General features: G+C 40.3%; 1 long non-coding RNA gene across 1 annotated transcript; it reads right to left on the bottom strand.

The window, feature by feature from the left end:
• Positions 1 to 16,182: 16,182 nt before the first annotated feature.
• Positions 16,183 to 35,990, bottom strand: LOC309688186. The gene is made up of 3 exons (XR_014270978.1): positions 35,904 to 35,990; positions 29,500 to 29,628; positions 16,183 to 16,442 (listed from the first exon to the last, which is right to left on the bottom strand). It is a non-coding gene; the product is annotated as an uncharacterized lncRNA (long non-coding RNA).
• Positions 35,991 to 72,089: the final 36,099 nt, after the last annotated feature.

Raw genomic sequence — 72,089 nt, 5'->3', positions numbered from 1 at the left:
TAACACTGACGGGTACAGGCACAGAGGTTCAGACAGGAGGAGAGAGAGCACGGGGAAAACACAGACATAACAGGCTGGGGAAACATGAAACAACCACAAAGGGAGACGGGGGCTCATAAATACATAGAGGGCACACAGGGGGAAGAGAGAGCACGGGGAGAACTTAGACATAAAGGGCAGGGGAAACATGGAATAAAACATAAGGAGAGACGAGGGCTCACAGATACACAGAGGGGCACACAGGGGGTAAAAGCCATGAAGGGAAAACACTAAGGGAACACCACAACAGGGCAACTCAGAAAACATGGTCTAAATAAGGAACGAAAATACAAAAATACATGGAAACTAAGAATACTGGGCCAACACGGCCCAGGACCATGACATGCAAACCCTAAAAAACGTTGAAGCTGTTTGCGGTTTGGGGGTGTGGGCCACTCCAAAACCGCTTTGACCTTTCCAGGATCCGGTCTCAAGTTTCCCTGCTCAATTATGAATCCAAGGAAAGAAACAGTGGTTACATGAAACTCACACTTCTCCGCTTTGACAAAAAGGCGGTTTTGCAACAATCTTTGTAACACCAGTTTGACATGTCTTTCGTGCTCTGACACTGACCTGGAGAAGATGAGTATATCGTCCAGGTAGACGAAAACAAAGTGGTTGAGGAAGTCTCTGAGGACGTCATTTACGAGGGCTTGGAAGACTGCCGGGGCATTTGTTAATCCAAAAGGCATTACAAGATATTCAAAATGTCCCAGATGGGTGTTGAAGGCAGTCTTCCACTCATCCCCTGCCCTAATGCGAACCAAATGGTAAGCACTGCGGAGGTCGAGTTTACTGAACATTTTCATCCCGTGGAGAAGCTCAAACGCTGAGGTCAGCAGGGGCAGCGGGTATTTATTCTTGACAGTGATTGCATTCAAGCCCCGATAGTCAACGCATGGCCGGAGGGACTTGTCCTTCTTGTCCACGAAGAAAAATCCTGATGCCAAGGGAGAGGTAGATGGCCGAATGAGTCCCGCAGCCAGAGCATCAGTAATGTACTCCTCCATGGCTTCTCTTTCTGGCCGTGACAGGCTATAGAGTCGGCTAGTAGGCAACGGAGCTCCTGGTAACAAGTCAATGGCACAATCATAAGGCCGGTGTGGGGGAAGGGAACGGGCGCGATCCTTACTAAACACCTCCGCTAGTTCATGGTACACTGAAGGAACTGCTGTTAGGTCCGGAGGAGTCTGCGGGGGTGATGCGGAGGAGCCAATGGATGGAATGGCTGATTTTAAGCAAGTCATATGGCAACCCTCCCCCCATCTAGACACACAGCCCGCCTGCCAATCAATCAGTGGGTTATGCTGCAACAGCCATGGATAGCCCAGAACCAGAGGCGTCAGCGGAGCTTTGAAAACAAACAGACTGATTAATTCAGTGTGATTTCCAGACAAACACAGGGTGACTGGTTCAGAAACATGGGTGACATCAGGCAAACGCTGTCCGTTCAGAGATGAGGCTCGAAGAGCATGGGGCAGAGGTTCAATAGTTAGGCCCAGTTTCTTAGCGAGTGATGCATCAATAAAACTCTGTTCGGCCCCTGAGTCTATCAAAGCCTTGAGTGAGTGAGTGGTGGCGTGAGCAGTGAGCTTAGCTGGTAACAAAAGATGAGGAGGGGAATGAGAGATGTTTATTTCGCCCACCAGTACCCCCGTTTCTACTGGCGGGCACGCCCTTTTGCTCATGCTGGGCAGACGGCGATGAAATGTCCGTGACGGCCGCAGTATAAACACTCACCAGCCATGAAACGGCGCTGCCTCTCCGTTGGTGTAAGCCGGGCACGTCCAATCTGCATCGGCTCTGCCTCGCCGGGGCTCACATCCACCGAGGCCGGCTGTTGTGGTGAAGCAGCACTACCGGCAAAAATCCCAACACTGAGCGGAGCACTCTGGGAAACTGAGTGGCGCGTCCCACGGCGCATTCGCAGGCGCTCGTCAACGTGAATGCACAGGGACATTAATGAGCTGAGAGATGATGGTAATTCCCTCGTCATGAGCTCATCCTTCAAATCCTCCGCAATATTGTTGAGCAGAACCTCCTTTACTGCCTCTTCTTTCCACCCGGTTTCTACAGCGAGAATGCGGAAGTCAACCGAGAAGTCAGCCATAGTGCGTTTACCTTGTTTCAGATTTAGTAGACGCTGTGCAGCAGCAGAGGGCCCGCCATCCCTTTCAAACACGCTTTTGAATTCAGTCAGGAAGTCGAGGTAGGAGATATTCGGCAGGGTTTTCAATAGCGCCTGAGCCCACTGGAGCGCGCGATCTCGTAATAGCTGAACAAAGAAAGCAATCCGGGCACCGTCGCTGGCATACGTCCTGTTCTGCTGACGGAAAAACAGGGAGACTTGGGCAAGAAAACCCGAACATTTTTCCAGCTCTCCTGTAAACGGCTCGGGGCTAGGCATCGTCCTCCCCGGGGCCTCTAGCCAGGCAGCGGGAGGGTCGGGGGGTGCAGCAGCGGCCTGGGGATTCGGAGATGGAGAGGGACTTACACACGGAGATGGGTTTACGCTCGGAGAGGGCGAGCTTACCAGGGGTGTGCGCTGGGCGAGACCCTGTGTAAGAGCGGAGAGCTCTTTATTGATATGGTGGAGCATCTTCTCGTGCCGCTCCAGCAGGGCTTCCTGAGTGAGGAGAGCCCGTTGAACAGGGTCAGAATCCGCTGAGTCCATCCTGGCTGGTTCGTTCTGTCACAGATTAGTAGGCAGAGGACTCACTCGCAGGACTCTGAAGTTTAGAGAGAGGGTGAGGTTTTATTTGAAATGTGACACCAAGTGAGAATATATACATATATACAGTGGAACAGATAACACGGGGCTCCAGGGAGTAGGGCGGGGTCCGAAGGGAAGGTCCAAGACGGGGGTACACACACGCTCTTCTTCCACTCGATCCGTAACTCAAAAATGTCCACACTAAGAAGCTCACGCTCACTCACACACATCCACAGAAATCCAGACGGCAGGGAAGACGGGCAGGGAGTCTAGAAGGCCTGTACACAGAGGAAAAAACAAAGTCAGGAGGAAACTCTAGGGGATCAAAGGAACATTTTCATAGGTTACACTACACTGACACTTGGTAATGTGACGATCCAGCGAGGAAGCAGCTTCTCTTGCCATCTTAAGTAGTCTGCCAGGATCAGTGTGAATGAGCCACAGGTGTGTGTTCAGGGTGGGTTCAGAGGCGGGGAACCAAGGTCCAGTTCCGCCCTGGTGGGAGAGGTTAAGACAAACAATACACACACCACGACCTCTCCAGATCTTGAGAACCATGACAGTTTGTGTTGCTCTATGTTTTCAACTTGGCTGCATTTTGGTGGCATTAGTAAGGTATGGCTTAAAAAGTTGCACACATGAAACGTATTCCTTCTAAAAACTAAAACTCTGAACAAACACTGCTCCTGTCCAGGTTATGTGCTGAGCATACGTTACCATGGGAATTTAGCCAGGTTAAAAACTCTCATGGAACTAAAAACACTGACTTTAAGCTCAAAACAGCAAAATCATTAATCTCATTATCTAGAACATTCCCTTGGTCGGTGTTCTGTATCTGGTTTTGCTTGGTTTTGACATCCAGAACAATATAATTTGCAACTAGTGGCCAGAAGTGAACTTTGCCATGTTTGCGTCATACGTTGGACCCTTTTTTAGCTTTACAGGGAGTGCAGAATTATTAGGCAAATGAGTATTTTGCCCACATCATCCTCTTCATGCATGTTGTCTTACTCCAAGCTGTATAGGCTCCAAAGCCTACTACCAATTAAGCATATTAGGTGATGTGCATCTCTGTAATGAGAAGGGGTGTGGTCTAATGACATCAACACCCTATATCAGGTGTGCATAATTATTAGGCAACGTCCTTTCCTTTGGCAAAATGGGTCAAAAGAAGGACTTGACAGGCTCAGAAAAGTCAAAAATAGTGAGATATCTTGCAGAGGGATGCAGCAGTCTCAAAATTGCAAAGCTTCTGAAGCGTGATCATCGAACAATCAAGCGTTTCATTCAAAATAGTCAACAGGGTCGCAAGAAGCGTGTGGAAAAACCAAGGCGCAAAATAACTGCCCATGAACTGAGAAAAGTCAAGCGTGCAGCTGCCAAGATGCCACTTGCCACCAGTTTGGCCATATTTCAGAGCTGCAACATCACTGGAGTGCCCAAAAGCACAAGGTGTGCAATACTCAGAGACATGGCCAAGGTAAGAAAGGCTGAAAGACGACCACCACTGAACAAGACACACAAGCTGAAACGTCAAGACTGGGCCAAGAAATATCTCAAGACTGATTTTTCTAAGGTTTTATGGACTGATGAAATGAGAGTGAGTCTTGATGGGCCCGTGGCTGGATTGATAAAGGGCAGAGAGCTCCAGTCCGACTCAGACGCCAGCAAGGTGGAGGTGGAGTACTGGTTTGGGCTGGTATCATCAAAGATGAGCTTGTGGGGCCTTTTCGGGTTGAGGATGGAGTCAAGCTCAACTCCCAGTCCTACTGCCAGTTTCTGGAAGACACCTTCTTCAAGCAGTGGTACAGGAAGAAGTCTGCATCCTTCAAGAAAAACATGATTTTAATGCAGGACAATGCTCCACCACACGTGTCCAAGTACTCCACAGCGTGGCTGGCAAGACAGGGTATAAAAGAAGAAAAACTAATGACATGGCCACCTTGTTCACCTGATCTGAACCCCATTGAGAACCTGTGGTCCATCATCAAATGTGAGATTTACAAGGAGGGAAAACAGTACACCTCTCTGAACAGTGTGTGGGAGGCTGTGGTTGCTGCTGCACGCAATGTTGATGGTGAACAGATCAAAACACTGACAGAATCCATGGATGGCAGGCTTTTGAGTGTCCTTGCAAAGAAAGGTGGCTATATTGGTCACTGATTTGTTTTTGTTTTGTTTTTGAATGTCAGAAATGTATATTTGTGAATGTGGAGATGTTATATTGGTTTCACTGGTAAAAATAAATAATTGAAATGGGTATATATTTGTTTTTTGTTGAGTTGCCTAATAATTATGCACAGTAATAGTCACCTGCACACACAGACATCCCCCTAAAATAGCTAAAACTAAAAACAAACTAAAAACTACTTCCAAAAACATTCAGCTTTGATATTAATGAGTTTTTTGGGTTCATTGAGAACATGGTTGTTGTTCAATAATAAAATTATTCCTCAAAAATACAACTTGCCTGATAATTCTGCACTCCCTGTATTTGTGAGACTGGCTATCAGCAGAGCTACTTTGTGTGTGCTTAATAAAACACTGGTAAAGTACCTAGTATTTTTTTTATTCAAGTTCAGAAAACCAAAGCAAACTAAATTGGTAGCCTGTACTTCAATTTTCAAGGCATTTTACAAAAATCAAATTTAACAAGACATTATGTTATAAAAGTTAACTCTTTGAGCAGTCCTTGTGTTTAAAAATAATCTCTAAAGATAAAAGATTTGTATATTTTATTATTAATATAAATTCAAAATATTTTCTCCACCTCTCAATACATGTGAGCACTTTTTTTCCTTCTCTGCCTGGGAAATAAAAGCAGCTGTAAATTAGCTAGCAGACACATTTTGTGACAAACTGCAGAAAAGTAGTTTGAGTTAAGTTGCTTGAAAGGTTGTATTTAAATTACCTGGCACTTTCAAAAAACCCCAAATGAATAAACAAAAAAAAAAACAACGCTCAGTTTATGCTCACTCCTCATCTGTAGTACTAGATAAATTCTGAATACTGCTGCTGTTTCTGCTTTTTAGCATCTGCACTAGTGCTGGGAGTAACACATTTAAATCATGTCACATTTGTCAGTAACACAGTAAATGCATTGGTGTACTAAATTCAATAATCGCAGTTACAATTATGTCACTACGTGTTTGCGACTGGAAGTGTCTTTAGGTTGGTTTTCATGTTTGCTTTGCGTTGTCAGCTTGGTGTTCCTATATAACCACTAAAAAAGATATTTTCGTGATTATGAGGGTTATGTCTTGCTGTGTGGAACTAGAGATTTTCCCTTTGCTTTTGCTTACCTCTGCTTATCAGTGCTGCTCAGAATTTGCAACAAGAAGCAAAGACAAAAATCCAACAAAGTGGTGAAAGGTAAAAACATTATATGTTGACTTTTCCTCTCTTATTACTACTGGCACTGAAGTTATTTTCTGTTAAAATAAGTTGTGGAAATCAGTAAACTGATGTACTGCGTTATGAGCCCTCTCTGAGCCCAAAATTTGCCACCATAATTCATGAATCATACATCATTCTGGATGTATATATTTTAACTTCTAAACAGGCCACACAGACTTAGCCTGTCTCCAGACAATAATTGGGCATTTGAGCCACCTTCATGAATTCCTTTAAAGAGGCATACTACTAAGGTAAATTTAGATGAATTTTGATTCCAATCTTACAATTAAGTGAAAATAGTTTATTTATTTAAAGAACAATTGCTTTTTTTCATTAGCTGCACCAGCATGTGCCTGTACTTTCAGCTGCTGCTTGTATTAAAGATGATGAAGAGCTTGTTTTATTACAGCTGGGATTACCACTAGAGGACTTGAGGGGTTTCAGGTGTCATCAAGTTTTTAATTATACTTTAAATTGTACTTAATTGTCCTTTAAATAAGCCAAGGTTCACCTTGAATTTAAAAAGAGCTTGTTTTTTTAAAAAATTATTATTCTTATTGAATTTTTTTTAATAAATACAGTCAATTTTAAATTTGCTGAATGTCAAGATCCATAAGCGTCATACTGGACAAAAGCAATTTACTTTGCAGTACAATTTTAAGTACAAAGTGTCAATATTTCATCACAGCGAAGCAACTTTGTCAGTATGTCTGTTCTTTTTGGCTGTACAAAAAGCTGTTCTATTTTAGTGTTTCTGTGCGCTGTAATGAGGGTGAGAGCATATTTTTAAAGATACCATCTCTGCCAAGAGGTGCTGACACGCTGGAAATAGAAATTGTTACTGTAAGGGCACATTAATATGGACACTTGAATTACTATGTCAGTGTGTGGCTTCAACAATTACTGGCAAATTAGCATAAGAACAGAAATAGCTCAAATGAGCCCTGCTGGGTGTAGATATAAGAATAGTTTTGGCCACGAACTCAGTTTGTGCGCTTGGAAAATAAAGAGAAAACCATAAATTTCCATTTAAAAATAGCTTTTCTCCAATGGATTTCAGGGAACTGCCCCTTTGTCACATCCCAGTGACCAAAATATTTTCCATTGGTCTATCCAGAGGAAATGTGTTATTAGAATTGCATTGTATCACGTTTTCTGTTCTATGCATTTTATTACCATTCATTTTGTGTAGTTATTTAAAAAGTAAAGGACCAAATACACAACCCATATGTAAAAAAGAAAAAAACTAAAATGAAGAAAGCTAAACGTGGCAATCTTTTATTGTAAGTCGAACTACAACTACTACAACCTTTTGTCAAAAGAAGGCTTAAATATAATGCATTTTTGTATTATAGTTCAAGCTACACTGGTGACAGAAAAATGAATAACACAGCAGAACTTGTGATTTTCTTGTCAATATTGACTACCATAGAATTTGTGCCACTAGAAAAAAGTTGCCTGGGAGTGTAAATCATTTTATGAGAGCTCTTGGAAGCCAAACTGTACATGGAATCATTTATAGACATGTGCAGGCATGCCTGGAGAAACAAATGGACATTCTGAGTGTGTTGTGCCTTTATTGCAGGGTCTCGGATCCAACAAGGAAGGGAAAGGGATCACTCGCAGAAGGGGTTACTGCAAAGACGAATGTGTTCACTGTGAGCAATCAAGCTCGTGATGACAGAGTGATGAGATGTAAAAGAGTGGGCAGTCTATTAACAGCCTGTAGAAACTTATTTTCATACAGTCAAATGGGGACCTACAAAGGCTAAGAAGACAGAAGACCTGCATGCCCAGAGCCCTTAGGGGACATGAGCTGACTGAGTCAGAAAAAGAGAAACATTGGCTGGCAGTACAAAGAGGAGACTGTTTGGAAAGGCAAGAGGAAAGGGTAAGAGGCGGATGGAGAGAGAGGAATTTTGAGATAAATAAAACAAGAAACAGTGGTGAAAAAGGGATATAGTAGCGAACAACAGAGCTATTGGAGACAGAAAATTGCTTTAGCTAATTTTAATATCAGACATTTTTCACACATTCATCACTTTTGGGTTGCTATTAAAGCTGGGATATTTAGCATACTTTATCATTATGATGTCTGTTTCCTGTACACAAACAACCGGATTCACAATGTTCCACGGGAGGGGGAAGAAAATCTTTAGCAATTATCACAAAATTTTGATTATTACATATGGGAATACATTTGAGCTAATTACTCTCTTAGTTTCTTGGGGCCCGCAGTGAATAAATTTTCTTAGCTTTGCGGAGATTCATTTATTTTAATTTTTCCTGCATTCTATTTGTGTCAAAGAACTGCCAACAAAAAGACTGGTAAAAATTTTAATTAGAGATGCACTGACCTACCTTTGTGCCAGCCCTGTTTTTGACACATATAACGTTGGCTTTAGATACAGGTCACATTAAGTACCTTTCTGAGCCCAGTGTTAATAATGTATTAATGGTATGGACTGGTATTTATATGGTGCTTTTTTTATTCTAATCAAGCTACATTAAGGAACAAACTGGGGTTCAGCATTTTGCCCGCAGACACACCATGATGTGGACTGGAGATCAAACCGATTCCAATTAGTAGGCTACCCACTCTACTTCCTGAACCTAATAAAGAACAGGTGAACTCAGTCAGACACTAACACGGTGAGAAAAAAGACAATAAAGGAGTGAAGTAAAGACATGGAAAACTACAGTATTTTCAAAATAAAACGTTAAGTAAAAATAAGGGAGACCAAGAATAAACCCCAAACCATCAAACATAAATGAAGGATTTATAACTGAAACCATATTATGTTTGTGTGTTTGCTGGATCCAGCATAGGAACAATATATGATGTAAGTATGGGATCAGTGAAGACTGTGAGCAACAAAATGTGTTAAATATGTCTGAAACCCCCACACTGCTCTTCTATTTATTGCATAATCAATACAGTGGCATCTTTGGCACCTCCAGAAACGCTTTAATTCATGACTATTTACAAGCAGACACTGAACATGAAATGGCTTAAAGGGTTTCTCTCTAGTTTGCCTGTAGTAAATAAGTTGCCATTTGCTTTGGAGTTTCTATATCTCGCAAACACACGCACACACACACTTGCAGTCAGTAGCTGAGCAACCAAGATGATTAGCCCAAAGGAGGATAGAATTTCTCAAGGAGCAATCCAGTCATACTGTGGTTCCTGCCTTAAGAGTAGAGAATGGCTTCTTTATTACCCCCCTATGTCCCTTATAAGAATTGAAGGAGGCTGCATTTCCTTTTTTTCTTTTCTTAATGTGAGTTTCTCCAGAGATATCCTGCCAGGTCTAGCAATGGCAGCCCAAAAAGGTTTACAGGCACTTTGCAAGACAGGAGCTGTTTTACAGTGTATGTATGTGCTGTTTTTTTTTTTCTTTTGGTCATTGATTTTACTTCTTGGATTACTCCCCGTGGAATATTACGCTATAAATCCAAGTATGCTTTACTAATGTACACCTCAAGGTGTCCCTACAGTGTAACAATGAGAGGACTGAGAGCAGTGTAATTTTCCAATGTACTGTACCATTGTCACAGCACCTAAAATCAGATCTGCTGACTGTAACTATGGAAAGGATATTTTTCTATTTAGCTTTATTTTCTCCAAAACAGATGTTTTATTCAATACTGTCTGCTCAGCTCATCCCACATAATCATAGATATTTATCTGAGAGGGACCAGCATGTATGTGAAAAGGGCAATTCATCCTTATGTGTAAAAATTCGCCCACATACCCATGGGTTGACTATCGATAGAATGGCAAGTATAAAGGGAATGTAAGCACTGTTAATAATTCATGTAGGCACACTCCATTAACTATGCCACAGTATTGGCCTGAGGGCCATTTTAGAGTGGGATGGAGGAGAGACTAGCTCACTCCACAGAGAGCTAAGTGCTGTGATCCCTTAAATCTATTGAGCTAAAAAACATATCTATAATTATGAGAATGGAAAAAAATAAAAATCAGATGTTTGGGCATTAATAGTAAAGTGCACTGAATATCGCACGCACAATAAGTTTTGTATTTATTTGGCAGTTTCAGGAAATGGCACTCATAACGCTTTATATCTATTTCTTTTTTTAAGTTTAGCAACAGTGATTGGTAACTTTCGAATTCTAAAAAGAAAAAAAAATCTTGTCCACGCCGAACAATTGGTTAATGTAAATGGTTAACGAGCAATAATTGATTGAAGAATCTAGGTAGTCAATAACAGACATGTACACATTAAAAAAACACATCATTAAACTCTGGAACCACAGGTGTTGTCACCTCACTGCTGCATTGAGCAACAAAGCATTAATCATACTGATTGTTGCATATTTAATCAGATGTCGTCAGATATGATGCTACTTCTTTTTCTTCTGTTCCATACCCCTTTCATTTTTGCTCATTTCCTTTTATGCTCTAATTTGAAATGTCAAAAGCTCTCAGTTGGCCTGACTGGCTAGCTGCCATGCTTCTAGCCAGCTTTATTGATTTGTGCCTCCAGCTTCCAGTGCACCTAACCATTTAGAAATTCAAATTTTAGGGCAGTAATCAACTCATATGATGTGTTTCTAGGTATTTCTCAAAGCATGGATACCCAAAGGTCTAAAGCATCATTCAGTCAGTTTGGAAGTGTTGTCTTAGCTTTAGACCACTACAGGCCCCAGAGTGAATTTCGAGAAAATAGCCAGCAGCGACCCCCGGCTCTCCTAAGCTGGAACTCATTGCCCCTTGCACACTTGGCTGGGTGAGCTGCACAGTACAAGGCTTGTCTCTGGCCGACCTCGACGAGTACTCTATTTCCAGATCTACTGGCCCAGATGATGGCTTTTTCCACGTCAGTGGACACAGTCACAAATATAGCAATCCGAGAGGTGGAAGCAGCAGTGGTGGCTGCAGCTAGAAGTGGAGAGGAAAGGACAAGAGATGCAAGTAGTGGTAGTAGGAACACTGCATAGGATTGAGTCACCCTCAGCAAGGGCTCTCCATCCAGTCAGTCAGCTGAGTTGCAGTCTATTATATTTTATTTTATGGGGGTGTAAATATCCATGCCATTATGCATGGGGCAGCAAACATTTCCGTATCAATGTCACCAAAAAACACTGCAGACTACATATCATATGGTAATGATCTTTGTGGCCCTTCTGAAAAAGGACAGATATTGTAACTTCTTAAATGTTCTCCTTTTTTCCATTCAGATGTCAGATTTTTTTTTTTTTTAAAGGTATAATTTTGTACATTAAAGAAAATGAACACATTTTTCTCATGACCTCCTGCCTGTAATATTTGAATGGTACAATCAGAATTTAGTGGAATTTGGAGTAAACAACATGAAAGCATGGATCTATTCTGCCTAGTATCAAAGTTCAGTCTGCTGTTGGTGATGCAGTAGTGTAGGAGATATTATTTGTACCCCTTTGACTCCCCTAGTCCCAGCTGAGCATTGTTTCTGCAGCTTACCTGTTGTTGGTCCCCACGTTCACCCCATGTCACAAAACTCAGATCATCTCAAACTGGTTTCTTGAACATGACTGTGACTTTGCTGTACACAAATGACCTCCACAGTCACCAAATGTCAATCCCACTTTGGGATGCGGTGGAATGGGAGATTCACGTCATGGATGCAGAGACGACAGTGATGCAGAAACTGTGTGGTGCTATCATGTTAATACGGACTGAAATGTTTGAGCAATGTTTATAGCACATTGTTGAATCAAAGGCAGCTCTAAAGGCAAGGGGATCAAAGCTAGCACTAGAAATTAGAAGAATATGTGCAACTGAACACAAAAATACTAAATTATAAGTGATTATTACAGTAAGGTGTTAGTTTCTAAGTTAGTCTTAAAACTCTATCAGACACAGAAGACAAAAAAGGCTGATTGTACTGCATTTATTTAAAGTCTGCTAATTAATTTGATAAGCATCACATTAATTGACCTGAAATAGAAGCAAAAGTGAAGTGAAGGAAATTAATATACTTATTGTCATTAATTGAAATCAAATCAGATAAGAGCAGAACAATTAACATCTCAGTGGCAAAAAGTAATTAACCAAGACTTTGGATCAGAAATTAATGATTTATTTATTGGTTTTAAGAACATTAAGGTGTGTATACACTCATAAGCTTTTTCTAGACCAGTAATGCTATCATCTATTGTTCTTTTTATTTGGTTTTTTTTTTTTGGTTTTTTTTAGAAAATGTACTATTATGCAGTTACAAAATTGGAACTGTTTTTAATTGGACATTCCTGCATTCCTGCTGCCTAAAATAGTGTTAAGGTTACACAACAAAACACCAATTAGATCCAATTTAGAAAGATTACAGTTTTAGTAGCCACCCAGCAATCATGAACATATTCAAAAAACACAAAGAAAAAGAAAAAAGAAAAAACCAACAGAGAAACAAAAAAAGCTGGACTTGTTATACTTTTCATCCAGACTGAATGAGAAAAGAAGTTAAACCTAGGGCAGATTATGGAGTACTTCACAGAGCCAAGGCTCACAGAATGCTGCTGAGACAGATGAGTGCAAGTGCATACTCACAGCCTGTTGTAACTCACCATCCAGAGGAGACTGTAAACAATCACTGCATTGCCTACCAGCACAACATTTTGTATGTGTGTTAAACTGTGTGTTTCAGCATCAGTTAGTGTGTTTTTTCTCTTTTCATTGCTTTTATCCTTTATATCTGCAGTGCCTGCTGTAGTCATGCTGTTAATTCTACTTATTGGGTTCATGCAGAAAACTTACTCCAAAATTCATTCACCAGGTGTTATTGTGTGCAGATAGACAGGGTTGTTAGCTGTACTCATTTTCTGTGTTTACTTATTTGTGATTGTATTTATACATACATGCGCCATCTATCTATATTTTAAGTACTGGATACACTACATACAATACATACGATACGGTCCATCTTGAGGCTACAAGCGATTTTGTGAGTCAAACTCTGTGCCAGTTCCCTCACATATTTGCACCGCATGCAAGCCGCTGCGCTCCGTCTTGTGGAGCAACTTATTATGCATTACAAATGTTGTATGTATGAAGATTGTAGCAATGGTATGGGTTTACTGAACCAAAACATAGCTGTGCATCTGGTGAGGGAATGCCAATGAGTTAGGAGCAAAGTGTACACAGTGGACAATCTGAACATTATTTTTCCAAATGTAAATCAGAACAGGCATACGCTTCAACAGCAAACTCACCCACACTCATCTGCTTTCTTTATAAAAAGAAAAAAACCCACACAATTTTCTGTCATTTTGATTAAAAGGAAATTTCATTCAATTAAAAGACATTTATTAGCCATTTCTGCAGAGCTACCACTAACTACAGTTAATAAATTCACCTGCTGTGTAATTGTTCAGCAAGGATAAATGGAACAGGTCTCATTCTCATTAATTAGCGAGGGCAGTGTAATGTGAAAACAGTTTATAAAGTCAATAGCTTACAATTATTTAACTATATGGAACGATGCCAAACTGCACCCTTATTCTACGTCAGTAGGCAACAGTTCTCATTAAGTACACATGAGGCTCAGACTCTGACCAGCATATCCATTATCTGATATAGCTGCCATTGTTCAAATGGCATGCTGCCTAAGGCTTCATGCTTCTTCCTTTATCGTGAAGGCTGTTTTTTTTTTTTGTCTTAAACTATTCCTGGATCACTACTCTTCTTTTCCAGTGCATGATGGATTACATCGTCATTGTTTAGCTAAAACACAGTCTTCAAAAAGCCTTCAGTAGATATGATCAAATCCTTTGTTGCCCTCCAAAAGGAAATTTGTTTTTACAGCCCACAGTTTAAACGGCAATATTAAAGAGCAGTAAGGCACGGCATTGACAGTTCACAGCGCATGCACATGTATAGTCTACATATTGGTGTGAGAGATGTAAACCCACCGATACACTTATCAGCAACTTTTTTTTTTAAATAAATAAATAAAAAATAGGATAAAGCCTCTTGTCTTGCTCCCTGTCTCTGTATTTTTGCACCGACTGTTTCTTTGGTTTTGATAAAAATCTAAACTACTACACCAAGTTGACACTTTATTAGGTATGCCTGCAGTAAATGTTCATTTTATTACATTTACTTTTCTAATTTTGGGTTGCTTTTTACAGGTATACTATCTACAGTATGACAGGATCATTAACATGTACTGACGATTCTTATATCTAAAATAAGAGACGGCAAGTGACATGAAACAATGCAGAAAATGGACTCTAAAAGAAGGAAAAAAAGATGAATCACTTCACAAAGTGGGGAGACCACTTGACTAGGCACCGTGTCTCTGCTGGAAGCTGGCTCTGAGCACTAATATTTTCTGTTTCGCATTAATCCCTGCTTGGCAGTCACCTTTGTGGGGCAAGCTTGTTTGTTAGCATCTCCAAAAAAAAAACCCCAAACACTGGCACTTCTTACATCAGTACACTCCAAGGTTTGTATTGAGAGACAAGTGTAACAGTGGAGAAAAAAAAAGGAAAAAAGAAAAGAGACAGAGCGAGAGAGAGAGAGAGAGAGAGAGGCGGTAGGAGAGAGGCAGGGAAAAATCAGAGCCAAGGAGACAGGAAAAAGACCTACAATGAAAAATAACTCCAAAACCAACACATCGAGAGTCTTGGCAATCACAACGGGGGTTTTGCAGGCATCACAGACAACAGATTCGCAAACAACACTCTGGTCTGGATGGTGTCACCCCATGATTGATTTCTCCAAGCCAACTGATAAGTTTTCTGGGGTAGGCAATCTGTGAAGAAACGAATCAGTCGAGGTGAAAGAAAAACAATGTTTGAACCTGATGCATGGCAGCCAATACTCTGACGAGTAACATTTGCTCAGGGGTCAGTCACCTTGGAAAGGCAATCTGTGGGGAACAACAGTGCTGACTGTACTGTAAAGTAACTGCTCTTACCTCAGGGCTTTCTTTCTTTCTGTGTTCTGTGTTTTGTCTTTTCTCCCATAACTTGCCAATGATGTTGATTTTCTTTGTTTTACTTGTATTATAATGCTGTTGTTTGGAGTGTGGCCACCATGGCATAGAGCCTAATTTCTACCGGCAAGTTCTTACTTGTTGGTTAATTTTCTGACCAAGAAATGTATTGGCCATGTATTCCCTGGTTAGAACGATCATGTTTCGCAAACAAAATGCTTAATATATTCTTGTCTTTTTTTTTTTATCTTCTAAATTGAATTCCCAGTGGATTCTGTGAGTCAGCCTGCTAAGTATGACTTCACCACCAAAACCAAATGCTTTGGCCTACTTTATCTAGCTCTGCATGTCCCCTGGTTATTTCGCACACAGCTCTGACCAGTGAGAGTCCAACTGTTTCAGACTATTTATGGGGCAGAGTGGGCAGGTTTGTGGTCCAGTAATCTATCCCTGGCAATATTCATCATCACCTTTTATAAAGCAGCCTATGTCTGTCTACCAGATGCCAAATACAGGCATTCACACCCCCACGCTCCAATGGGAAGCAAATTAGGACCAGACTAATGGTGCATGCAGGAACAAGAGGTAGTTTTATTTCTTTATTTATCATAGTAAATCCAGTAGCCATGATGAGAAGGAAAGAAGCTACAAATAGCAGAAGAGTACCACTCAGTTTCTTGGTTTTTTTGTTTGTTTGTTTTTTTAAACACAAGAGTCAGTCTGAGCTCCAGGCTGCAACAACAGTGACAGTCACACATGAAGAGATTTAAATATCACAGTCTTCAAACATGGGAAAGCCAGACTGTCCCACAAACAAATGCCCACAATTAGGAGAGAGGAAATGTTGGCTGGGGATGTAAGGTGCTCTTGAGTGCTTAAGGCTAGGCGAGTGGAGACAGGCACGGTGGGATAAATGAACTGAAAAGGGATGTAGGACCAGGAGATGGGTGGGATAAGGGGATACCAACACTGATTTATTCAGAAGCTCATTAGTGGAGACAGGCCAGGGCACCGGGGAACAGGGAGTTCACCCTCATTGGGGCTCATTACACACTGGCAAGAAACTGACCCAGCTGGGGCCAAAGTAGCACTCATCAGGGTAACACTGACTACCTTTACTCAGACAGAACCAGACTTGGCTCCAGTCTATGCGGTCTGTGGGAATGTTCATCTGTCTTCCTCTCTCTGTCGCATTCCCTCTTGTCTTCACTCACACACACTCCACTGGCTTTGCTTTCTCTCGGTCTTTGTCCTGTGAGTTGACTGGCATTCAGTCACGATCATCACGGGTAAACATCACACGGGATGAACTTAAATACCCGCGGCGGGGATGGCATAGCTGCTGGCATGGGGTGCTACATGTGAAAGAAAAGCAGACTGTGAATAAAGTAAACCACGGAAGAGACTAATGTATCAGCCTGAAGGGAGAAGCATTTTTTAAGCGGTGTTGTGGTTGTTGTTGTTGGCAGAAATATAACTGCAGTTCAGGAAACTGGTTGAGAGACAGCCCATGGGCCTCTTGTCCTGGAATTCATGTGTGAATGATCACCGCATCCATAGTGACACACTGTGTACCTGAACAATAGCATTGGCTGGGTAGCTAAAAGAGAGCCAATTAGGATGGGGTTGGGGTATCTAGCTGATGGGAGGCGAGCCAATTAAGCTGACAGAGCTGAGAGCGCTGTGTATGGAGAAAAACTGGCAGGGCATGCGAGCCTCAGGAGTCACACAGAACCAATAGGGGGCTTGCGCTTACTTTAGCCCGCTCACAAACCCTGCTGGGGTGTGAGATACGTCACACAGCTCAAAGAAAAAGGACCTCTTCAGAGTTGGGAGTAACAAATTATAATAGTCATGGTAAAGTTGTGGGTGCTAATAAATTGCACTCACATTTGTCAGGTGTCCTTCAGATTGATTTAAAATCAGCCATGAGGTATTAACTAGTTGGATATTCAGTCCTGTTGAAGAAAAGCACCTTGTCTCTTTCCTCTCATCTCACTGTTGAGAGTTCTGTGACATATTTCTGGAGATATCTCATCATCAGATCTATTATTCATCATTCTTTTTCATTTCTAATGACATGAAAAGACTCCAGAGATACAGAAAAATGCTCATTACACCATCCTAAGTAAAAATAAATACATCATACCATAAATAGATAGCGTTGAAGTGACAAATGAAGTAGGTGTGGAGTGCGGGTGAAGCTGAGTATACAGTAGGAGATGGGAGTGACTACAGGTGAGAGGTGAAGCTGTTGTGATAAATGTGATAAAGAAAGGAATGCACACTTTAGAAAGGCAAGAAGAAAGAGATAGGTGCTGCCCAAGAAAGAATCACCAGGCGTTCAGGCACTGGTCATAAAACATGAAGGTGGAATTAAAAAGGCACAGCGTTGGAGCTTACGGCTCAATTTCTGCCATGCATCCTTTAATTAATTAAAAAACCTGAAAGCAGAATCGGGGGATTAACAATGATGCACACATACTTGGCCATGCTTTTCTTCTTTTTCACATCTAAGCTTCCCGTGGATCTAATCCTTGAAGTCAGCATTCACAGAGCAGTCTAAATTAACTGTACGACTCATGAATGATATATAATTCTTGTCAACAGGAAATGTTTAATCAACTCCCAACTTACTTCTTATTCACATGGTTTTAAGCTTTACCCAATTTCCAACGTTCATATCGGGGGCGCAATTTCAATTTTGCGAAGGACATATGCAAAAAAAATCTATAAGATGAATTGAGTAAGCCAGACTTGCAAGTTTTAGCTCAGGGTCAGTCAAATTGCTGACTGGTATCTGAAATTAATGAAAAGTAATTTGTAGGGTTTGACACATTTCGTGTCAGTGTTTCAAAGGAGAATGAGAGTGGGAAAATAAAACTGACTGATTCCTTCTTGCGTAAGTCTGTGAAGTGAAAATGAAGGGTAAATGTTTTTTTGTTTTTTTACATATATATATTTCCCTTTTGGCTGTAATGACCAACTGGCATTTGGTTAATGCCAGTTGGTCACTAGCTATACATCTACTCTGCTAACTTTCTACCATTACAATAACACTGATGCCTATAATGAGACAAAGCTCAAGCCTAAGTAGAAGGTTAACCCCAGTGGAATACGTTCATCATGAAAATGTTATAGAGTTTCTACTTTTTCTCAAGGAGATAATAGCTTCATAGCACAGTCCAGCTTACAGCATGAAAAGGGTATGAATGCTACCTGGAATGGATCCATTATTTACTCACATTTAACTGTGAACACAGTGAACAAAGCACAGAATTAAAAGAAAAAAAAAAAACTTAAGAACTCTTAGCCTAAGTATGGTGACATTGTTTTCTTGCAAAAGCCACAACATGTCACAACACCAGCCCACTCACCCCACTGAAACTGAGGGTGTCGAGGCATAGAAGGTGGATTTCTATGTCCTTGACAAATTTACTGACGTGTCAAAGCGCCTCCATTATCAGTATACCAAACATAGTTAGTAGCCTCATTGACAGAGAATTTGAACTGTTACTTTTTCTGTGCTCTCAGTGAAGTGTGAGAAATTTGTGAAACTTGAAGTACTGTCAGTGTTGTTTAGGTATGGCAGCTGTATAGTGTATAAAAGAGCTTCTTTTTTTTTTTTTTTACTTAATTGCAAAAGGAATATTGGTTACAAAATAAGTAGGGCGGGATTGTTAATTAATGAGCTAAGTTAATTCTTGTTCATTAATTACCTGTGATTAAGCATGTTTTGAGAAGGTGTCTGTTTTTTGTAATGAGTTCAATTTCACTAGAAACACCGAAACCTTATTACTCCCAGACATGCTGAATGAATAAATCGTTTAGACAGAACCTGTCTGACGAAGTGAAGTTGGTTAAATGAACTGAAAAAGATTATGCCATGATCTAAAGGAACAGCTGAAAAACAAAGTCATCGACATCTGTCAGTCTGGAAAGCCATTTCTAAGTCTTTGAGACTAAACCATTCCACCAATGCAGAAAGCCAGGAACAGTACATTACTCTAAGAACACACTGATGACTCATCTACTAGAACAGAAAAGAATCCAGAACAACATCGACATCAGAACTAAAGGGCTTACTTTCTTCAGTTACGGTCAGAGATCATGACTCAAAAATATAAAAAAATAAGAAACTGGGCAAAAATGGCATCCATGGAAAAGCTCCAAAGAGAAAATGACCACTGACCAAAAAGAAAACAAAGGCTTGTCTCACATTTGCCAAAAAAACATTTTGATGATCCCCAAGACCTTTGGGAAAAGATTTCTTGCACTCATGAGCCAAAAGTTGAACTTTCTTGTTACAGTCACATAAAACTAGGACAGCATTTCATGAAGAAATACCACCATAGGAACAGTCCAACATAGTGGTGTTAGTGTGTAGGGTCTGGAGCTGCTTTGTTGCTTCAAGACCCAGAACACTTGCCATAGTTGATGGAACCAACTATGTTCTCTACCTGAAGATCCTAAAGGGGAATGTCTGGCCATCAGTTTGCGCTCTTTAACTTCTTCAGGTTTTTCAAAAAACAGCTGGAAACAAAGTCACTGACATCTGTGACTGTGAAGTCCAACTGCCTTCATTTTCAAGCTCTCAAGACTACCATGACCTGGATGAGAACCTACATGGTCCATTGAGATGCTTTGGCATGGCCTTAAACAGTCGTTCATGCATCAAAACCCCTCCAATTTAGTTGAATTAAAGCAATTCTGCAAAGAAGAGTGGGCCAAAATTCCTCCACAGCAGGTGAAACACTGCCAATTATTGCAAACACTTGATTGCACTTCTTGCTGTCAAGGGTGGCAGTTATTAGGTTTGGGGGAAATTACCTTTTTACAAAGGGCCAGGTAGGTTTTGTTTTTTCCCCCCGAATAAATGAAATCATCATTTAAAACGTGTATTTTGTATTAAATTTGATTTTCTTTGTCTAATATTAAAATGTTTGATAATCTGGAACATTTAGGTGTAATAAATATGTAAAGAAACAAAACCCTAAGAAATCAGAAAGAGAGTGAATACTTTCCAAATATTAATGAGACATTTTACTGCCCAGGACACCCAATTTTGATTTGGGGTTCAAATTTGGCAGTTCTGGCCACATGCAAACATAACTTCTTTTTCTTTTTTTTGTCATACCCATTTAGCCAGACATCTTGTGTAAAGCATGAATTATTTTTATTTTGCTACCAGTATTTGTACCCCAACAGCTTAGAGCAAATCAGGCTCCCAAGCTGCCAACTGTTGTATCCAACATAGAGCCTGAGCTGTCACCCACAATCACATGAGCCACAGGATATGTGCCAAGGAGAGATTGTGAGACAATGAACTGAAAGCTGTATAATCTAGTCAGTTTTTCATGCCAAAGCATCATACTTGTGTTTTACATTTCAAACAAAAATAACAATCAATTTTTCTATATGGCAAATAAAATCAAATCCTTTAAACAAACTGGAGGTATGTTGTTGTGAAAGTGGAGCAGTCGTGGACGACCTGAAAGGTACAAAGTGTCACATAAACAATCAAAGTCCTTTCTGGTTTTGTCAGAAAATGGAAAAAGTTTTGAGCCCCCGAGTGCTGCTGGGCTCTCAGTCAAAGCAAAATGGTAAAATTTATCTCATCTTTTTCAGAACCTGTATTTTCAGCCAGTTTGCTGCAGCATTTCTTTTTTTTTTCTCATGAATGTAATTTTTGCACTCATGGCTCTTAGAACCTTGTGAAAATGGTCTGTAGATGACATAGAAACACGGTTGACTATCATTCATGACTTGGCTTTAAATTCCTGACACTTAAAATTACCAATCTGAACTGATGGGTGTGACTTCAGCAATAGCATAGCATTATAATATTAAGTAGATGTAATCTTCATTATGTGATAATGGATCTACTTTAGGCTACAGTCACACTAAGGAAAGCAGTGGAGTCTGCCGCATGACCAAAATTACTGCGACCATGTGCAATCAACTTGCGATCTTGCCTCTGAAGCCTTTGAAGACTGGAATCAGATTTCAGATCACTCACGTTCTCATTGTGTGCTCATTGGCTCCGCTTTGACAGTCACCACCATCGCTAAACAGCATATCAAACACATTACATTAGTGCACATTAATTGCATGCTATGTGGTCAAATGTTGTGCATGTTGGACACTCTTTGTAGTGATAAGTGTTGGTGTTGTTACTTATAAAAGTGATGTATTACACAAATTATATAGAACACTTTTATTAAAAGTAATCAAATACATTACTTAATAACTTATTTGTTACATTACTTCTGACATTACTCGTGTTTCTCTGCACATTCACCTGAAACCCTTGTCTCTTAATTGCCAGTTAACAATATAAACCGCAGGCTACAGTCCCACATACAACACAAATCCCTAACCCTAACCCTTTCTCTTAGTATTGTGGTATGAACACAATCACAAAGCAAAGATGAAAATCAACCAAACAGACTTTAAAGCAACCACAACAGTGATGCTACTTTAGAAACACGAACAGGTAGAAACAGAGACTAAAGCCTGACTCTTCCTTTGTTTGTTACCTGTTGAAGCTCAGGTTGTGGCTGCTGGGCTGGGGACAGCAGCATTATCAACGCTTTGAGTTCTTTGCTAGCTTTACATTAGCATGTTGTCTGTGCATTTGCTGCAAAGAGTCAAAATTGTGTTAGCATCATAACGCAGTTCTTTCTGTTCTGGATACAGTTTTCACTTTACCATTGAGCTGTCATTCTTGTAGCTCAAGTGCAAGAAGAGCCAATAAGCGGAACTGATTGGAAAGCAGACTAACAACTCCAAAGAACTGAACTACTGAGAACCAGTCCTCCACAAGAACCAGTTTTTGATTCCCGACTTCCATCTTCAAACTGATTTGGTGCATAAAGATGGCAATAAAATGGCAATTCCATGGATTGCCATTTTATGTGTAGGCATACTATGTTGTTTTGACCGAACAGGGTCAAGTTGGCAATTACATACAATTAGTTCCCAATAACACAGCGTCAAGAGGCAAATCTATTGCTGTCTGTTACAAATCTGTTGCTATGTGCATTAGCAAAAGTGCACTGCTCTTGATATCAGATCAAATTGTCATCAAAGCATATATGTTAAACAAAATGTAAACACTGTAAACATGTTGTGTAAATTAACTGGCATATTAGTTAACTTCTGAACTTTGATTTATAACATTTTTCTATATTCACAGTGGTTTTCACTACTTAAGGTCTATACATTAACTGAGTTTTCAAGCTGCATGGAAAACAGCTACAGTAGAAAGATATTGTGACTGGGAATGCCAAACTCATTCATACATGTACAGGGAGTGCAGAATTATTAGGCAAAAGAGTATTTTGTCCACATCATCCTCTTCATGCATGTTGTCTTACTCCAAGCTGTATAGGCTCGAAAGCCTACTACCAATTAAGCATATTAGGTGATGTGCATCTCTGTAATGAGAAGGGGTGTGGTCTAATGACATCAACACCCTATATCAGGTGTGCATAATTATTAGGCAACGTGCTTTCCTTTGGCAAAATGGGTCAAAAGAAGGACTTGACAGGCTCAGAAAAGTCAAAAATAGTGAGCTATCTTGCAGAGGGATGCAGCAGTCTCAAAATTGCAAAGCTTCTGAAGCGTGATCATCGAACAATCAAGTGTTTCATTCAAAATAGTCAACAAGCTCAACTCCCAGTCCTACTGCCAGTTTCTGGAAGACACCTTCTTCAAGCAGTGGTACAGGAAGAAGTCTGCATCCTTCAAGAAAAACATGATTTTCATGCAGGACAATGCTCCATCACACGCGTCCAAGTACTCCACAGCGTGGCTGGCAAGACAGGGTATAAAAGAAGAAAAACTAATGACATGGCCTCCTTGTTCACCTGATCTGAACCCCATTGAGAACCTGTGGTCCATCATCAAATGTGAGATTTACAAGGAGGGAAAACGGTACACCTCTCTGAACAGTGTCTGGGAGGCTGTGGTTGCTGCTGCACGCAATGTTGATGGTGAACAGATCAAAACACTGACAGAATCCATGGATGGCAGGCTTTTGAATGTCCTTGCAAAGAAAGGTGGCTATATTGGTCGCTGATTTGTTTTTGTTTTGTTTTTGAATGTCAGAAATGTATATTTGTGAATGTGGAGATGTTATATTGGTTTCACTGGTAAAAATAAATAATTGAAATGGGTATATATTTGTTTTTTGTTAAGTTGCCTAATAATTATGCACAGTAATAGTCACCTGCACACACAGATATCCCCCTAAAATAGCTAAAACTAAAAACTACTTCCAAAAACATTCAGCTTTGATATTAATGAGTATTTTGGGTTCATTGAGAACATGGTTGTTGTTCAATTATAAAATTATTCCTCAAAAATACAACTTGCCTAATAATTCTGCACTCCCTGTATTCCTTTCCATTATCTAAAATCAGAACAGGTTGGTTTTTATGTATGAACTTGTACCCTGGTCACGTTTTTAAAAAAGTCCCGAAAGCAAGCATTTATATATATCACTTAAAACTTAAAACTAAAACTAAAATGTATGCTGGCACACTAATGGATTCACAAACAGACCTATGTATGTGTGTCCTGCAGTTTGAGTGTTTAAGTGAGTGTTGGAAAAACATTCAAAACAAGGTAAGGCAAAGTAAGGTGCCAACACTATCAACATTAACCCAAGACACCCACTTTCAGTCTCTCTTCCACTCTTTATTTGAAAAAAAAAGTTTTTTTTTGTGCATGCAAGACAAAATCCTAATATCAGGAAGATGGCGCCGAGTATGGCAGCCTTGTCGCGAGCTCCCCCAAGCAACAGCTTTTTTCTGTGTTTAATTTTACTTTTCCTTCATTTTTTTCGCGAGTAGCACATGTCTCCTTGTGTACGACCGACAAACCTTACTGGACATAAAAGACGGTCTTTCTTATAACTTTCCGGAGTTCAAGTTTTGCAACACGGACGCTCCGTTTGCAGACCCCCCATTCACCTCACCTGAGACGCCTTTGTTCTCTGGCCCTGGAGGCCGCAAACGCCGACGCAGAGGGAGAAGATCTGGCGTTCTGGTTCGACTGAGACGGCACACTAACAGACCACTGTTACCCAGTTTATTACTGGCTAATGTGCAGTCTCTGGAGAACAAGCTGTGCGAGCTTCGAGCACGGATCTCATTCCAGCGAGAGATGCGGGACTGCTGCGTGATCTGCCTCACAGAAACCTGGCTATCGGACAAGGTACCGGACTCCGCAATACAACTACCGGGGTTCTCCGTGCATCGCGCGGACAGGTCACAGGATCTTACTGGGAAAAGCAGAGGCGGTGGTGTGTGTTTCATGATCAACAACAGCTGGTGTGATTATGCGAACGTGCACCCGGTCAAATCCTTCTGCTCACCGGACCTGGAGTACCTGATGATTAAGTGCCGGCCATTCTGGCTACCGAGGGAATTTACAGCAGTGATTATTACGGCTGTTTACATTCCCCCACAAGCCGACACTGACCGAGCACTCAGGGAACTGTACAGCGCGATCAGCAGCGAGGAAACCGCACACCCAGAGGCAGCGTTTATCACAGCCGGAGACTTTAATAAGGGAAACCTGAAGAAAGTCTCACCCAAACTCCACCAACACATCCATTTTAACACTCGTGGAGATCGGCTACTCGACCACTGCTACACCTCTTTCCGGGATGCGTACAAAGCCCTCCCCCGCGCCCCATTCGGCCAATCAGATCACCGCTCCATCCTGCTCCTGCCCGCCTACAGGCAGAAGCTGAAACAGGAAGCTCCAACCCGGAGGGCGGTGCACTGTTGGACGGACCAATCGGAGTCTGCGCTGCGGGACTGTTTTGATCACGCGGACTGGGAAATGTTTCACGTGGCTGCTAGGGACATTGATGAATACACAGACTCAGTCTGCGGATTTATCAGGAAATGCGTGGAAGATGTCGTCCCATCCAGAACAGTTAAATCCTTCCCAAATCAAAAACCCTGGATTAACGGAGATGTTCGCGCGGCACGGAGCACCGCCTTTGCCTCCGCGAACACATCGGACTACAAACACACACACATTACCAACTCCGGAAGACGATCAAAGCAGCCAAACGTGAGTACAGGGACAGGGTGGAGCAACAGTTTGACAACCCTCGGAGTATGTGGCAGGGACTAAACACGATCACAGACTTTAGAGGGAAAACCAGCACACCGCAGACCACGGCCTCTCTGTGTGAGGATCTAAACGTATTTTACGCTAGATTCGACACAGCGAACACCATGAGACCGGACAGTGTGCGCACCGCGGATGACGTCAGTGCGCACACTGTGTCTGAGGAGGATGTGCGGAGGTGCTTCAGGAAGGTGAACGCACGCAAAGCTACTGGTCCGGACGGGATTCCCGGCCGCGTCCTCAAGTCATGCGCGGCTCAGCTGGCTGGAGTGTTCACGCACATCTTCAACCTTTCCCTCTCTCTGTCTGTAGTCCCAGCCTGCTTCAAAATGGCCACCATCGTCCCTGTACCCAAATCCTCCACCATCTCCTCATTGAACGACTGGCGACCTGTAGCCCTGACCCCCATCGTAAGCAAATGCTTCGAGAAGCTGGTCAGGGACTTCATCTGCTCTGCACTACCTGACTCACTGGACCCTCTACAGTTCGCATACCGCCACAACAGGTCCACTGATGATGCCATAGCCCTGACACTACATACTGCCCTGTCACACCTGGAGAAGAGAGACACGTATGTGAGAATGCTGTTTGTAGATTACAGCTCAGCATTCAATACCATCGTTCCCTCGAAGCTGGACAGGAAACTGCAGGATCTAGGACTGAGCAGCTCCCTCTGCAGCTGGATCCTTAGCTTCCTGTCTGACAGACGCCAGGTGGTCAGACTGGGCAGCATCACCTCATCCCCCGTCACACTGAACACTGGTGCTCCACAGGGGTGTGTACTGAGCCCTCTCCTGTACTCACTCTACACCTACGACTGCACGGCCACTAACAACTCCAACATCATTGTGAAGTTTGCGGACGACACTACAGTGGTGGGTCTTATCACCAACAGTGATGAGACAGCTTACAGGGAGGAGGTCAGCGCCCTGACCCACTGGTGTCAAGACAACCATCTCACCCTCAACGTCGCAAAGACAAAGGAGTTGATAGTGGACTTCCGGAGGTGCAGAGAAGTACACACCCCCATCACCATCAACGGCGCTGCTGTGGAGAGAGTGAGCAGCTTCCGGTTCCTTGGTGTACAGCTGGCTGAGGATCTTACGTGGTCAGTACACACAAACAAAACAGTGAAGAAGGCGCAGCAGCGCCTCTTCTTTCTCAGGAGACTGAAAGGATTCGGCATGAGCCCCCGCATCCTCAGGACCTTCTATCACTGTGCCATTGAGAGCATCCTCACTGGATGCATCACCACCTGGTATGGCAACAGCACCACCTACAACTGCAAAGCTCTCCAGCAAGTAGTGCGGTGCTCTGAACGGATAATTGGAGGTGAGCTTCCCTCCCTCCAAGACATCTACAGGAAGCGGTGCCTGAGGAAAGCGGGGAGGATCATCAAGGACTCCAGTCACCCCAGCCATAAACTGTTCAGACTGCTTCCATCAGGAAGGAGGTTCTGCAGCATCCGGTCCCGTACCAGCAGACTGAGAGACAGCTTCTTCCACCAGGCCATCAGACTGCTGAACACTTCATAGACACCTCAGCTTCACTACTGGAACTTTAACATTATGCACTCCATACTGTACAGTAACGCCACTGTTTTGCACATGTCTCACTCTGTATATTTTATTTTATATATTTTATTTATTGTTTACTCTATTTAATTTGTAAAATATGTGTACACACACACACACACACACACACACACACACACACACACACACACGTAGAAAAATATTTAGTATACACATCCAGAAATGCATATACTATTATATATTGTACATATATTTATTAGTTTCAGATGTAGCCATTTTGTATTTTGCTTGTTTACATTATTGTATTTTGCACAACTCTGTTGCTTGTGAAGCTCGCACACAAGAATTTCACTCACATGTGCTGTACCAATGTACCTGCACATGTGATGTGACAATAAAAGTGATTTGATTTGATTTGATTTATCCACATTCCATTATAGTTCCTTGATCAATCTTTGGGTCTTTGTTACAGGTGCAGCAGTCAAAGTAGAGAACTGTCTCTCCCAGGCCAATTCTGCATTTCCAAGTTAGCTAAGGCATGCAGGGTTGTCATTAGGTTCGGGGTCTGCCCTAGGGCCCCCCTTCCACACCTCATTTAGGAGGCACCAGTCATCCTAGTCAGATCCCTAAACAAACTAAGCTGGCTATTTTCAATTTGGAGGAGAAGCTGCCATGCTCTGACTTTCTCCAGAATAGCCAAACTCTACACCCTATCTCTGAGAGAGAGCCCAGAAGGGTGTCTGCCATTTATCTGTGATCTCATTCTTTTGGTCACTACCCAGAGTTCATGACCATAGGTGAATGTAGAAATTGTTTTATTTTTATATCAAAGGAATCTTTTAAATTGCACTTGGTCTCTCCCTTCACCTGGGACCAATTTGCCCCGGGGATACCACCAGTGGCAAACCTAGCCCCTGGAGGAGGTGGTGATTCACGGAGGGGACAGAGTTTGTGACCTATCAGATGCACAAGACTGACAGGTAATGATATAATCTGAGTTTTGAATAAAAAACCCAAACAGAACAATCTCTCAAGGCTTTTGTCGAGGATTCAGCTGTTTGCAGAATATTTCTTCTGGTTTACTCAAACTTGCAGCATCAGGGAGCAAAAACATCCATCCACAAGTGAGTTTGTTGCATGTATTTACACACATATCGCAACAGTACTGACTACACTCGTAAAAGATTATAGAGGTGCTGAGACAGAATCAGTGAAGATATAACAACAAATTACACCATGCACATCACTATGCTGACACAGAGTCACAGTTTATCAACTAGAGTTTAATAACTGTCTGACTGGTTGGTGTATTCCTGTAACTACATTTAGGTCCACTTTCAACAAAAGGAACTTAGATTATGTCACTTACTTTAAAGAATCAGTTAAATCTACTGAAAACAGCTTTTTGAATCACTTGCATCATTTACATCGTTTAGTGGAAAGTAAAGTGAGAACAAGGGAAAAGTTGTAGTTTTGTGGTTTTAAAGATTTACTTCATCATTTTTATTTTTCAATCTTTTCTTGGATGCCAGTGGATCCCCAATGCGACCTGTTTATTTATTTATTCTTATTAAAAAGGCGCTGACAAGGACTAGATCAACATTAAAACATTAAAGATAAAAAAGCCAAAGGTTGTGACATTGAAAGATTCATTTTTGACCTTATTTTAAGAAATTTCCCCCCAAACACTGTGAACCTATATTTACAAGCAAGCAATCTGGTGACTCAATCTATACATTTTAAACATTTCCCTTAATTGAATCACAGATAAACAAGATTAAACTGAAAGCTAATAAAACATGATTCAGTCATCGCATTTTCTCGGATTCATCGTCAAGTCGATTTGGCATCTGTACTTTGAGTGGTAATTTCTGTCTCACATCCATCACCGGCTCATCCCAATCCTAGGGAACCATCAAGGGAGTGTTTTAATTCACTGGTCTAATTAAAAGATAATGGTCAGCATTCACAGATGTCAATGAAGTTCATGTGCACACCTTAATCACAAGATAACTACTCTGATGTAGTGGAAGACAGTGAAAAAGCTACTTCTTGTTCGTTCTCTGCTTGCTGCCCAATAAGGAGCGAACAATGATGAACAGTGAAAGCTTCATGTTAACGAAAAAAACACTGACTACTCTTTATCCATTAGGATAGATTTTATCCATTAGGATAAAGATGTTTTGTTTGTTTGTTTTTTTAATAGAGAGAATAGGACTGTGCGCTATACTGTTAAGTACATACTAGTACAGTTTTGTATTTTTTCCATATTTCTTCAGTATTTTTTCATGTGTGATTGGACACATATTTTCCTCACTTGATCAGCTTCCAGATTTTCCAGCTTAAAAACAAAAACAACAATAACAAAAAAGATACAGACTGCCTTACATACCCATTAATTACACAAATATTCATGTAACATGAATTATGCACTAGGAATTAACAGTGTCTTTTCCTTTTCTTCATATGTTTTTTTTTGTTTCTCACTGGCCAACACTTCGACTGTAAATTGTGCAAGACTCTTTTGATGTCCAAGTGAGGTGACCATTAGCCTAAGGCTTTCTTTCATTCACTGAGAAATTTGTATTGTGTTGCATGAACTTTGCAGAAAAAAAGTAGAAAATTGCTTGAAAATGTCACCTATTGCACAACACTGTGTCTTGGACTGAAAAGTTTGACAATGGCCATATGCTATTTCAGGCATGTCACAGACATCAGGCCTCACCTCCAGCAGCTTTTCAATAAGCAATCAGACCGTTTCTCCAGGCAACTGTTTTCCTCTTCTCTGTTTCTTTGATAGCTCTGTCAGTCATTCAAGCAGCGAGGGTAAGATGATTTTCCACATGCTTTTCCCCTGTGGGTCAAATGCAAGGGTCATTCAAAAGTCCAGAAATGGAAAATGTAGCACATCATTATTTTTTTTCTAGCAGGACCCAAATGAACTTAAATTATTTTGAGTCAACCACTGTCACAAACTAATAAAAGCTAGGCTATATAACATAAGTAGAAAGCTAACAACAAGAATAATATTGATAAAATCCACAAATAATTCACTGGCAATGAGTTTTAAAAGGTTTTAATTTACTGCCATATTTCACTTATCCATCATTCAATCTGATAATAGTACACTGTATTATATTTTTTAACCATTTTTCCAATGCTACTACTACTATTGATAATAATAACGAGCATATATTATATGATACAAATAGAAAATAAAGTACATATTGAAGACTCTCCCTTTGAAACTTGCTTCTAATTTACATTTTTTTTTATATGTTACACCAAATATTTAAAAAGAATGGAAGAAAAGGCAAAAATTCCTCAAGTTTAAAGGCACAACAAAGTAACCATGTTTATTAAGTATGAAGCAGTGATGCACTGTCATGGCAAGCAATGCAAACAGTGCTTGTCCACAGAAATCTAAAAATAGGTATTCAATTTAAGTGAAGCTTCAGCTTTCTCTGTCCACTCCAAGATACATAATTGCGATGCAGATTCTCTGAGGTTGTTCCTCATAAAATATAAAATGTGTCTTGTAAAAGAAGTTAAAGCATCTCCTTTCATCTCAAGCAGCATTTTGCTGTAAAGCTTTTGGCTCACTTTCATCCATTCTTTAAATTATTACCACGCTGTGGCTGCAGTAGGCTATTGTTTCTGGAAGAAGTCCAGAGACAATAGCCAGCTGCTTGCCTCCAATTCCACTGAAATCTGTAGCATTTGTCAAGCCTCATGAACATGACTTTTTCACTTGATTTCTTTTCTGTAATATTGTGGGGTCTTTACACTAAAAGACTCATGTTGTATAAATATATCTGCTACCTATAATATTGGGAGCGGCAGAGAATATGTTTTGACTTTTAAAATATTGATCAATATAACACCGATGGAGTGTTATTTTTTCAGAAAACTGTATTTTCTCAATTTGTCAATGATATAGTTTCACATGTTCTAAGGTTTTTTTTATAGCAGGCTATTGCTAATTTTACTTTTAAATTTTCTCCAGCATTCATCATTGTCAACGAATGCTAATTACTTTGATGACAAGTGAAAATGACCATGCAGAGTGGAACAAGATGCAAGACAGCCATCACAAAATCACAAAACCCGTAAGTTGTAATCTGATCCAATTTCTTGTTGTCAGGTTGTCATTGTATCTGCTTGTCATTCTGTAAAAGTCATAGCATGGAACCATTTTGAAAAGTTGCATTATGATGTAATCCTTAGAGCTGGCGATCAGAAGACCTCAGTGGTCACTCCCTCTGAAATTAGCTGCTGGAGTGAATCACAGACTCATTAATGAAGAGTGTTATCACATTCTTGCAGATCAAGATTAATGAGTTGTAATAATGATGCATACCAGTAAAGTGACATTCACTTCAAGGATATTTAATGAAGCTTCATCCTTCTCTGTCCACTGCGAAATACATAATTGGGATGCAGATTGTCTGGGATTGTTCCTCATAAAATATAAGATGTGTCTTGTAAAAGAAATCATATAAGCTAATAACAGTACGCTAGCACTAAATATTAATGTGATTTGCATTAATCTCCACTGCATTACCGAGTTGATGATAAAGGGGTTTGTATCAGAGAAAACGATCACCCACTAAAATCAAAGGCCTTTATGTATTGTTAATGTGATATTGGACTGAAATATTATTATGCTCTTATCATATATCAGCTCCCCCAAATGTAGCAGAAATACAATATATACTGGTGTTACTCAAAGTAAAAAATGTTGGGACTTACAATACATGACAGCTGGTTCTGTCATGCACGGGGTCCAATCTTTCCATGCTAATTAGCATATCACACAGGCTACTTATCTGAGCACACACACCCATATATATATATATATATATACACACACACATGGGTCAATCACTGAATTCCAGTTTGGTACTGTGAAAGGATATCAGTGCAACAGGTCAGTCAAGAAAAGAACAGACATTAGAAATCTACTGAAACCAATAATGACAAAAGAGCAGAGCTCGTAAAACAAAAGAGAATGAGGCAGATGACCAAGAGTCACTTTAACAGACCTTTAGAAGTCCTCTGCAGAAACTGGAGGATCTTCCAGAAAGACAACTGTCAATTAGCTCTCTATGTCACCCAAAGAGAGGCCTCTGGAGTAAAAGCCATGATCGTCTGGTTTAAATGCAAAGGAGTACAGAGCATGGAAAAAAAACTCTCTCGTCTAATAAGACCAGGAAAAAAATCTTTGAATGCTTTCCTACCCCTACATCTGAGAGTGATGCTATAAAAGAACAAACAAACAAGCAAAAAAACTTCCATTTGTTACTTCTAGTTGTGGATATCATCCAGATTGTGCTAATAGCTTCCAAAAAAAATCCCTTCAGATGATCGTAAAATGTCCAGCAAGAGAGTTAACAGAGACTAGAAAAAGAGATCACATTTCTTACCGATTAGATTCTGCACAGAGTGACAGGGCATTTTTTTTTATCCCTAACCTTCTGGAAATGCTTGCTCTTAGGATCCTACAGTGTAAAGCACAATGAGATACATGTCCTTTGTGAACTGACATCATTTGAATGAAACTGAACCAAACTGAACTCCAACCACTATTTCCTGCCAACTCAAAGCATTTTTTCATCACCTGGATCATCCTTACACTCAAGTGTGCAGTGCTTTGGGAGGATGAATGCAGAACAAATTCAGAAAGGTCTCTAAAGAAAACCAAGAAAGGCTACAGTCAAACTGCACAAAACAACCAAGAGGCCTAAAGGAGGAAGTTTATAGATGCTTCCTATCCAATTTAACAGAGCTTGAGAGGATCAGCAGGAAGGAATGACATACACTACCCATAGTCAGATGTAAGAAGTTCAATTCAGTTCAATTTTTTTAATATAGTGCCAAATCACAACAGCAGTTGCCTTAAGCCATTTTATTTTGTAAGGTAAAAACCTTACAGTAATACAAAGAAAACAGAGAAAACCCCAACACTCATATGACCCCCAAGGAGTAAGCACTTTGGTGACAGTGGGAAGGAAAAACTCCCTTTTAACAGAAAGAAGACACCTCCAGCAGAAGCAGGCTCAGGTCATCTGCCATGACCGCTTGGGGGAAGTTTGTGTAGATATACCTAAAAGGCTTCAAATACGTGAATGTTTCCAAAGAGGCTCTATGAGCTCTGCATTGAATGGGGGGAGGGGGGGGATCTATGTGTAAATGGACTATATTAATAATAAACTAATAAACTATTTTCAGCAAGAAAAAAGCATTTTTACAAATCATATTTGTACCAGTAGCACTCTTCAAGTAATGTGTTTCCAGCACTGACTGTGTTGTATTATTTGAAAATGAATTTGAATCCTTTCATGTAATTCTTTCATTTGGTTGACTGAACACTACATACTGCAGATTACACTGCACAACTCTAAAGTTGATTTCTCAGTTAACATTTGGTTTTATTTTATTTTATTTTTTTATTTATTATTTGTTTTTTAAATATAAAAAAAATATTAACTTTTCTATATCTTTTTTTTTTCAATTTTGATTTGATTGTTTTTTTGTTGTTGAGTCTACTATGTTATTTTGGCAACCTCTTGCATATTTGTGTTCTTTCCTGCAGGTGTGGTCAGACTTGACTTTGAGTTTCTCCTTAGTAATAAGTAAAACCATCTGTCTGTCAACCAGAGGGCAATAGCCTCTGGCAGTTATGTCTTAAGCAGGGCCGGACTGGATTTTCTAATTATATCACAGCCTCACATTTGATAATCTTCCATCACTCCAAGGACCTACAAAACCAGTTCCAGCTTTATTTTTGTATCAGGTAATGAGATATGATTATTATAACTTAGATTATGGTCTGAGGGAGTACCTGATTATACTGTAACTGGCTGTAGAGTGTCCCTTAAATCCTGAGGACAACTACAAAGTACTTCCATAAAAACTGACTGTTTATTGCTTTAAAGTAAGTTGCTTGCTCAGCCTGCATCAAAAGTAGGTAACCATAGCTACAGGGACATAAAAAACTGTTCACACCCTAATGCAGAACATTAACAAGCTAACATCTTGCAAAACTTGTGACTAAGTGACTTTATATTAGGGCTGCATGATTATAGACAAAATGGTAATTACTATTATTTTGTGTAATATTGAGATCATGATTCCTAAAATTTAGTGACAAAAAATATTTTATTCCAGTGTGATGTAAACAGTGCAATAGTTTCAGGCTTTCACACCTTGACATCTGTTCAGATCTTCAGAATGAAATCGGTCCTGCTTATTCACTTTAATCCAGTTTCTTAGAAGAAATCATCAAGGCACTGCATTAATTTTTACATTGTGCTAGTTCATCTTTATAAATTAGTCTCTGCAGAGAAGTAATCTAATGTCTCTCACTTCATTCATACCTGATGATGGATGTGAATAAAACGTGTCGCAAAGCTACAAATTGCAAGGGGAAAATCTATCTATTGTTCAGCATGTTGATGATTTTTCAGAAACATTTGTAACTCACTGTGTTTCTTGGACACATCTTTGGTCAAATAATATGTGATCTCTATGGTCATTTGATGGTCGCATTTCAGTGAGATACAAGACCAAACAAGCTGTACGGGTTCACTTTTATGGATGTTTAAGTTCATGTTGAAGGATTCAAGTTAGCAACTATTGCATTGTTTTTCTTGGCCTTCATGTATTAAATATACTGCAGTTTGTGGTGTGGTTTCAGCAGTGTTGGGTAAGTTACTTTAAATTAGTAACTTAGTCACATTACTAGTTACTTCTATCAAAAGTAACTCAGTTACTTCAAGTTACTCGTTACTTTCAAAGTAATTAGTTACTAGGGAAAGTAACTTTGGTTTTACTCAGAATTCTCTTGTTAACGTGTTGCTTCCGTAACTGGATACCCAGCAAGATTGCCAGTCTTCTAGCTTGCTTACTTGCCACAAGTGCACTGTGCCACCTACCAATAGAAAGGAAAAGATAATGTGCATATTTCCACGAGAGAAATTCCACGCCTGGACCGTCGTTGACCGCCACCATGATTCTAGCCTGCTTTTTACATCCAACACAAAAACTGCAGTCGTGGTGCTTTCGATTGTACTCAGAACTCGGAAATTCTGCCTTCTGAATAGGAAGATGTAGGTAACACCAGACTGCAGATGAGCTGCATACAGGGCTGGACTGGGACAAAAAATCGTCCCGGGCATTTTGACTAGAGACTGCCCACCATTATAGGAAAAATCATAAAGCCTTTGAATGAAAACAAACACTGTTGTGACAGTGATGTACACTGTCTTGATGGTATATATGTATCAATCTATCAATCGTTTGTTGTAAGACTCAGATAATTATTTTTTAAAAGCTAGACATTTGAAATGAGAATAAGAAAGAAAAGTATTTCTTTGTGCCCCCCTTTCCCTGTTAATGCCCTACCTGGCCCCCTGACAACACTTTGCTAGACCCGCCCCTGCACAGTTACCAGCTGTCAGCTCTGATGATTCAGTAAGGACATCTCCTGGTTTCATCCTCATGTTTCCCTCTCACCGGATAACCAAACCGACATAATGACCAGCAGCTTTTACAGCTGTGGCTCCAGCAAACATCAGCTGATAGTAGAAATTAATATTAAATAAATTCTAACAACAGCTGATCAAGCTTAAACGTGCTGCTGTTGTTTAACGCGACATCCGCTGGTTTCTGGCGCAAAGTGGGCGATAAACAAACAAGAGAGAAAAGCCGATCAGCTGATCATTGATCAGTTTAATGATTGAAGTAGAAACAGGAGAGGGAGGGTGAGAGAATGAGAAAAGAAGAGGCAGCTGTGCAGCAAAGACACAGAATAACTCCAGCTTTGTGTCTTTTTCATTGTAGCTGAAGTCCGGGACAAACTGTTCCTTTTCACCTCAATACCAAACGCGAAATATTTTCTCTGAATACAAGACGATTCCGTTTTTTAGGGAACGGTTGGAAACTCTACTAACTAACCTTATGAACAAAATAAAGTTCAACATCAGTAACATAGCACCCACCCAGCTGTATAGAAACTCCATCATGCTAGCTAGTACGCAGTACGAAAAAGTCAGCACAACGAAAATAAACTCCACCTAAACTTGGTTTATATCTGACCCAGATAGACTGCAGGTCATAACTTCTTACCTGAAGTTCAGTTCACCTGACACTCGGACCAGCGGCCACTTCGGGTCTCTCCTCTTGCCTCCCCTTTCCCTCATCCACCTGCTGGCCTCCACCACTTGCTAATGTTATTGAATCTATGGAAGCTGCGCGATAGCCACCACACGAAGTAACGAATAACGAGCCTATCTAAATCCCAGTAACGAGTAACGCGTTCCTGGTTTTGACATAAGAACTAGTTACCGTGCTCGTTACCACAATAATAACGTAGTTACTGTAACGCGTTACTTAATAACGTGTTAGTCCCAACACTGGGTTTCAGGCATTTGAACAGATTACTTGTGTTGATTTGAAGTGTAACTACAGCACTCTTTGCATATTATTTCTTTTTGGTTAACATCGTTTATGCTAAATTTGTGGTCATCTAGAGGAAACCTAAAGCAAGAGACAGCTGTAACTGGATCATAGTGAGGTGCTAATTTAGAGAGTGCTTGATTTGCTTTTCCTTTGCGTTTTAAATAGTGGTGCATTTTAAATATCGCTTGATCAGGCTCATTTAATTGTGAGAAGCCCAAGTTGCTGGGAGAGGTGCTGGTGAGCCAGGGAATTGATGAAGTTGTAACTATGGTAACCTGAGTAAAACTGGTAAACAAATTTTGCCAGTGTTGATGATTAAAGCATCTAAGTTTTGGTCGCTTGTCTGGCGTCAGCTGGCCAGAGTCTCTATCAGACTCAGACTCTGGTTTATTGTCAGTCTGTCTTTGTAGGCCATGTGACACAGACCATCAGCGGCTGATTGTGGCAAAGAGCATAAAAAGAGCAGAGCTGGAAAGTTTTCCCTTCCCCACAAACACACACACAGATATATGGCTCAGATATCCAAGTACACACCACATGACTTATTTCCTTGCAACTTCCCTGCAACATTTAAAGCAAAAAATAAAAAAATAAAAAAAATCAGTAAACTTGTAATGTTCTTGTTCCTTTTCTGTTGCAAGTTTGAGCCATGGGAAATTATCACAAAAACAATCATCACACATCACATCCCTTTCACTATTCTGCTCGCTTTAGTACACATCTCTCATCAGCCGTTGGTGACAGTCATGAAATTGATTTGTCGGGGAAATGCCAATCTTCTTAAAATCCTGTTTAATTTCATTCATTGTTCGTCAACCAACCAGTGTTAGTGGCTTTGAATCTTGCTAGCATAACAGGATCTTTCTGGTGCATAGCTGAGCTGCAGAACTCTGTGCACTCAGCAGATGTGGATACACGTCCCCAGGTTCACACTATTTACTGAGCCGTGTTTTCATTACATTATAATCTTATGACATGGCAATACTTGTTCCAGGTATTTGTGACAACACTCACAGGTGTCGCTAGGTTATGGTTTGTCCTGTTTTGATAGCAATTTTCATGGAAATATGCAAATCATCCCTGTTTGATATCCTGTTGGCTCATTAATCTCTAATAACGTGCACCTCATGGGACATTATTCCTTTGTTAACAAACCTAATTTTAAACTCGTTATTGCAAACTCATTATTATAATATTGTGATGTACAGGGTTTGTTATATGGGTATGTTACTAATATATGCATGTAGGACCCAGCTGAAACTCATATTATCTGAATTAGGAGATAATATGAAAGTCCTGATCTCAGCCACACATTTCCACATTTCAGGGATTTAATATATAATCTTCTACTAAATTGTAGGGAATGAAGGAAATATAAGGTAACAAATAGGACAGTATTTAGCATACCATTTTCATACTACCACTACTACAACTAAAAATAATAATAACCATAATATATAGAGCCAGATAGGAAATACAGATACCTAGTCTTTAAGTAATTTTAGGAATCCACAAAATTAATCAAAATATTGGTAAAAATATTGGCTAAAAATATATATGTCTATATATGTACATGCATGTATATTCTCATGTCTTTGATGTTTGATTCCACACCAGCAGCACAGTTGTTTACACCACGTTCCTAAAACTGAGTGAGTGTAAAAGAAATCCCAGAAAACAAGTTATTGTTAAAAAAGTGTATGCCCATATGAGGAAATTACAGAAATAAATGACTACATTCTTTCGATATTTAAGTTCCTCTAAAATGCCCGATTGTTTTTATGCCGGTCCTTGTTTATTTCCACTGTGCTTCAATCTTCAATTTCAGGTATCAAAAATAAATGCCAGTCTCTATGTTCTTGGTCCCCGACTGAACAGCAAAATTACAGTGTAAATTGTGGACCTGCGTCTTACAGCATTATAGTGTCCTCCAACCAAACTAGGTTCCTGATAATGATTGCACCTGCTTATGCAACAGCCCACATGAGTCAGATTCTCATCTGTTGAACCAGAAGAGAGAATACAGCTTCTCTAAACAGGAGCTCTAAGCATTTTAGATGTGTTCCACTCTGGTTTTCCATCTCTATACTGTGGGAGTTTAATCTCATTCCAACTGACATATCCCCAGGCACAGTTTTTTTCAGAAAAAAAGGAAACAAAAAAATTAGGACAGATTGAAGATTTTTCTCTCATTCAGGAGCACCAGGGTATTTGGGTATCTGTCTCTGCCTAACTGTCTGACAGTCCCTCTCCCTGTCTCTCAGACCACTTTTACAGAGATTATTTTATCTTATTTGTGGGGGTTGTGGCCATGCTGGCCACAGGGCTGAGGGGGCTTTTATGGAATAATCCCCCACAAAGCCAGTAATAACCTGTCAGTTCATCCCCAGCCAACCTCTTACCCCAGCACCTCCTAGTACATCCCCTCCCTCTCCATCAAAGTTCAACTAACCAACCACAAAGATATCAGAAAGGCACGGGTGGGTGGGGGTAATGCCAAGCTTGAGGCACAGGTCCACGCATCCCAACTGAACCGTAAACTTTTATTTTTTATTTTTTTTACAGGAAATGGACAGATATCTCTCCACAATGAAGCATGACAGCAGAGAGCAGGTCTTCAAACGAGCACTCTTTCTGATGTTGGTTTTCTGCCTACAGTCTGGTGAGATGATAAGAACTCATGGAAGAGAGAAGAGACATGGGCGGAGCTCTATATTTGGGTTCTCAAAAGAACAGCTTCACGGGACCACAAAAGCAATCAGGATTAACACGTTTAAAGATATGTGTGAAAGACAAGCAGCTTTCAAAAAGGAAAAAAAAGAATTTTCCACTGTAAGATTCAGTTCATGCAATCTTAAAATAAACTTTGCTATATTGGTTTTCTTAAAATGGTTCTCAGTTACATTTGATGGCAGTTACATTTGATGGCATTTGATGGCATTTGATGGCCATTACCTTTTCTGCTTTAAATAACAAAAATAGGCGATTTTTTTATAACCAAAAAAAGGAAGCCATAATTGTGAGACTGTCTTTGATCCCCCTCAAAATGAAAGATTAGATATTAATCCGGGCTGCTTTATGAAAATGCCATTCATATGTCCCTCCAACATGATGATATTGTTTGAGCTGATGGAAAAAGCTGTGAAAAGTCACATGTATTAGTTCTCTGAATTGACAAGTGGATTAGCTTTTGCTACACATGTCATGTATATTATTCGAATAGGCGTCACTGTTGGGATAACATTTTCATTGAACTTTATTCTGTCTGAATAAAACAAAACAAATTAATAAAGTTCCTTTGCTCATTCTAGGCTGGTGTACAGTTCTGCTTCAATGGCAGCCGACTACCATGCTTGCATGCTTTCATGTTGTCTTTCTGCGACACCTTCTCTGTTGGTTATTTTTAAACTCCCTTCCTTTGCTCTCATTTTGGGCCAGATGGAGTCTACCCTGAAGCATGTGTTTGGGGCTAAGGCGCACTCCTGGTTAGCCTCGCTCACTAGTGGAATGAGGCCTGTCAGAAGGCATCAGGGTGACTCATCTCAGGAGGATGTGCTAACACATCATTGCCCCAGACTTTTCAGCAAGGGTTGATCGTCCATGAACAATGCAGTTCCCGTCACATGCTCACACTTGGCCAATTCATCATCTAGCCTTCAACGTAGGGCAGGAATGGAGAGAGTGAGAGAGGAATAAGTTTTAATTCATGAATTGAGAAATATTTGGTTTGGTTTGCCCCCAGAGACAGACAGCAGCACTCAATTTGAACTGAGTCTTTTTCTGCTTGTTGCAACTATACAGCATGACCTTTCAGTTTATATTTAGTTTTTACTTATCTATAGGAGTAGGTAAATATGCATCCTTTTCTTCAGCAAAGCATTGTTTTACATACAAAGTATAAGCTCAGCTATGCTTCATGTGGCCTCAGTGGGGGTTGTGCATATTTGTTGGGGCACCTGTGGCTTTTGCAGTGAATTTTATGCCAGTTTCTGGTTTACCTCCTCCCCAATCTATTACACTGATGAGATTGTGTGATTGTGATTTGTACAGTCTTTGTGTCCCTGCAGAGTTTCAATTTAGCGCCGCTGCAGAGAGGCCAGAGCGGACCCTGATGAAAGCATTGCAAAATCTCTGTGCTTTCCACTCAAACACTCCAAACCACATGTCAGGTATATGTTGCTACATAGCCTTGATCTTATTTGGAAACAGATACACTTAACCTATACTTACTAATTGAGAGTCGATTGTCACAAGGCTTTGCTAACCAAATACAAATACTATTGCATTTTATACAGTGGCTTGCAAAAGTATTCGGCCCCCTTTAACTTTTCCACATTTTGTCACATTACAGCCACAAACATGAATCAATTTTATTGGAATTCCACGTGAAAGACCAACACAAAGTGGTGTACACGTGAGAAGTGGAACGAAAATCATACATGATTCCAAACATTTTTTACAAATAAATAACTGAAAAATGGGGTGTGCGTAATTATTCAGCCCCCTGAGTCAATACTTTGTAGAACCACCTTTTTCTGCAATTCCAGCTGCCAGTCTTTTAGGCTATGTCTCTACCAGCTTTGCACATCTAGAGACTGAAATCCTTGCCCATTCTTCTTTGCAAAACAGCTCCAGCTCAGTCAGATTAGATGGACAGCGTTTGTGAACAGCAGTTTTCAGATCTTGCCACAGATTCTCGATTGGATTTAGACACCAGACAGGTCAGGGATAAAGTTATTGAGAAATTTAAAGCAGGCTTAGGCTACAAAAAGATTTCTCAAGCCTTGAACATCCCACGGAGCACTGTTCAAGCGATCATTCAGAAATGGAAGGAGTATGGCACAACTGTAGACCTACCAAGACAAGGCCTTCCACCTAAACTCACAGGCTGAACAAGGAGAGCGCTGATCAGAAATGCAGCCAAGAGGCCCATGGTGACTCTGGACGAGCTGCAGAGATCTACAGCTCAGGTGGGGGAATCTGTCCATAGGACAACTATTAGCCATTGTTAACAGAAAACCATAAGAAGTCCCGTTTGCAGTTTGCCACAAGCCATGTCGGGGACACAGCAAACATATGGAAGAAGATGCTCTGGTCAGATGAAACCAAAATGGAACTTTTTTGCCAAAATTCAGTTATTTATTTGTAAATAAATGTTTGGAATCATGTATGATTTTCGTTCCACTTCTCACGTGCACACTACTTTGTATTGGTCTTTCATGTGGAAATCCAATAAAATTGATTCATATTTGTGGCTGTAATGTGACAAAATGTGGAAAAGTTCAAGGGGGCCGAATATTTTTGCAGGCCACTGTATATATGTATATAAATGGCATGAATTTACAATTTATATTTACAATTTAAATTGCATTATGTAAGAATCTTTTAGGTTTTATGCACCAGGACATGAAATTTCAACATCCCATCATGACATTTCAGTCTGAAGTCTGGACTGAGTGGGCCATTATCATGATTTCTTCTTTTTTTTCAGTCATTTGATTTTGTGCATATGATAATTATCCTCTTGCATGATGCAATTTGGCCCAAAATCTGTCAGATGGCCTCACAATTGATTTGAAAACAGTCTGGTGCACAGAGCAGTTCACGGTCAGTTCAATGACAGCAAGGTGCCCAGGTCCTGTGGATGCAAAACAAGCCCAAATCATTACCCCTCCATCACCATGCGTGACAGTTTATGTGAGCTGTCTGTGATGATATGCTGTGTTTGTTTTGTTGTGATACATCACATCTGTGGATTATGGCTAAACACGTCCACTTTGATACCATCTGTCCGACAGACATTCTACGAGAAGTCTTGTTGTTTGTTCAGATTTGAATCTACGTCTTGCTGTCATGTTATTTTTACAGAGAAGAGGCTTTCTCCTGGCAATACAAACAAGCCATATTGTTCAGTCTTTTTTCTAATTTTATCGTCATGAACTTTAACATTTAACATGCCAACTGCAGTCTACATAGTTTCTCTTGCACAGACTGACCTTGGGGTGAATTTGTTGGAACATCTACTCCATGGCATTTTATTAACACACACTTGAATATTTCCAGCAGACTTCTTCAACTTCTTTGATTGAGATGTTTACATGTGCTTACGGTCAATTAATCAAGTGTATTTGATTAGCAGCACCTGGCTGCTACTTACCCTCTTAATTTCTCTGAATTATTAGGGATATACTTATTTTTGAGACAATTTTGCTCTTTATTTAAAAGATAATGCCACAGCGTAAATCACGGTACATCATGGTTCAACTGACATTTCATTTGCCTAATTTTAAGACCTGATAAGGACCAGATAATTTTTTATTATACCCTGATACAGAAATTATTTGATTTGAAAGGGAGTATATTTTCTTTTTTACAACACTATGTATGTTTGTATGCAATTTCGCATGTAGTGTTTCATATTTCATGTTTTATTCTATTCAATTTTATTTCTTACTTGTTTGTTTGTTTTGTTTTGTTTTTTCCTTCAAGGCTAAGAAGACTTTTTTTTGTGTTATTTCTTTATGAAATATGTATATTATTATGTCTTTCCCCTTAGCTGTGTCAGGAATCATAAAATATGAGACGGTAGTCATGCTGTGCTTATGAAGTTAAGGCCTTTCTGCTCTTGTGTTTTTTGAACTGCAAGCCACTCTCATTACGCCTTATAGCACTGTAGCCATGGCTCTGCATGTAGTTGCTATTGGTACGGTAAATAAATGTTGATTAGCATGTAAACTACCAAAGATGCTCATAATCTGCACACCCTACAAATATCATAATAGTGTGATAACATAGAACTAGTTGTTTTTGTTTTAATTCGTTCAGTTATCGTCTGTCATTAATCAGTTGTTTACACAATTTGAATAATGATTTTCCTAACAGCATCTTCTTGCTGTGATAAAGCAAACCCCTACAGTATTGTAGGTTTTAAATTGTTGTGGGCATTTCCTCATTTAGGACCATCCTTCAGATAATTTTTTTTCATTGCTTGGAGGAAATTCATATTTTACTCTGTTTGAAACTATTGCATTGATAAAAATATATTTACTTTGAGGAAACACACAACACACAGTATGCCTTGGAGACATGTTCGTGTAATGGAATGATTATTCCAAAATAATCAGTACTGAAGCTTGCATATGAAATCCACTGCCTCAAGCCACAAATCAAAAATTCACAACATTTGTTACAAATGTACATCTACACCAAGTCAGGAATGAACAAGGGCTTGCAACAGGGTTAATTGGAGAGGGGGGGTGGGTTAAAATCACTTGACAATTTGTTCCTATGTGTTACAAATAATGTTCTTTGACAGAAACATAGACATGTTCACATATTTGAATATTTGCAATCAGATATCCAGTGAGGTCCACACGCATACGTAGAGCAGAAGCTTTATCCTTTGACAGCGATGTTGTGTAGATGAACCTAGAGCAAAATAGATCAGTTTTCTTCTCCACTGCATTGTCAATTTCTTCCCCAGAGAGCTGACGCTGTGAATTTCATGACCTCCGTGAAATTCTCTGTACCCGACGCCAAATAAACAAAATAGTGTACTGTAATATCAATGCCATAGAACGGTATTTTAAACACACTTTTTAAAACTCAAAATATATGGTAAATCTCCAGTATTAGAAATGTACATTTCACACATTCTCAACAGATGTTTTCACAGTACTATTAGTGTTTGTTGTTTCTTGATAATGCATTATGTGAGCTGCTTTTGACTTTCAAAACATCAGAGGAGTAAATGATTCGAACTACCACAAAGTGTATATCTTAATTTTAACGATAACTATGTTGGTCTCTATATTTGAAAAGGTATTATTGGAACTTTGGGGGCATTTGGGGAATATTATTTACTTGTTGCAAGTACATCAGTGATGTGTCGAAGTACCTAGACTTACAAGATGAAAATGTACACACACTCATAAATGATGCTAAAAAATGACTGTCTCATCTGGGTACTGCTGTCGCTCTCAGTAAAAATATGAGACGTGTCATGATGCAATTTTCTATTCCACAGCACTGCGAGCACTTGACATGTGTCTTCACTCACCATACAACTGATTTATAAAGCAGGCTAACCAGCCTGAAGGAACAATATCCTGTACTGCTCCTCACTTCTGTCTGCCCCTCATTACAGCCAAGATTGGCTCGGACATCCCAGGAGATAGCCATATTAAGAACCAAAAATACCAATGGTCTCCTGTCTCAAAGATGACAGCTCGTTGTCAGAGGTTATAATCTAGCAGTGATCTCAACCAATCTAATGAATGAAATCACCGTCATTCACCGTTCTCCAAGTCCATCTCTTTTGGCATAGACTGTCTGCTCTGTCCTCGAGCTGGGAGAACTGAAGGGAGTCAGACAGAAAGAGAGATTGTGGTTTTTGGAGGATGGTAGGAGAGAAGGAAAGAAAGACAGCATGCATTTTTCCTTGTCTTTTATGAAGGAGGGTGATACTGAGATACAGTTCTCCTCTAAGTTCATTTTAGTTCACTCAGATGCAAATCTGTCAGTCCAGAGACTCTCAACCACATTAAAAATACGAGACCTGCCATATAATGTTGTTTTCATTCCACGTAGGAAAATTACAACTCAAATTGCTGGATCTTCTGGCAAATCCTCTGTTTTTTTGACAAACCGGGACAGCTTTATGCAGATGTGTGCTGAAGCATGCAATGTAATTGGAAAGCCTGCATTCCATAAAGGTCCTATTAGTTCTAGTGATGCTTATTGGCTGTGTTACGTAGTGCCTCTCCTGACCCGTATCCAAAGGTCATATATTGACTCTAATATGTCTCCATTATCCCACTCATTAACCTCGTGATAGCCTACTCAGAGTTTGAGAATGTGATCAGCGGCAGAGAGGGAGACACTAGCCACAGGAGGCTGTCACTGGGTGGACAGTGGTACAGTGGACTGGGGAGTTAGCCAGTCAGACAGCTATTGATCTATGTGGATTAGGAGGCCCTTGTCTGTAGGGGTATCTCCTTCAGCTGACAGATTATTACAGGCTTTGCTGGGATTTGAACCTTGAAAAGACTCCCAGCACAATAACTTTGTATGGCAGAGACATATCTAATAAGATACCAATAAGCTCAGAGAGAGAGAGAGGGAGAGCGAGAGGGAGAGGAAAGAGAAGGAAAAAAAGAAAGGGTTTTTGGAAAGCTTCTGGCAATTGAAGGCAATCTTATTTCTTTCTTCCCCTTCTTGCTTTTTTTTTCTTCATTCCTCCACTCTAATTTTCCTTTAATTCTAAAATTGCACAAGTGGGATTTACAAAACAGATTGACTCCCTTTATTAGTTCAGTATGTCATTATAGATGCATAGCCTTTGAAGCTGTAGAGAGATTTTTCTACTGTATGTGGAGGTATGCGCTGTGCAGGGACTGCGAACATCCACAGCAATGACCTCAAATTTCTCTCATCAGGACTGATTGGAGACCATCAAGGCCCAAGTCCAAACTGCATCCACACTGCATCCAGTACTCAATCTGCACGCACAGCACAGGGAGTCGGCCAAATACGGCAGAAGGAGATGAGAATTCTGTGCCAGCCATGACTTAGTACATAATTAAGGCCTTGGCTCAGAAATGGCAAATCAACTTGCCGCATTTCCCAAAGGAGTTATGAGGTGAAGTTAGGAAGGATAAAGGCAACCAAGGTACTCATTTTCAGATGCTATCTGCCATAAAACACAGAAAGATATGGTTTTGTGTACCAGTTAAGTAGTTGTCGGAGATTGGTGCCAGAAGTTACTCAGCAATCGATGACTGGTATGATGAGAGACCAAGGAGCCGTTTGCCTTTGAGCTATAGGTCAAATCAAAACACTGTGGTCCAAACATGGACGCCTTTTGGAAATGCTGTGCCTTCTCTGGTACGCTGTGTAAAGAATTTTCTCTTTCATTTTTTCCCTCTCTCTCTCTTTCTCTTTCTCCTTCTCTTCACCCTCTCTTTTTCCTCATCAGACTTCAGCCTCCACTGATGATGCCCTGAAGGAGAGCCTGTGTGGGTTGCATACCAAGCAGCGCAAGTCTGCTTTAAAAGCAATCGGCCAAAGAAGTCGAGAGGGGTATCAAACGCGCTGCTGAATATGCATATATAAATGACCTGTTCAGTAATCACGAACAACCGCACAGCAGCGTGTCTGCGGGCTGTTTTGACACAGCTGGGCTACAGCCCCATTAGTCCCACAAATATGTCTTTCAAATCAGTGGTTTGAAGGCATTTCTCTACGCATACAAAAGAAACTCAAATTGTGTTCTGTGAGCAAAATGTTTTAATTCCTGCACAGGCATGAAGTAGAGTTTGTTTCTTCAAAGGGTCACCAACTCTGATTACAACTTAATATTCTGCCTGTGCAGTAGTTCAGCCATGGTGCCTATAGCATTTAGCATGCTAGGTTTGATTGGTTGCCTGGTTGTTTGCTCTGCAGTGAGGTTAAAAAAATGTGTTTTTCTATGATAATGGTGTTGGTTCTTTTTCAACCACGCATAATGAAAGAGATTTCTGTAGAGAATATAGCATAAGAGGGCATATGGTATGCATGTATTTTCAGTATTATAAAAGATGGCAAATAATGGCCAGTAATGGAACTCTGTTTTGCTATGCATACTGTCAAACCAGGACAGAAACTTTTAGAAATATGTGCTCCAAAAAAAGGATTAAGTATTCCTGGGATGGGGCAATAAACTGTCAGTTCAACTACTGACAACATTGTAGCACTGTCGCTGCGGCCTCTGAGTGTGGATGTGAAAAAGCTTTCTAAAGAGCCACTACTTTTATTATCATTACATCTCTACATTTCTTTGTTTCCTCAGTACCTTTTTTTCCCCCTTTTTGTCTTTCTTTTTTTTATCAACTCAATATTTCTACTGTTGATTATGCTACCCGAGTACGTTTAATATTAAAGCAAAGGTGCAAAGGTGCTCAAAGCTAAAGATGTGAAAAAAATAGATGAAAATAATTGCAGGAGAGTTTAAGTATTTGCACTTTTGTCTTTCTGTCCATGCATTATTTTTATCTGACCTCACAATCATCCAAGATAATATCAGTGGCTGATGAGTCACAGAGACTGAAAAATTAAAGATGAGAAAGATGAGCAAGTATGAAAAATATCCACTGCATTTAATACTTTTTTTTCTTAGTTAATGAATCCTGCCAAGGGCATATGAGGCAGTGTATTCTAATTTTTGATTTTCACAGTCAATAGTGTAAATAAATAAATAAATCATGCACACTTTCACATACTCATGTGCGTGAACACACACCTCCTAATGTTCTGTTACTAAAGGCCACTTTAAATAGCAATTGTAGAGGGACAACACGATATCTCCTCAATTGGCTACCTCAGGCCCCTGCGCTTTTGTTCCGCGGGCTGTATCACTTTTGCTCTACTGGGGTCACAGAGGGTGGTGAGTACTCAAATAATCTCCACTGTCAGGCCATGTACAACCCTCTCTTGAACTTAACTGTGGACCCTTCTGTCACTCATGATGACACATCAATAGTCTCCAAATGTCCTGTTCTGTGGGAGACTTTGCACGTTCTCACTCTCACCCACTCCCCATGTGGCCAGCTATCTCCTGCCAGTGCTGACAGTCAAGCCCGTGTACTGGAAGACCCTAGCAGAGTGCACTCACCATAGGAAGGCTGTTTAGATGCAGATAGAGTCTTGCTCTCTTGCTCTCTCTCTCTCCCTTTCTGGATTTTGCTGTATTTAAAACCCAGCATTCTGTTTACTGTAGGATTACTGCTTTTGTATGTTTCAAATTTGACAGCTGCTTCATTCAACTCCCCAGTGTGGAGGCTGCACGATAAGGCCGATATGGGTTTCTAATCTTTTCCCTGCCTAAATCCTTTCCAAATCTTCTATTTCTTTCTCTCTCCCCATCATTCCTTGCTGTAAGATTAGAGCATTTTCCAGCACAACTCTTGGCTTTTGGTGCAGAGCTGCTGGAACACTCTGGAAGGACTGCTAATGAAGGGAGCTGCTCCTTTGACAGCTGTTGCATCTGACGCAAAGGTTCCTGTATTAAGGCCGCAATCAAACACCCCTCCACAACCCTGTCTCCTGGTACGTGGGTGTGTGTAGCACACATTGACAGCATGCTAAAAATAATTGGGTGACTGGTAAATATCACTCAGAGAAGGCGAGTTTGATCTCTCTGGGAAACTGTTTTATGGAGAGCTTTTTGGAGGATATGTTTTACCGAGATATAGCCAAGGCATTAAAATGTACTGACAAAAAGAAAGGCAATGTTCCTTAATGTGCTTTTTCTGCTCGGGGCCCCTCCTAAACCGGGATGACTGTTCATTCACAGATTGTACCAGCTGATTAATTCAGCGTAGAACCCGCAGCTTGCCTGTTGTGATTCCTCTGAGGGCCCTCAAAGCCTTGCACTGCATTACACACAATCTCCTGTCTAGAATTTCCATTTAGGCAAGGCTTCAGGGAAACTGATGGATTAATATTGGTACAGTGGCAGCATTTAGCAAACAAGCATTCATCACAATTTTTACAAAGTATAACTAATGTTGGATTGTATAAGGCATTAGCCACAGCAAACGCTTAGCAGTTGAGGTATTGTTTTCCACTATGAGAAGCCAATTTCCAATTAAACACACATTAAAGTCCAAAGTTATCACCAGAACTCATTACTGATAGCAGCCATATTGCCCTGTCTACCTTTCACTGTCTGTAGAAGATGAAAGATTACTATTTATTAAATGACACTGTGGCATTTAAGACTTATTTATTGTGCATAGTCACCTCTATATCCATATGCAATTTTTGTAATAGCTGAACATTATTATGTCGCTTTTAGAAAAATGGCTTTACCTCTTGTTTGCTTACTGTTACCCTTCTAGTGTTTGCTGAGCCGAGGAGTCTAATCTCCCGCATACAGGTATGCTCTTTGTGTGACTTGTCAACACATCCCATGGCTGTGCCGCTGAAGCACTTCAACTCTTCGGAGACAGCTTCAAAACATGGAGAATGAACTCCTTCACAAATGAAAATAGACTTTGTAGAATTCAGGCTTGTGACAAGAGTCGGGCGTCTCTGCACAAATGTCATTTGGGTGATTTACAAGCATAACCCAAGGCTAACGGCTTCTTTGTTGAAAAAGAAAAAAAAGACAATACATATCAGAAAAGCTGTACTCTATCTAGATTTTGAAGGCTGCATTTTTGGAAAATGTTAAAATGCCACTGTATGAATAACAGTGAGCTTTTTTTTTTCCTTCTCCAAACATTTCTCTTAGTTAATGAACTAGTTAGTGCAAATTGTCATGTTCCTTATTATTGGTAGAGGATTATGAAATCACATCCTTCACATCAAATTTGAAATAGTAAATAGCTAGAAGCTTTAAACAGCAATGACTAAAAGGATCTTTGGAATGAATAATTACATTTCAAATTGTCATTGTGGCCATTTTTTAGTTATTCTCACATTGTTTTTACTTGTTTTTATAAACACGAAAAAAAATTGCTGAGGAGAAAACAGAAAGGGACGGGAGACCAAGAGAAAGAAGAAGAAAGAAAAAAACTCGCTTCAATAAATTTCACCTGGAGAAACTGAAACTGCAGATAATGGGCTCAGGCTGAAAAGGCTCTTGAGAAAAATGCGCTTTGTGCTGTCGCAGTTAAAAGCACTTTGGTCAATGCCTTCACATTCCAAAGGTAGCAATGTAGCAGTTGCGTCTTACATGAAAAATGTGGTACAAAGTGGACCACTAAATCTTCTCAGTGTACATATAAGATCTGAGCATGACAGCGCCGAGCAGATTTACGCTATGTGATGACAACCCATAAAATATTGAGCCTCTTAATCAGTAAAATGGAAGAGCTCTTGACTGCCAATTCGGGACTTTGGGTTAATAGATAGGTATTTACCACCGTAATATCCTTAAACCTGTCCATCCCGAACCCCAGGCTCATCTCACCATTTGTCTTGCGCTGCAGCTGAATGAGAGCAAGAGCTCTTCATGGTTCAAGAGCTTCACCTTTATATAATTCTTTTTGTCTTCTTCTTCTTCTTCTTTTAGCTGAAGTCACCACTGTGGCTCATCTGCCTCCATCTAACCTTAGCATCCTCTTCAGTTCCACCAACCTTCTGCATGTCCTCCACTACATCCATGTCTCTCTATCTACCCACACACACTGGCCACTTTATTAGTTACACTCTGCTAATACTAAGTGCGTTATTTCTTTGTGGTGTAGATTCATACATAGAAATGAAAAGTTTTTCCAATCTTCTATTGTCCAGTCGTGAACTGTAGCCTCAGTTTCCTGTTCTTAGTTGGCAGGAGTGTGACTTTGTCTTCTGCTTCAGTGTTGGACTCTTTAGTGGGCAGGTTGTTGCATATCAATAACTATGGCACGTTCAAAGTCATTTGACTAATATTTAGTAATGTACAACTAAACATATGTACCGGAGGGAGGATGGAGCATGTTATACTAAATATAAAATGAATAATTTATACATCCATTATAAATTAATAGTAAATTAAACTTAGTATCTATTCTATTAATGTTAACAAACACTGGAATAATAGTTAATGTAGTTAAGTCTCTAGTGTAAGTCGAAGTCTTTAAGTTTCTTGAAGACGTTTCACCTCTCATCTGAGAAGCTTCTTCAGTTCTAAGAGATTTTAAGCCCTATGGGAGTGTCCCCAAGAGGGTCATGGACCCTCTATTGATCCTCTACCTAATCTCACAAGCTAAGGTGTGAAAACAGGCTTGGGTCACAATCAGTCAAGGTTTTGGGTGAACCGACTGCGAAACCTTGCCCACCCTATCATGTGATTTTCTGAGGTTAAATGGCCCAGATGTGAGTGGGCGTTAAGGCGTCTGGGAAGGGATCTCAAAAACTGATGTCGTAAACCACCGCCTCTGTTCAAAGATGGTCGTTCACAGTGAGCATAGATAGCTCCTTTCACTCCTCTTTCAAATCATCTGTCTTACCGTCCTCAAAAGAGTGACCTTTGTCCTTTAGATGCAGAAGGACAGCCGAGCCTTGTCCCGTCCAGGTGGCTCTTCTGTGTTGTGCCATGCGTTTATGAAGTGGCTGTTTGGTCTCTCCAAGGTCTTAGAGGTCTGAGCATTCCCGGCTACACTGTACAGCATACACTACATTGTTAAGTTTTGTCTTTGGGATGAACCAATTTTTGTCTGAGTGTGTGGGTGGGTCTGAAGTACACTGGGATGTCGTGCTTGGAGAAGACTTTCTGAGTTTCTCTCATAAACCTGCTACATAGGGATGACAATACTGTTGTGTTTGTCAAATGCAACAATATTGTCATTTGTATTTGTTAGTGATGGCCAAATGTCTTTGTGGTTTCGTAATTACTTATCAGTGTACCAGTTCTCATTACCAGGACAGCAAATCAAGCTGTTAAGTGAAAGATGTAGAGTTACATACAAGGTGGTATTTAGTTTTGGTGCGTTGCCTTGTGTATGAATTAAGGGAACAGGGAAACTTACCTATCATATTTTAACCCAAACTACTGTACAGTCTTATTGTTAACCTGGTTTAAATGAGGCAGTTAAATCTAAACAAACACACAGCAAAAGTAAAAAATTAACAGTGAATAAGTTAGGACAGAAACTGTGTCGTTAGGTTCACAGACCTGTGATTTATTCCATTAATGTTTGACCAGCATAACTTTTGTACTTGAAAATAGGTATAGTTAATATTTTCAAAACTTTATAACACCCATTAAAATATTCGCTGAACATGCACCAAACACAATTTATTTACTGTTTACCAATTTGAAAACCATTAGCAACTTTAAAATAACCATCCAGATAACTTTCAAGGATAGTTTACCTGTCAATGTATGGGCTATAGTTGTTGTAAAGAGTTGTGTTTCTTTTTTTAATCATCTTTCCTTGAAGAATAATACTTTTACTGTACATCCCTAATCAGTTTAAATGACACAAACCGCATTGCAGTGGTTGCCATTGTTTCCGCTTAGTAGTTATTTTTGTCCCTTCTTAGCATCATATTGAAACTATGTGATTTATATGTTGGTGGCTATTGCATAAACTGAATATGGAACTTGCTCATTTTGTATGGTCATCTGGGAAATTAGACCACCAGTTCTCACAACATAATAATAGAAATAATATACAGTGTGACCAAAAGGTTTGGAAACACTTTTCTAAAAGAACAAATTACATTAAAAGTTTATTGCCAGCCTTGAATTCTTCTATCAAATGTGCCGACTGCAGCGAGAAGCCCCAGAAGCTTTCATAATGAGAATCACATTCCAAACAATAACGTGTTAATGTAGAGCTATGCCCTTGTCAGTGGTGTGGACATTCTGACTCTCATGCACGGACAGACATGACAGCCTGCTCAGATTCAGCAAAAGGTCAAAATAACTTCAGTCAGTTGCAGTTTGTTCTAACATCATCCTGCTCTCTTTCTGAAGATCACTGTTAGCCAAAATGAGGCAACAGCAGTTTGCTATTACAGTGCCACATCAACCCTGTCACTTTTCCTCATGATGAAAATTAATTATAATGAAGGCTATTAAGTGAGGTAGCATTACCATCATTTAAAGAAAACCTTTGAAGCCATAAAGTACCACACTCAGAAATTAATGTCTACTATATTTAATCTATACTGACACAGCACCGGGTTATAAAAGTGCCCAAAACGACAAAAGCTAATGAAAAGTTCAATTTTCTGTCACTGCTAATCTAAATATGACCATCTACGGGAGACACACAAGATGTCAAATTAGTAAAATAGCTCCACACTTTGAAGCTCAACTTTAAAATCTATTCTTTTGTTCACTTACAAACATTCACAGTCATTTTGTTGTTGATATTTAAGTCCAGACTAAATCCTTAGTAGAGATGGCACGATACCACTTTTTTATGTCCGATACCGATACCGATATCATAAATTTGGATATCTGCCGATACCGATATGAATCCGATATAATGTTTTTTAATCAACAAAACTGTTTTTTTTTTAAATATCTTGCTGCATTTTGTATAAGTTCATACTCAAGTTTAAAACAACAACTACACTAAAGCTATTCTGTTATACCTATATGCAAAAAAAAAATATTTCATAGTTCAGCAATACTGATCAATCTAATAAACTTAAACCTACACCATCCTCCCTATTCTGGTATTTTAAAGAGTACTTAGCGTAAATATTAAGCAACCTAACTAATAGGGTTCCAACTCCCAGCAACAACAAAAATAAATAAATAAAAAATAGGGAACCACCCCTCACGCGCCACCTCATGATGCTTAATCGACGTAACCAACCTTAATTTGATGCAGTGTGAAAAAAAATGCACAGAAATCAATTATTTTTCAAGAAATATTAAATAGATTCAACATCTTTCTTCAACAAAATTGCAGACTGCACAGATGGTACCTTCCCAAAGGAAAAAGTACTATAGCTTACTAGGGTATATATATTAGACTTAATAGTCACTATATACAGTAATTGACTTCTATTCATTTTACATCAAATTAAAACTTTGGGTGTAAGATTCGGATAATTATTTATTAAAAGCTAGACATTTTAAATGAGAATAAGAAAGAAAAGTATGTCTTTGTGCCCCCTTTTCCCTGTTCATGCCCTATCGGCCCCCTTGGCTAAACTTTGCTAGATCCGCCCCTGCACAGTTACCAGCCGTCAGCTACGTAGAAAAAGATCCTGGTGTAGAAAGAAATATTAAATAAATTCTAACAACAGCTGATCAAGCTTAAACGTGCTGCTGTTGTTCAGCCGCTGGTTTCCTCTTTCTGGTGCAAAGTGGGCCAAAAACAAACCAGAGAGACAGACTCGCGACAGAAAAGCCGATCAGCTGATCGTTAAGCAGTTTCATGATTGAAGTAGCAGCCAGAAGAAGCAGTCGCTCCACATATCGTTTGGTAAGCTTAACGCAGGAATGCTTTACAAACATTCAGAGATGGACTTACACACTTGCTTTACTTCTCTCGGGGATAACTTTGTCGGAGATGAAATGCCGGGTTGCTAGCGAAGCTCCAAATGCTATCCAGACCACCGACAGGTCCCGCATGCCACAGCCGCTCTATCACGTGACACATACTGCTCCGACATGCTAACGTTCTGAGGTGAGTTACGGCGTGTTGCAAGTTTTGTGAGGTGCTTTCGTGATATTTAACGGATCGGATTAAATTTTTTATTTTTCTCCGATATCCGATCCAGTAATTTAGGTCAGTATCGGACCGATACCGATACGTAATATCGGATCGGTCCATCTCTAATCCTTAGTGCTGTTTTGGTGTATTTTGGGGTTTCTGATCTGTGCTGTAGGATATGTCCTGTATATTTGACTCACATTCTGCCCCTCTCCTTCTCATCTGAGAGGGCAAAGGAGATCATATCCATCTCCATCTCCTGCAGCCAGCCCCCACTCTACTAAAATACTCTGTGCCATAAAGGTGAATTGCTCATGGATGCCGTTCAGTTTCATTGCAGTTTTGGAGAAGGTCCGCTGCACTGAAAACAAGTAAAATCACCTCATACTACTAGCACTTTTTCATTAGTAGACAGGGAGTTAGTGCTGACTGTACATTTTTCTGCAGTGTATACTTTCTTTCCTGTTTCGCCCTCTCGTCTCCTTTCCACACCCTGTCACTTTTGCTCTCTGCCAATCTTGTCTAAACCTCCCCACCCCTCCACCGCCACCTTTGTCAGCCCTGCCCACCCTCCTCCTCACTCACCTTCACTCCCGCAACCCCTACCGTGGTGTGCTGCTCTCTCCCTGCAACATTTGTCTCTCATTTGAAATGAAGAGGAAATGCCTCCCTGTGGGCTCACAAGTGGCCCATCCCGAGGGCTGCCTGAGATTGATGCCTGTGATCCAGCTGTGCTGATTTACTCCCCGCACCCACAGGGGAGCGGGAGATTACACCGCGCTCTGCTGGAGAGGACGAAAAGCAGACAGACAAAATGAAGCAGAGGGAGCGATGGTAAGATAGTGAGTTAAGGAAAGAGGGAGGGAGAGAGAGATGTCATGAGAAAGATGAACCCATCAGAGTCGTCTCCTACCATTCTGTCCTCTTGTCGAGAACCACGCCTTTCATTACCAAACTGTCTAATTGTGAAACCAAAGCTCTGTTTGATGGTCACTATTTACTTTTCTGTAATTGCTGAGGTGGCAGAACGTGCCCTACCGCAAGTTCTATTCATGATATACACACAGGGCTTGTTGTGTCAAAGTGAAAATCATTATCAGTGTCCCAAGTTGAGAGAACAGGGAGGAAACTAAACAATGTCTTAGTCACAATTCAAGCTTTTGCATTGGCATTCGATAAGGTAAAAGCATGTCTCGGCTGACCATTCCCCCTGTGGTAGCAGAGACAATCTATAACTGTTGTCTCAACATTGATTCCAACATTATCCTCTTGAGGTCATCTGTATTCAGCCAACAGGAAAGAGTGTCCTAAATTTACCTCGTCGTGGCATTAGTTCACTGGCCCCTCCCCTGTCATCAGCTTCAAATTGAATGTGGTGATTGATTACCGGGTCATGGACGAATGATAACACTTTATCATTTCAGCTGACATCATAGTGGAAGTAATCTATTACAGCATGGCACCCAGAAAAGTTCACACATAATGCTTAAATGTACAGTATACCCTCAAATTAAATGTCCCTTGACTGCAACAGCCACTGGAAGCATAAGAGCATCGGCTTTAACACAAGAGAAAACTTGACTTATCTACTGCAAATGATTTAAAATTGAATCTAGTGCCGCTGTCATGTTTATTTATTTATTTACTTGGCAATACCTGTATGAATATTAAATGTAAATTAATGTTTCCACTTTTGCAGTAAAAGACGGGGAAGAAAAGGCTTTGTTGAACATTTATTGACACTTTAAATCTTGCTGTCTGACTGCAAAGAAAATGTACTTTTCCTTTTTGAGAGTTTTACTCCAGTGAGTTTTATGCACTGAATTTATGGTTTCTGAAAAATAAGTTGACAGCACACTGCCTGCTCTGCCCATTTCACCTTTAAGAAGATAGATGCTGGCACTGATATAGTTCCTTGGAGGCAAGATTGCACACAAATACTCAGTTGTGTGTTTGCATGTACACTGCATGCGTGGTTACATGTGCATTATATGCCTGTCTGTGTGCATACAGGGAATCCAACTTATGTGGCAAAATGAATGACATTGATCTTTAACTCAGTAAACACAGAAATTTGTAAAGGCTTTCGTGACCTTTTAGGAGGAACCCATTTGTTTATCTGTGGCTCAGGAGGCATTGATTAGGTGGCAAAAGGAGCAAATGACTTACTGCGACTTGTTGCTCTGTTTCCTCACAAGACAAACACTCCTTCTCCCTCCTGCTTCCCATGGTGTACAGTTGACAGCATCTCTTCTATGTCCCTAGTGCACCTCGGTGGGGTGGTTGTGCCAAAGTCTGATGAGATGAAGCTGTATTGAACTGCTTACCCAAGGCTTTGTCCAAGAACATAGCACAATAAACAGCCTTTTACGTATCACTGTTAGGCGTTTTATCACAAAGTATTTGTGCATGATGTGTGCAGTAGCTACCCAAACAAATAAATCTCAAGAAAGCTCTACCATGTTCTAATGCCCACATTTACAGACACAAAGATCCTGCTCCACTCAGCCCCACAAAACCACACACACACACATACATGCATCACTACCGTCGCTGCCTGTTTTTTCCCCCACTGATATCCAAAGCCACTAGGTGTGAATGTGCGAGTGAATGTGAGTGTGAATGGTTGTCTGTCCCTATGTGTTAGCCCTGCGACAGACTGGCGACCTGTCCAGGGTGTACCCCGCCTTTCGCCCTATGACAGCTGGGATAGGCTCCAGCGCCCCCCGCGACCCTGAAAAGGATAAGCGGAAGCGAATGGATGGATGGATGATATCCAAAGAACTGACAGAGTCAAGATCTTATTTACTTGCACACATAAAGCACATTTATCGTAAATAAAGATAAATGCAAGGCAAAAATGAGGAGAAAATGGTATTCAGTGCATTTGTAAAAAAGCAGCACACTGAATTGTTTTACCAGACTGGCTTTGCCGTTATAAAGAATTTTTCAATCCCCATGCTAAATTTCTCAGGCCGGACCAAGAAGTAGAAAAATCTGTTATTATGACCCATTGGGAACAAAGTACAAAATAAATAGCTTTTTTATATTCACTGTAGGAATGGATCAGAAAGACTAAAGACAATTGTATGTTTTATACACTTGAGAACTCAACACACATGCAGTGGATTATAGTGTTTTTTCTAAGCATATCAGCACTCAAGGTCTTGAACGGATGTGTTGATTAATAATTGCTTCATTACTTTTTTTAAATCATTACATTAAATAAATGTCCTTCTCCTCAGAATAAAAGACAAACAAAAAATGCAGTATGTATTTCTGTCAAAATACATAAATGACATTCTCTGTATTATCTGTTTTTTGTGTGTGTCTTTTTAATTAAAGTAAGGTAGTTAAAGTGATTGTGATTAACCACTGAAAGAGTGTAATTATCCATGCATGTGGGAAACTCCAGACACCATAAAAGACTGGCAGGTGAGCCCAAAGTTTTGCCTTATTTTGGGAATTACACAGACGTAGAAATTAGTCTCCCTTTATTTTAATGCGAGTACTACCGGTTGGAGGTGCACAACAGAAGACGAATAGAAATAGAAATAGAAAAGTAGGAAAATGGTTACGCCTATTCCATCAAATGAGCCAGTGGCCACATATATTGGCACTTCTTCCACTGACAACTATACTGTGTAAATCTCTCATAAGGGACTGCACACACTAAACCATCACCTGCTAATCAGAAGGTCGGTGGTTCGATTCCCTTCTGTGCCAGTCTGCGTGTCAAATATCCTTGGACAAGATACTAACCCCACGTTGCTCTTAATGCATTCATCAGAGGGTGAAGTCAGATAGATGCACTCATCATTAGATAGATGAGTGCTCAGCTGGAGTAGAAAAGAGTTACATAAGAACCTTTTTATTTACCTAGAACACCAAGCTGAAATGTTTTGTTTTTCGCACATTTAGAAAGAGCCCTACTTACATACGTAGCTGTATTATATAATAATCTACCAAATGTGTGTTAATCAGAGATGGGCAGTAACGCGATACTGTAATCCGATTACTTTTTTCAAGTAACAAGTAAAGTAAGGGATTACTATTGCAAAAATGGTAATTAGATTACCGTTACTTTCCCGTAGGAACGCTGCGTTAATAAAACCGTGATTTTTTTGCGAGAATGTCTCATGACAGTGACGTAAGCGAGTGCGACGTTCATGACAACAGCTGTGTGCGGATCAAAAATGGATAATATATCGAGTGCAGGAGAGAGTATGAGCGTGCAGCGTTTAAAGCGTGGAAGTACTGACCTTACTTTGAGTTTGATTCCATAAAAAGTGACAAAAACATTAGCGTCCGTTGTGCGTGGGAAGAAAACTTCTTTTTACAGCGAAAAAAAACCCCTAAACTTCCAAGCAAGCACCGAGAGCGCTACCACGTAATGGGAAATTCACAGAGAAACTCGCGGATTCTTCCACTGACCGCTGCGGCACACCTGCAACAGGGTAAACCTCCGCCTACCCCACTCCTGCTTTACAGGTGAAAATAGAGCAAAAGGACCGCTAGTCTTTGACTTTATTTATTTTCTGCTGTGTTTAACTTGCATCTATTTGATTTTTTTTTTTTTTTTTTTCTAAATGACATCAGAAACAGCAGTATGCGACATTACGTGATGGCAGAGCTTCAGTTCATCCTTTGTCATTTTTTTTTTTTTTTTTTTTTTTTAATAAATAGGACAGGGGGAATGAATGAGAGAGAGAGGGGGAGAGAAAGAAAGAAAACCAAAGGGGAGAAGAGACGGTGAGAAGGGGGGGGAAGAGAGAGAAAAAAAAAACTCCTGGGTCACCTGTATGGAGAAAAAAAAAAAAAAAAACAAACAAACAAAAACAAACAGAGGAGACAGCAAACAACAAAGAGCAACATAATAATAGAGAAAACAAAGCACCATCACAATAAACTAGCTAGTCATAGATATCAGTATTTACTAAGTAATAAACGATATTGTGCAGCACGCAAGATAGACAGCGCACAGTGTGCTTTGAGGCAGCAGCCAAGAAAGCTTTAGTCCGCGTCTGTGAATACCCATGTGTGCATACCTGTGTGGATCAGCATGCTTGCATTCCAAAGGTTTCTCCATGTAATGATCTGCTAGGGAGTGTGGGGGGGCCACAGCCCCGTCCTCCAGGGTGTGAAGCGGGTATGGAGGAGATCAAAACTCCAGACATCCAGAGGCCCCCAGAACACAAGAGACCATGGAAGACCAACAGAGGGGCAGCCGCGCCACTGTTCCAGTAAGAGCTGAGGAGAGTCCCAGATGAGGGCTCGCCCAGCAGCCGCGGAGCAGAAGTCAGGGGGAGTTGCAGTGACGCGCCCGTGAGCTCCGCCGGCACCCAGCTGCGCCTGAGTGACCGAGCCCTAGGCCGAGAGGCCGGGGGCACCCCACCTCCAAAGGGGCCCGAGCGAGCCCCAGGCCCCAGGCCCCGACAAGCGGCCGCCAAGGAGTGAGCCGGTGTGTACCCGGACGCCCACCCCCAGACACAAAGAACCACCAACACACCGACACCTGAGGGAGTCCGCCACCGGCAGGGGAAGTGGTGGTGGGTGGAGATAGGCCTCCAAACCTTGGAGGGCCTATCTCCATCTATTTGAAAGAGAGAGTGTAAACACACACAAGAAAATTTATTTTATGTGCTGGAATGTGCAGAAAATAGGTTTAAATATTAAACAAATTTCTTCAAGTCAGAGAATGTTGCATATAAAATTGAATTACATTTTTTCTTGATGCATAAAGTTAAAAGGTTAAAACTAATAAAACAAGTTTTAAAAAGGGACTTTTCCATTTGATTACATTTTGTATGATAGATTATGTAGGAAAAGTAGAACTGGGCTGAAAGATCTTTCGCTTTATCATCTAATCAGGTTGTAAATTGTGTTTATAAAAAGTAACTAAGTAACTAAGTAATTCATTACTTTTGAAAATAAGTAATCAGTAATGTAAAGGGATTACTTTTTGGGGGAAGTAATCAGTAATTAGTTACTGATTACTTCTTTCAAGTACCTTGACCAACACTGGTTTTAATTGTGTTCTTTATTATTTCTCAAGAAATAATGTGATGTTTGATCAAGCATACGTTGTTGTTTTTTTTCTACTGAACTGAGTAAGCGTCTAGAGCAGCAGTGTCAAAACATAAGGCTCAGGGGTCATGCTTTTGGAATATGTGAAAAAGTAGATAGATTTTGGACTATGGAAGCATTTCTTGATCATGTGGAAAAACTGAGACATGCAGTTGAATTATTGTTGATTAAATGTGTTGTTAAACTTCACTCGAATGACCCACATGAGATCAAACTGGGCTGTATGTGGCCCATGATGAAAAGGGAGTTTAACATCTCTGCTCAAGAGTATAGGATCAAATGTGGTACCGTGTCTGAGACGTGTCTGAGCCCAGCGGAGGGCATTAGTAGGTCAATGGATTTCAGACTAATTGCAGCGGGATGCTGAAACACAAATTAATTTGCAAGACTGGAACAATGGCCAAATGGACAAATGTCATCATCTGACAGTCCAACTCTGAAATGATATATAGTGGTAACTCTTATAACGATAATATACCATTCTAGTCCGGATTGTTGTGCATTGACACCCTATCTAGTAGCATTTCATTTCTTCAAGAGATTTGTTAAACTGTATGAAATTGTCTTTTCATTTCATAAATTCAAGTAATTGTTTTTATTAAAAAGATCAGTTGGGGGACTGTTGATAAATAATGCAATTTAAAGTTTAACTCAGTTGAATATCCAGTCTATTTTAATTACATTTTGAAGTAATATTAGTTGTGTTATTTCTTGTAATTATTAAACACACACGTACACACTCACACACACATCTTCTGTGACAGAGGAAGCATAGCAGAAGATGCAGACGTGAAGGCAGTGATATCCTGTGGAGTTTAAAATGAGTTTACAACAGAGATCCATTAGGAGGGCTGTAAACATGTCTTTTAGTTATGGATCCATTCATATCCACATAACTCTTCCCCAAACCCTTTTCCTGGCCATTAATGGACTTCTTGACATGCAATTTAGGCTGCTTAGCCACTCTTTAATCCGCTTGTGCCACCCCAAGTTTATGGGGCAAAGAAAATCAAATAAACAGATGGTAATCTAACTAAATTAGAGCACAAGCGATGCTTCCAAGTACTAAGTACTGCATTATCTATCACATGGTTGAGTTGTTTTTCCTTCATGCTACTTAATAATTTATAGTTTGTTGAAAGAAAGGTCTTTTTGTTGTTCAGTATTTCTGTTTAATCCTAAATGTGTAATAAAGGTGTGGAATCCATTTCAAAGTTAAGTGTATTGCACAGGTTTTGCGTCATCCAAATACAAGTGTGAGTGCATGCGTAAGTTTTTCTACATGTTTTAAGGTAATGTAGTGTACATCCATCTGTGCATGTGATGCATCCATGTCTTTCTATGTGTGCTTGTGTGACAGTCGGAGGATGTTTGCTGTTATTTTTTCCGGCTTTTAGAGCAAATATCAGTGTGTCCCAGCTGAGAAGGCATTACAGGCTGTTGATTTGAGCAGCTCTTGGGACTCAGTACCATAATCTGCGTCTGTTCTTAGGTGCGTTGTACAGGTGGCTGTTCAGGAGAGGAAGGCTGGGGAATTTGGTTAATTAAGCAAGGTAAACAGCAGATAACTGCAAGCCATCCTGCTGGGACCACAAAAGCACCAGACCTTAGACATCGCCTAAATACCTTAGTAACCATAGTATGTATTTTATTCTTTTCTTGTGCTTTTGTCACATGAAAATCTTTGGCTGGAAGTGTATTTACAAATTGCAGCTATTGGGGTTAATGGTTCCTCGGAGATCCATTGTGAACAAGCAAGTTGGCATCCATTCTTGGAGTGGAGGAGATGGTGGTTTTGTTAACGATAATGATAATGCATGCCACGCAGATGGCATAAATTATTTTGTGCAACAAGGGTGTAATACAAAATGGGCCAAAAACAGCACTGGTGATACAGTAATTTGTTCAAATTCAAATTCAAATTCAAATTTTATTTGTCACGTACACAGTCATACACAGTACGATATGCAGTGAAATGCTTAGACAACTGCTCGTGACCTAAAGAAAAAAAAGGAAAAGGCTATGGATAAGATAGGAGTAAAATATATAAATTAAAGTTGAAAATAAAATAACTGTACAACCAAATACACAATACACAATACAGAACTATATAAGAATGTATGAAGAAATATAAATAAATAAATAAATATATACACAATAACAGCAGCTGTACAAGTATTAACTGGAAATGAAGAATATAGTGACCAGTGTTGTGCAGTCCACATTATGTCTTGTGTAGTGCAAATATGCTTAAAGTGATTTAAGTGATGAAGTGAAAACAATGTCCAGAAAGTCCAGTGTGTGTGTAAGAACCATATGTGTGGGTCAGTACTGTGTGGTGGTGTGATTGAGAGACCGTATCGCCTGCGGGAAGAAGCTCCTCCTCAGTCTCTCTGTGTTGGTCTTCAGGGAGCGGAATCGCTTTCCTGACCTCAACAGAGAGAACAGTCTGTTGTTGGGATGGCTGAGGTCCTTCACGATCTTCCTGGCCTTGGTCCAGCACCGCCTGCTGTAGATTGAGTGCAGGTCAGGGAGCTCGGAGCGGATGGTGCGCTCAGCTGACCGCACAACCCTCTGTAGAGCTCGTCTGTCCTGCATGGTGCTGTTCCCGAACCAGGTTAAGATGTTTCCCGTCAGGATGCTCTCTATGGTGCACGAGTAAAAGTTCCTGAGCACCATGGAGGGCAGTTGGAAGTCTCTCAAGCGTCTGAGGTGGTAGAGACGCTGACGGGCCTTTTTCACCACGGTGTTGATATGACAGGACCATGACAGGTCCTGCGTGATGTGAACTCCGAGGTATTTGAAGCTGTCCACTCTCTCCACTGGGCACTCGTTGATGACGGAGGTCTGGTAGTTCCTCTCCTGCTTAGTGCTGAAGTCCACTATCAGCTCCTTTGTCTTACTGACGTTTAGAAGGAGGTTGTTCCTCTGGCACCAGTTCTCCAGATTCCTAATCTCCTTCAGGTAGGCCGTCTCGTTGTTATCAGAGATCAGGCCCACCACGACGGTGTTGTCAGCAAATTTGATGATGGTGGTGGAGCTGGTAGTGGCCACACAGTCATATGTGTACAAAGAGTACAGCAGGGGGCTCAGAACACACCCCTGGGGGGCTCCAGTGCTGAGAGTGGTGGAGGCTGAGACATGTCCGCCCATCCTTACTGCCTGTGGTCTGCCAGTTAGGAAGTTGGAGATCCACTGACACATAGATGAGCTGAGTCCCAGATGCTCCAGCTTGGTGGTGAGTGTGGAGGGAATTATGGTGTTAAATGCAGAGCTGAAGTCTATGAAGAGCATTTTAACATAATTCCCCCTTCTAGTGTCCAAGTGAGTAAGTGATGTGTGGAGGAGATGAGAGATGGCATCGTCTGTGGAACGATTTGGATGGTAAGCGAACTGTAGTGGGTCAGTGTGTCTGGTAGTGAAGAAATGATGAAGTCTCTGACCAGGCGTTCAAAGCACTTCATCACTACTGAGGTGAGGGCTACAGGGCGATAGTCATTGAGAGAAGCAGGGTGGGGTTTCTTTGGGACGGGAACAATCATGGACTCTTTGAAGCATGTGGGGATCACCGACTGAGATAAAGAGATGTTGAATATCTCAGTGAACACAGGAGCTAGCTGGTATGCGCAGTCTCTGAGGATACGACCTGGGATGCCGTCTGGTCCTGCTGCTTTCCTGGTGTTCACTCTTTTGAAGGCTCTCCTTACTTCATGCTCGGAGATGACGAGCACATTTCCGGTGCTGGCAGTATCTTCCTGTCTGCAGCCGTTTGCGCCGCTAGCACTAGCATCATTGGAGTCCTTAGCTGCAGCCTGGAAGCGAGCATAGAAAGTGTTCAGCTCGTCTGCCAGAGTCACGGCCGCGTTCGTCATACCGGTTGTTGGTGCTTTATAGTCCGTTATTGTCCTTAGTCCCCGCCACAGGCTCCTAGAGTCACTCTGTTGGAGTTGTGACTCTAGTTTCCTCCCGTAGCGCTGCTTCGCCTCTTTCACCGCCCTCCGCACGTTATATGACGCGGCTTTGTACGGGTCCATGTCCCCCGTCGTGAGTCCCGTGTTGTAGGCAGCGGTGCGGGATCTCAGAGCGTCGCGGATGGTTTTATCCACCCACGGCTTCTGGTTGGGAAACGTTGTGATAGTCTTTGTCTCCACGGTATCATCTGCTAGTTTCCCGATGAATCCCACGTTGACATTATCATCGGAGCTGTTTCTGAACATGTCCCAGTCTGCGTCATCGAGTGCGTCCTGTAACGCGGCACCGATTGATCCGTCCAGCACGCGACCTTCCTCTGAACCAGAACTTCCTGTTTCAGCCTTTGTTTGTATTTTGGCATGAGGAAGATGGCGGCGTGATCGGATTTACCAAACGGAGGGCGAGATTGTGCCTTGTAGCCGTCCTTGACCGTAGTGTAGCAGTGGTCCAGTGTCCTTTCACCTCTGGTGGGGCAGGTGATGTGTTGATAAAAGTTCGGCATTTTTGTTTTAGTTACGGTACATAAAAACAGTTTGTTAATATAGTAGTGGCTCACAGTCTGTTCTCCAGTAACTCGTTCTAATCTTTGTATTTCTTGATTCAGGATTATTCAGGTAGTACTCATTTATAATTCCTCATTTATTATTCAGCAATTAGTCGCACGTATTTCTTTTGTACTTTACAATTTTGAAATCAAAGTAGCCTCCCCGGCCAGGTCTAGTGAAAGTACTCAGTGAGTTATGAACTTTTCTCTCTGCAGCCTTTAGAATTGCTGAAAGGTCAGCTAAAGGATCACTACATTTGGTCTTTTATGATGAAACAGTGACTAAATTTCTTCATTAGTAGTACAAAACTGAACCCCGTTACTACTATTAATTTGGACAGTAAATGTATTTTCCATTGTGTTACGTCTTCGGTACTTACAAATGCTGCCTGCCTGACTTATTAATAGTGCCACTTCGTGTAGGGTCATTCCATTTCAAATTAACGTGGGCCTTCTGCACAACTGTCTCAGATTTGCATAACGTTTATATGATCCAGAGTTTAAACACATAGAATGATTGCTATGAAATTTTAGCTTCATACATCGAATCTTTTTCAAGTTATAACTTTTTGAAAAATGGCCAGTTGACCCACTTTCAGGCCTTTTTTTCACACATTGAAATCTGAGACAATGTTTGAAAAAGAATATCACAAAAGCTATTAAAGATAAAAGCCTGATTCACTGGCCTCTGCTCAGGCTCTTCAGGACTTGTGAATCTGAAACATACGTGTCAAAAAATGTTCTTGGCTATATAAACAGTTTAATATTGACTAGTTAAAATATGAAAAAAAAGAGTCCCATATTTGATCACTCACTAATGAAAATCGTCACATTGCAAAATACAATTAATGCTGGTTTGAGCAAATACCACAAGCTGTACAACAAAAACAAAAATATCAGTAGATGGTCTAAACTGAATAGAAGAAAATTCTTCACGGTACTCTAATTCAGCGGTCCCCAACCTTTTTTGCGCCACGGACCAGTTTATGTCCGACAATATTTTCATGGACCGGCCTTTAAGGTGTCACGGATAAATACAACAAAATAAAACTAGTACCGGTACCGAAAAAAAGAAGATTTATTCATAACACACATGAAAAGACCCAGGAAAACTGAGTTAACTATAAAAACGATAACAAAATAACTTCTCATACTCAAACATAATAATTTCTCATGGTTGAGACCTACTCTGCTTTCCATTTAGAGACCTACTGCTGCCTTGGTAGTTTTACAATTTAGGTCAAATTCTAAAAATATTAAGAGCCATTATAAACCCAACAAGTTCATCATGTGATGTTTATCTTTCCGCCCAGCAGCTCAATCGCCCAAGCAAGTGAATGAAGTGTGTCCTTACATTTTAGATTGTAACACAAATCTGAGTTTGAACTCTGTGTAGAGCTTGCATGTATTCCCTGTGTTCCCATGTTGTTTCTCTCTGTGTTAATCCTATAGTCCAAAGACATGCTTGGCTGTAGGTGTAAACTCCTGAAGTTCCATTATTTATGTTTCAGTATTTGTGACATAATCCATCCTGCTTGCATTGCCTTTGGAATTTTTTAACTCTTCCCATTGGAAGCTAATTATTTGCCATGCTTCGCATTACAATACAATGGCAGTTTTCATTCCAAACCTCTAAAAGCATCGGCTAGTAACGGCCTCTTGATACATTAACATTTATACTCAAGTTTAACACAAAGAATGATAACTGCTGCTGTGATATGATAATGTTGTGGTCAGTGGTTCAGACCAAATTATGCTCGCCATGCTGTCAGGTGCCCAGGTTGGAGCTGACCTCCTCTGATCTTTTATCCCGTCCTTATCAAGACACCTGTGAATGTGCTCGCCAGGCTGTGAAATGAAATGATACCCTCTCAGCAATAAGAGCAGCCTTCCATTGTCTTCTTTGCCCCATCCATAATCATACTGAAAGCCGTAAAATAAAACAGTTCTTCTGTATCATCTAGGTTGAAACACCCCCATAATTGCATTAAAACAATCATAGGGTTTTTTTATCATTATTTTTTTTTTAACTTGGTCTATTTTGTTTCCCCCGTGGTGGACATTGATGCATTAGCTTATACCATAGTGGTAATGAGAGGACCTTGGTCTCCTCTGAGGTGACACAGTGACCCAAATTAACAAATACAGGGAGTGGGATGTGTAACTCTGTGTGTGTATGTAGGTGGGAATGGGGTTGAATTTGTGTATAGCTGTTTTTCAGCAGGACTATACTAATGGAGACAGTGCAGCATTTTTTAACTTTTACACATATTTTTTTAACTTAACAATTAATCTGAATTATAGAGTTATCGTGACACTTCAGAAGCGATAGACATGCCAATATCCGGAAGAATGGAACCAAAATTTGACTTATATGGAATGCCAGTTTTGTGTTTGCTGCTTACACACGTGTGTGTTGAATCTACTGAGATCTGAATTTTTGTTTTTCTGGCTGTGCAAAGAAAGTGGCAGTCTTCCAACGCAATGTGGCCAAGGTTGATAACTGTAACGCGGCCCAGGTTACGCTCTGACCACACAGTCAGGCTATGAGATTGGTGGGATTACTGGGGAAGAAATGTTGCCGTGGGAACAGTGGAATGAGAGCAGGGCAGGGCCTGTAAAACATGCAGTCAGAGTTTCATATAGATTAGACATACATGACCACTGTCAGCAATGCCAAAGCATTTATGGACATTTTGAAAGAGGATTAGAAAGTGAATCCCTTTGCTCAGTTTCTGCTGAAGGATTTCTCAGGGAAATTACTTTTCGTTCATTTTCTGCTGCACATTACAATGTTGTTATGGGGACATGAAACTTGTAAACAGGCTTATAGATGGCTTAGACTGCCTTAGTGTTTATTCCATGGTGTTTAATTCAAGAAAAAGGGGATTTATTGCTGTGATAATACGAAATTATCTGCTTGGCACTTACTCGGAGTGTAAAACTTAACTTGGACTATATATGTGTGTGTATATATATATATATATATATATATATATATATATATATATATATATATATATATATATATAATTACATAGTGACAGACACTTAACAGACTCAATGAGTGTGGCATGAGGTCGAGATGTCATTTAGTGAGCACAGCCCAGCACTGAGAATGCTGCCAGAGACCATCATGGATTCCACCGTGCTGGATGATGTTGTAGAGAGCATAACATTTGTCACAGTGTATCCAGATTCTTTCATGTCTGTCACAGGTTCTTAGTCTGAACCAGCTCTTATATGTGAAGGGAACATGGTGCCAGTTGGTGGACTTGAAAGTTCTGGTGTTCTTGAGCACTTTTGTAGCTGTTGTTAGGTTTAAAAACCTTTTGTAGCTTTAATATATCTCAACCATACTTTCTTCCCATGAGTGAAAACATTAAAATTATGTGAAGACAATAATGGCAGACACATTTCCACCCACAAGCAACATCAGATCTTTTCTGTTTTGATCACATTTTGGAGGTTGTTGTCACATCTCTTATTAGTCTTAACACAGCAGAGCCTTTCTGAATTGCTGGCTTTACTCTGTTATCCAGCATAATTGCTTTTGCATAAGAAAATGCAAATAGGAAAAGTGTGTGCAACCTGTGACAACAGACAGTAAATAAACTGAAAAGTCCACAGTTCAACAAAAGCTATGTCATCAGGTGCATGAATATTATAAATATTCTTTTTTTTTTTCAGTTTCTGCTGATCAGTAACCAAAATTCGAAATTGTGTTTTTTTTTCTTCTTTTTTGATTATTTAGAGCAGCAATGTAAATACCATAAGTAATGCATGCAGTTTTACTTACTCCTTATTCTTTACTTACTTATTCTAATTTAATTGTGTTCCCTTTTTTTCATCTTGCTATTTCAAAGATTTCCATAAAACATGCATCTAAAATGTTCTCCCCGTGTCTGCGTGGGTTCCCTCCGGGTACTCCGGCTTCCTCCCACCGTCCAAAGACATGCAACTTGTGGGGATAGGTTAATTGGATAATCCAAATTGTCACTAGGTGTGAATGTGCGAGTGAATGTGAGTGTGAATGGTTGTCTGTCCCTGTGTGTTAGCCCTGCGACAGACTGGCGACCTGTCCAGGGTGTACCCCGCCTCTCGCCCTATGACAGCTGGGATAGGCTCCAGCACCCCCCGCAACCCTGAAAAAGGATAAGTGGAAGCGAATGGATGGATGGATGGATGCATCTAAAATTTTATGATATTACTTGATATATAATCATATTTGATAATAATGAAAAATAAATATATGAAAAAATCCTCGCCTGCCTTACCTTGAGACTGGCATTGCATTAATATTTTATACTGTACTCTGAAAAGTTAAGAATCCCATTTCAATGAACTTTTTATGATGGATGTAAAGTGAGAAAATAAACAGATTCTTTTCACATATTATCAAAGGCTTTAGTATGATGAAGCTTTAAAAGCAGAAGGAAATGTTTGAATATACAACAACATATGTATAATGAGGCTGTATTGAAAAAAAAAACCTTTGTTGTGATCAAAGGAAAGTCCATGTTCTTTGTATCCGACAAGAAACCGGCTGTTCTGTGGCATTGTAATAAATACAAAATACATAGGATTAGGAAAATAGAAAGAAATTGTTTCGGTTTACCGAAAAGATTCGTTTTAAGGTCCTAGAAAACAGAATAGAAATCTGGTGTCTAACTTCACATGCCCACGACTTCTTCTAACTATGTTAATCACAAAGCATTATTTATTAGCCTTTTTGGAGAGAAACATCAATCAAAATGCCTGATCATTTTGAATGCAGAAACTGTCGTCTATATTTCATTCTAAAATTTGGTTTGGTTTTGTGAATGAAGGTCACATTACATCCTGCAAAATGCTGGTCAAGCCTTGCTGGGTATGTGCATGGATAATGCATTAGAAGATTCTATATTGTGTGAGTATCATCAGATATAAATATTCTGCTACTTCTACTTCAGGTCAGTAACAAAAAACTGAAATGTCAACAAGAATTTTTAAGTCCTGTATAGAATCACAATTTTATTTCACTTACTTTCTATTGGTTAAGCCATACAATAGCATCACAGTAACAGGAGATCTTACTTCATCTGACAGCAAGAGGAAAAGAGCTAAACAACTTTTTGAGTCCTTGGTTTCTTTTTTCTGTAACGTTCATTCAGTTTAGATTGTGCATAATATTATAGTTTGCTTTTTCGAATTCCGTGGACGAAATGAAAATGATCAGTGCTAATACTCGGAAAAAAATCACTGTACAATTATAGATGCTAACCAGCGTAGGTCATCCTTGAAAATTTATGCAGCCTTGAAATAATCTGAATCATAGAGTACATGTGTATATCCTGGATAGCACATATTGGCATTACCTACATATAGACACAACAAGTAAGACAAACGTGTTGACACCTCCTCCAGAAGAGCATTCATTATGCACACACACAAACCATCAATGACAGGATGCAAGAGGGATGCAAAGGCAACATGGGCCTTGGGTCCCCACTGTAATCTCATTCAGAATGGCAGCAGTGACAGAATGAGTTTTCTCCCCACTGAATAGCAAGACGGCTCTTTGTGTCTTTTTGATTTTCTTTCTTTTCAGATGATGTGTAGGGAAGGAAAGATCCCCTTTGTGTCAAGCCACAAGTCTTAAAAGCAAAGTTGGATCTGGACGCATTTGGGGTGTGTGTGTGTGTGTGTGTGTGTGTGTGTGTGTGACAAAGCGAGAGAAAGAAGGATGAGTACACAATGCACAAACAGCCTGGATCCATGTTTTTCTATGATATCCCGCACAAACAATGTTTCTTGAGAAAAATAGCATCACTGCAGCTAAGTTTGTTGACAGTTTGTTGAAAATATCGAAGACCAAACAAGAAAATGACAAGATTATTTTTCCTCTTATTGAGTTTGTTCTGTAGTGCACACTCCTTCGCCTGTACATAAACAGCAACTGCTGCATTTAAACACTGTTTTGAAAAGGCTGCTGAATGTAGAATTTATTATTTAGCTCCTTTGAAGTGGTGATGCGAAAGCAAATAAAATCTCCATATCACCAACAATGAAATTGCTGCCCCCATTTAATTTCATTCTCTTCAGGGAAAGATGCTAAATTAGGATTATGGAAAATAACTGGATTGTGTTGTAAACCACCAGCATTCAGTTTAAATGCAGCTAAGTTTCTAGGTCTATAGACTATAGAGGTCATAATGTTTTTAATTTTGCCTCTGTACACTACTACAGTGGCTCTTAAACCTAAGAGTCAAGATAACATTGAAGTGCAGACCTTTAACTTTAATTCAAGGGGTTTCATGAAAGTGCTGATGAGCAAAACTGATACACTGGCATGCATAAAGACATTTATTGTTGGTTTCTTTGGATGTTAGACTGTAGCTGAGTCACATGGGCACAACAGCGACTCAGCATTATTCCACTTGGCTGGTGGCCTGTGAATTAGAAACAAACGTATTGTATGACTTACTGTTTGCTAGATGTTTGTCCAGTAAAAAGATTCATGCTAATATAATGGAAAGCAGAAAAATATGATCCATCAAGTGCACAAACTTACCTCTGCCTGTTCTCCATTCTCCCAAAGTATTTGTGCAAAATAATTGGGGTGCAAGTGCCTTTTATTTGTTCTAGGAGCATCAGGGTTCTGAGTAATATTAAGTGGGTAATAGGTAGTAGGGTGTATGGGTTTACTTCTTAGATACATTTACTTCTTTATGGGTTTTCACTGATATTTATTAGGCATTTTGCTTGCTTGTAAATAGTTTCGAAAATGGTTTTATGTAAAAATTTATTTTTGTGTGACAAAGAAACTCTTTTTAATGAAGGTTTCATTATTATGCAGCAGACGGCATTTAAACAGTGCCCAAGTCTTTCTATGGGAAGGCGCTGGATGAACCTTGTTTTTAGAGTGGAAAAATAAATCTACTTCATGTTTCAAATTTGCTCTAGGTCTTGTGAACTCATTGCATCTTTCGAGCTTGATGAAGCTCACACTGGAATACATCTTAACATCAATGAATATATACTGGCCACCTCAGAAACACCAAGAGGCCTGGAAGACCTTCCTTACAGACCTGAAGTCTGTAAGGAAAATCACTTAAAACCAGT

Source organism: Aulonocara stuartgranti (assembly GCF_965226115.1).
Source record: "Aulonocara stuartgranti genome assembly, chromosome: 14".
NCBI classification, from domain to species: domain Eukaryota; kingdom Metazoa; phylum Chordata; class Actinopteri; order Cichliformes; family Cichlidae; genus Aulonocara; species Aulonocara stuartgranti.
This window is presented reverse-complemented; position numbering and strand designations above follow the sequence as displayed.